The sequence below is a fragment of the Magallana gigas genome, chromosome 1 (genome assembly GCF_963853765.1).
Source record: "Magallana gigas chromosome 1, xbMagGiga1.1, whole genome shotgun sequence".
Taxonomy (NCBI): Eukaryota; Metazoa; Mollusca; class Bivalvia; order Ostreida; family Ostreidae; genus Magallana; species Magallana gigas.
Window position 1 is genome coordinate 64,673,108 of NC_088853.1, and position 72,089 is coordinate 64,745,196.

At 32.5% G+C, this 72,089-nt stretch overlaps 3 protein-coding genes across 4 annotated transcripts; 2 read left to right on the plus strand and 1 right to left on the minus strand.

Annotated features, from left to right (window-relative positions):
* The first annotated feature begins 22,721 nt into the window (after positions 1-22,721).
* LOC117685810 (uncharacterized) lies at positions 22,722-26,323 on the plus strand. Its single transcript, XM_034460359.2, has 4 exons — positions 22,722-22,931; positions 23,418-23,473; positions 23,633-23,770; positions 24,971-26,323. The coding sequence occupies exons 1-4, from the start codon at positions 22,806-22,808 to the stop codon at positions 25,002-25,004; spliced, it is 354 nt and encodes a 117-aa protein (XP_034316250.2). The 5' UTR covers positions 22,722-22,805; the 3' UTR covers positions 25,005-26,323.
* An 8,724-nt stretch (positions 26,324-35,047) lies between these two features.
* On the minus strand, positions 35,048-40,367 carry LOC105322507 (uncharacterized). The gene is made up of 8 exons (XM_066084208.1): positions 40,055-40,367; positions 39,515-39,616; positions 38,941-39,084; positions 37,891-37,972; positions 37,501-37,667; positions 36,938-37,002; positions 36,624-36,715; positions 35,048-36,240 (listed from the first exon to the last, which is right to left on the minus strand). The coding sequence occupies exons 1-8, from the start codon at positions 40,211-40,213 to the stop codon at positions 36,047-36,049; spliced, it is 1,005 nt and encodes a 334-aa protein (XP_065940280.1). The 5' UTR covers positions 40,214-40,367; the 3' UTR covers positions 35,048-36,046.
* Positions 40,368-40,542: 175 nt separating this feature from the next.
* LOC117690623 (uncharacterized) lies at positions 40,543-48,109 on the plus strand. 2 transcript variants are annotated; one of them, XM_066084283.1, is made up of 4 exons: positions 40,543-40,655; positions 42,519-42,710; positions 42,996-43,115; positions 44,167-48,109. In XM_066084283.1, the coding sequence occupies exons 2-4, from the start codon at positions 42,536-42,538 to the stop codon at positions 44,205-44,207; spliced, it is 336 nt and encodes a 111-aa protein (XP_065940355.1). In that variant the 5' UTR covers positions 40,543-40,655; positions 42,519-42,535; the 3' UTR covers positions 44,208-48,109. The 2 variants fall into 2 exon arrangements, with proteins under 2 accessions (XP_065940355.1, XP_065940330.1); XM_066084258.1 differs by lacking the exon at positions 40,543-40,655 and adding an exon at positions 41,475-41,535.
* The last annotated feature ends 23,980 nt before the right edge of the window (positions 48,110-72,089 follow it).

Consider the following 72,089-nt stretch of genomic DNA (forward strand, 5'->3'; position numbering starts at 1 on the left):
ATGCATAAATCGTATCTTCCCAAGTCAAAAACTTGTCTTGAGAAGAGTGCTGCCATGCATGCATTCTAAATGTTTATTTCAAGAATTACCATTAATGTATCAATTGCATGCAGTTAATTTAAAGAATGTTCATAACATTATTCAATATCATGGGATATAAACACTTAAAATTGGCATATCATCATAATGAGTCACGATTATGGTATATGATTGTATGGAAAGTAGTCAAGGTAAAGATTAATTTTACATAATTAACTTAATTGATTTGTAGCACAATATATTAACAGGACTTAATGATCCGTCTCGAGTATGGCCGGTGCCTGGAAATTTACACCTGGCTTATTACCCTATCAAATCATTATTATATATTCATAAAATTAACCTTAGGCAATACAGCCCATCGGTTTAAATTGTAATATTTTGGACATTGAAGAATAAAATGAAACTCGTCTTCGATTTGTTGAGTATCACAAACATCACATAATCGAGCCTGCCTGCTTTTACCTAGCTTGGTATCTTCCCGTTTCAATATTTAAACAATGTGAAGACAGTCTTATGCGAGAAATATGTGTCTTAAGATTATTCTGGATTGGTTCTGTTAGGTATGATTGGATTTTCGAGTAATTGTGTTTTGCAAGATATCTGAATAAAATACACTTTGAAGAATTTCCCATAAAGGCATTGCTTTCTTCCATGTTAATATCAACAATTCTATTCTCATATATATGTAAAAACTGGCCAGGATTAAGTGACTGCTGTCCAATCCAGAATTCTCCTAGACCCACATAAAACAACTCATTTTTGACATCTCTTACCCAATTGACACTAGAAGCTGCACAATTCTCAACACTATTTCGTAAGTAATTATAAGACGATTTTAAAATACAATTTTCTGTTTTTAGTAATTTACACCAGTATTTCATAATTTTCAATTTTCTTTGTAAAATAAGCGGACGTCGACCTAATTCACTATAAATCATATAATTACACACAATATGTCTAACACCAAGAACATTCTTACAAAATGAAAGATGTAAACGCTCAATTTCTGGTAATTTATGAAAACCCCAGATCTCATTTCCATATGATCACAAATGAGCAGCTCAGTAAAAGTATGTAATGTCTGCTTGGGAAGGAATCAACTTAGCTGCCCTTTCAACTCCAGTCTTACTCATGTTTACAATTAAAAAAGTATTAAGTAAAACGTGATGAAAAGGTACGTACATTAACAAAATATCCTTTAAAGATACATTTTAATCAGGTGAAAGAATAACTTAAATAGATGATTAGACTACACCTTGAATGTATTATAAGGATAAGATTTAGCGCGTGAGACGTACCAAATAAAAGCTTCCTCAGGACATCTTTTACTACAGTTCCAGATGTCTGAATATTTTCATTTTTATCCTCAGGATTATCTTTCTCTACAGTCAATCTTTCCTCGCCATTGTTTTCTGCCAAATTTTCTTCACCTCTGTCAAACGCCACACTAGCCTTTTTTTGGTCAACGACAAAGCTCTTCTCGGTCCCAGTGATTGGGATCAGCAATAGGCTAAATGTGACAATGGCACGTTCCAAGACAGTGTTAATGTGACATTTCTTAAAATCAATGCGCCAAACGGAAATTTTATGCGACTAATTAAAAATTTAATGTGTTTATGAAAGATTACAGTACATTGCAATTTTCCAATTTTAAAATAAACCTGACTGAACTTAAGTAATGAAAACCATAATTTAGTTTCAATTCTTTATTTTTATTTTATATCTTTGAAATGTTTTAAAGCGTCATCAAAGCCGATACTGCTTTCTTCTAACTTTACTCGCAAAAGCTTGTCCGAGATGTTAGGTGACAGCCTGTATCTTTGCTTTGTGAGAATCAGATTTTGCTGGATGAAAACACGCTAACAGCCTGCTGTGTGGACAGGAGGAAGAAGGGCAATTCGGGCCAGCTTGATGATCTCTAATAGGGATTCATAATGATGTGTAGCTATCAAGTTCCATAATGTGGGCATGTTATCAACTGGATATTTTGCTGAGTGTACAACAACCTTTTTTTCTTTTCACTGGCTCCTCACAAGATCATTATCTAGAATAGGCTCTGAAGTGTGGCCACTGTGAACCAAACATTTCAACTTTAACCCAACATTTTTATAACATAAATAAAAGAAAAATAATCTTAAAATTTACTGCATTCTAAATTATCTATTCATCTAAATTAATCAAAATCAGATTAATGTAAATCTGGAAAATCCAAAGATGGGGGGGGGGGGGGGGGGTATGCATGTAAAGGTATTAGTAAGTGATTAGCTGCAATAATGTAGCCCTCTCCGATTTTTTATATCTGATGTTTACTGGAGAGGGCTACAATTCCACAGGATCTCCGTAATGGTGCAAAATTAGGTTTTTAATGCGGCTGGCTTCGGTCTGAAAAGATCGATTTTATATTTGTCTTCCTTGAGATAACATGATTTTTTAATTCAGGTTGAACAAATTAATCATATATAAATCAAAACCAGATAAAACACATCAGCATGTTTACCAGTCGTCTTTTTCAGCAGCCATGACAGTTCTCGCGTGATTTTATGGGATGTACGCTTGGAGTTTTGATTGGCTTGATAACGCAAATGTCAGTGTTGATAATTGATCTTACCTCGTTATATCACTAAAACATCATTTAAGGAAATGGTATATAATGGAAAATTCATATTTACCGCGTTAATTAAGTTTATAATAGGGGAATTCCTATATTCAGTTCAAGATCCGCTCCTGAATTCTCATTGGCTGTCCCAAAATAAAACCGGTCAAGGTCAGTAGACATGGCGGACAAATTCAACTTTCGTTGTTGACATACACGAAAAGTAACCGATATATGGACTATACTTGATATTTTTGGATTAATATATGCCATAGACATCTACAACGTTTTAGGTCAGGTAAGAAATGCAAATGTTATTGTCATTTATAAACGATTTGAGACGAAATCGTTGCGGGAGTGAATCACTCCCGCACTTGCACCATTACGGAGATCCTATGGAGTTGTAGCCCTCTCCCCAAAAAAAAAAAAAAAAAAAAAAAATCGGGAGAGGGCTACATTATTGCAGCTAGTAAGTGATGTGATGCCTTTATCGTGATAAAATGATAATATGTAGTATTAAATAAGGTTTCGTATTTAAGGAGGTTGAACAACAATTGACCTCTAAAAGATTAATTAAAGATGCTTTATTTATGGACAGCCCTTTGAATCTGTGTTAAATAGAGGAAAGTGGAAATGGTGGGTTCACTTGAATGGCCAAATTTTTCTTAAACCTTAATGGAATTAGCAACATGTGGTGTACTTTTTCTCAGAATAGCACAATCTTTTTAATATTAGGACAAGATGACTTTTCAGAGAATGTTAATGTTAGTTAAAGGTAACAAGGGACAGTTTCGGATAAAGCACACATCAATATTTTTGTAAAATTGAGTTGCTGTACTTGAAGGCTTTCGAGTGTTGCTAAAATTCATGAAATGATTTTTAATATTTATCATTAAAGGGGTGTCTCTTGTTGAAATTGATATGCAATATGTAGGTCCCGTGTGTTAAATACATGAGAATCAGGTGTAAAATGCAAAACCTGCGGCTATGACTGTTTTGTTGACTTTACAAAGTGAAATTGCAAGTTACAGACGGGAGGTAAAATAACACGAAAAGTAGGTGGATGGGACATTGTAAATTATACACCGGTAAGAAATTATACACCGGTAAGTTTTTGACATGTGATGGTACAACATGCACATGGTACGGAAGGTCAACCCTTTGCAGGGAATTAGCTGGGGGAGGTCTAAAAAGCTGAAAAATCTTTAAAAATTAACAAAATATTAAAGGCTCAAAATCTCATATAAACCAGATTGTAGATAATTTGACAGGTTTTGACATATGATTTACTTCAGAAATTGGTGATTGGCCTTATAACGAGTGAATTGAAGGTATTTTTTGCTGAATGGGACCTGAGGAAATTCTAGTTACAGAGTTCCGAAGACACACATCCCTTGGCTACAATGAATTGTATAAAAAAACTGCCCCGTGCAACCTAGATTCTAAACTGTTAAAGACTCTCGTTCGCGGTATCATCTGATTTGTGACCTGTTTAACTGACGTCCACATGGTATAAACGGACTTAACCAAACTTTTGTTACCTTGATCTTAAATCCACGTAAATGTTTTAACCAACAATTGAATACAAAATAGAGACAATGCAGGACAATAAGCAGAAATCAAAGTACTGAAAAGCGCTTACCTTGAATGTAAAAGAAAATGCTAAATGTGTAAATTGTCGCGGCCTCGACTAGGCGTCTCGGTCTGTACCCGGTTCACCCGAGTTCTATAGGGAATGTAAACGAAGAGTAAAATGACACTTGCAAAGTGTCTCTATGATGTACAGAAAAGCTTTAATTCAAAATATACAGATATATATAAGCCACTGCCTTGTGGCTATTTCTATGTTTGCCAACCACCCTCGCCACCTAGCAAGGCAACTTGTCACTCAGCCACTGGCAATGCCAGTTGGCCTATCAATTTGTTACTTGATAAAGAACCCAACCTAATCAACTTTAATAATCCAAAGTTTCAACTTACAGAAATTCACCGACGTGATATTCTCCTATACGGTAATTCGCATCTAGGGATTACTTCTCGTATCACCACAACTAGCGACACTATCTGGCTCTTAAATCAATTGCATTATATCTATCATAAATGTTTAAGGACATCCAAACATACTTTCTCGATTTATAAGTCATACGACTAATAAAAAACTACAATAACTGTTTTTGTTGTTTTGTTTTTATATAATAAAAATACTTGAATAACTCTTTTAATCACTTGACATTTTGATTACACTATACACAATAATTACTAATAACAAAAATACAAACAAGGGAAGATAACTCTTTCAACCGTTTCAAATGTACACTTGTGATTTGCAATTGTGATGCTGATAGCAATAGCATTGAAGGGAAATGGATGGACTGCAACATTTTATTTGTTTATAAAAGGCATCTTCACGTGGAAGTTTGAAGGATTCGATACCCAGATAGAATGACTACGTTGGGCCAACTTAAGCCCAACAATGTTGTTTACGTCAGGCCAATGTGGGCAAACTTTGTTGGCCCAATGTTATATTGCTCATCGGCTCTACGTCGGGCCAACGTGTAGAGCCTACATTGGTCCAACGCATTGATTTAAACTTTGGCCCACCACGTTGGTCCAACAATGGCCCAATGTGTTGTAATAACATTGGCACAACATACGAAATCTTAATGGTCCACAATAGCAAACAATATTTGACATACGTTGGCCCAACACAAAAGCATGTGTTGGGCCACTGTAATATTTTGATAAACTTAACTGAGCCATTATGGTGAGCCTATGTTGATCCTGTGGCCCTATTTGACCTATTATTACCTGGCCACCAATACGATGCTACTCAACACTTTGTTTTTCTAGTTAAAAGCAATTCACCATTTAAAATATATTTATCAATGTTATTATAACCATAACAACAATCAAATTAACTTGGTATGAGAGTAAATTATGCATATTTAAGTGGAACATTCGTTTTTAATTCATTTTGTTCAATTGTATGATTTTCGAAAACAAAATGTAAACTAAACCCTTATATATCTTACAAAAATAAAACAAATTTTAATTCGACAAATATGATCGATTCATTTTCTATTATTGAATTTTTCAAAGTTGCCATGACATTAAAAAGTTCATGTTATGAAGAATTTAATCATGAGTGTAATCCTCTGGCTCACTCCCCTCCTGTTCGGTTTCGTTTTGTGCTGCTGAAAGCCTTTTTTTTTCTGCCCTCCTCTTTCTCCCTCCCTCCCGATCACTGGCAAATCTGAACCAGTTTTTGGCAACAGAATATATTTCTGCATCGGTAGCATGGGGGCAAAGACGATTTTTTCCTCACTATTTCTAAAAAAAAAAAGAGGAATAATGAAAATATATATATTTTTCTCCAAGCTTGATTTATCAAGTTTATCTCTCTTTTTTTCCTCTTCTCTCTCTTTACATACCTTTCAATACTTCCTTAAATTGCAAGGAAGAGAAAGCAATTTCCCCCCTTTTCCAACCCAGTTGATTCTGGTCGCTAGTGGATTTTTTTATCATGTGTAATAAGAGTCTCCTTACTGTTGCCTTTGTATTTTCCCCACCAATTGTTGATAATGATCTCGCCTGCATAATGCTAAAAATAAAAAGATGGTGATATAAGTGCACTGTATCTTTACATCTCACCTGACTCATTGGCACTTTATCTGCATTTGAGTCAGAAGAGTCACTCAACGCATATCATAAATCACAATGCATATCAAACAAATCATCAGTTCCATGTTCAACTCTGAGTAATGGGGTTTTTCTCTGTAAACATTAATGTCTCAATGTAGACACGTTTTTCAAATTATCAGAGTCACAAAATTAATAGGGCCTATTTAAATACATAAATATTGAAAACAAGAAATCATATTGACGCAAGCGTCAAATGGGCCGCAAAAAATATGATTGTTGTATGAATCACCATTGGTTGTTTACATCAAAAACACCACAAAGAAGAAAATAATGAGTTGGTTGTACTCATTTTTATGGTAAATTTTAATATATTCTTAGCAACACATTTTGAACATTTTACTCCTATTATTAAGAATCGAGTTCGTTACTGTAAGCATTTCTAACAGTAATTGTATGATTATTGCCATAGTATGAAGTAAACGTAATATCATTTTTATAATATTTCATGTCATTCAGGTCTTTGGTATTTCAGGTCTTTAGTTTGTCCCCTATACCGATCTCGATACATTGTTTTGAAAGGAATAAAAAAACTCCGAAATTTCCAGAATAGATTATAGTCTCGATAAAAACGCACCTAACATGACATTTACGAACAAAACAAAAAATATTAAATACTTTTTAAAAGCATAAAACATATTTCTACATGCAAATAATTTACGTTTAATTCATAAAAATAAGCATAGTATCAATTCTGTAAACAAAAAGCTATCCCGCAGAAACGCAGTTACAATATTTAAATGTATATCAAATAACGGACCGCCTTCTGGCGGCCCGTAATAAAAAAAATGTGAAATCGTTTTACTTATCAGTCCGCTTACAATCTTAAAAGAACATCTAAAAGTTTAGAAATCTTGATCGTTACTTTGTATCATACAAGCAACTTACAGTCGTACCTGATCACTTTTACCCGTTCGCTGCTGCTGGAAAGTTACTGACTGCTGTTGGGCTTTCATCAAGCTGGAATCTGATGATAATGTTCATATGTGACACCTTGCAACTCCGTCACAAGCACATTCAAAAACAAACAAACACTGTGACTTGTGCATCGTGGTCCAGTTGATTGTAGTTATCTATAAAATAAATGTAACTACAATGGCTTTGTAACAGATACCTGCGGTAAATGTATTACTGATTAAACCCTGAAAAGGGGGAATGGTCTACAATCTGGATTTTCAACCATACTGCAATCTACATTGTATCCATAATCTGGAGAATAATAGGCATCAGTAAAATCTGTGAGCTGAAGAAAAAAGAAAAAATACCAATGCAAATAAAAATATAGACATTATTAACCCTTAATTGTTTTAAATGAACATGATCGATCAATAAATTATAGTAATTAGAAACATTTATAAACGATTGTATTTTATTAGTGGTGCCACATGATGAACCACTGCCATTCAGTCAACTGAATGTTAACTGAAATGTCTGGAAAGGTGCCATTCATAGGTACAGCTATGCCATTCAGTTACAGTTCAGTCACATTTCAGCTACCTGAATGGCAGAGGTTAATCCTGAGTGGGTCCAAGAATTAAAAAAAAAATCATGGGGATCTGGGAATGCATCCCCCCCCCCCTTAACAAAGTCACTTCATGCGGGGGAGGGGGTGCTCATTGCTCTAGTGCTGCAGGATTCACCTTTGTTGATATGAAATGTATTATCAAAATTTTATTACAAAAATTGAGTTATATTTAAGAGAAATCAACAATACACTAGCAACTTCATGTTTTGAATGACAGTCTCCCATCCTGTAGTTATTATGGTGAGGAAGTTGTAGATTCTTCACTCGAGAAAACTGGTCATTCACAAAATACTTCATTTAAAAAGCAAGTAAGTGATAACAGTGAACCAGTTGACTGAATATGTCAATGAGGAGCAAGACACATATATATTAAATTTGTACCCACAAGAAGCCCAAATAGATATAGGAATCAATTTGTACCAACTCAACGACATTTAGACAGTGTGCAATGAGGAGGCTAAAGTTAGGATTGATGATTTACCAGCAAATGAAGAGGACAATTTTACTCTGGAAGATTAGGATTCTATTCCATCTACCGAGTTAGATGACATTATTGATGCTGTGAGACATTTAGGACAAATCATCGAAGATGAGATATTGGAAGCTCGTCCAAAAGTAGATGAAGAAGCTGAAAACTGTGATCAAAGCCAGAATCTTTTGTTTAACGACTTGCCTACAATACTGTAGAATATTAAACACAATAGGACATAGCAAGTACTTTGAATATGTAGAGACTTTGAAAGGGCATTGTTAGGTGGTTTGTCCTTGTTAACAGTTGTCAAAGCTGATCTTCCAACAGGAATGGCAATCAACTGTCTTGGGGTCCATCCACTGACATATTCTTACAAAGGAGATGGGGAGAAGGATTCATCAACATTGGATGGTGTAATGGTCCCAGTTTTTTTCACCGGTGTTAAAACTTGACGTCACTTACGTTTTTTAGGAGGAGAAAACACACATTCACCTTTAAAATAGTAAAATAAAGCACACCAGTACATAAAAATAAGATTTAGTGCGTTCCTTTTTTTTACTATAAGTAAAGTAAATATACTGTGATCTATAATAATTACATACAAGTGAGCACAAATTAACATAATCAGCTCATTACACATCCTAACCCATTTAACCCCTGGTTAAGACAGCACTGTAGATCGCGCATTGTCTTGCCAAATGGTATTCTTCTCTTTCCATCCATTCTGTATAAAATATGTCACTTGACGCTGAAGTGGGTCCAACTGGGGCACGAACAGAATTGTCAACACCCGCATCTGTTACAGTTTTTTCTATGTCATTCTTAACTTCTTTTCCAAAATAAGTTTTGCTAATGAAGAAAAAATTGTGGAAAAGCACCGGTGCTTAATATTGCAATAAATTACCATTCTTCACCATGAGCAGAAATAAATCCTTTATAGTTGTATTCTGGGTCAGGGCATCTGTCCCTAATTATTTTAACACAACGCGATGGTACAACAGTCTCTATGAAGTCTGCCACAAATCCAGAAAATAAATTGTCTGTAGGCGTCATGCCTGGAAGATTTAATTGCATCTCTTTGTGTCCTGGCATCTCTGTCAAAAATATCATTTCTGAACCTCAGCTGAGGATGGAGAGAAAAGGGGTCCAGGATAACACGATTCATCTCCTGTTATAAGAAATTAGGATTATCAGTTTTTTATGAAATGAATTATCAAGTGCAGTCTCAGTTTAACACCATATAAATAGTGCCTGTTTGGGAGGGTAATTGTTGAAATTGACACCCCTCGAAAACCATTGTCAACCGACGCGAAGGTTGACATGGCTTTTTCGGGGTCTTAATTTCAACAATTACCCTCCCAAACAGGCAATTATTTTTTTTTATACTGAATGCCTTAATTTTAAAGAAAATTTTACTGCTTTTATTTAGAAATGAAGTGAATTCTACGGCGAACCGTACGCGCATAATTTACGCGCATGTAATAATTCCTGGTGTTACCCGTTGCCAAGTGTGTTGCTAACGCTGAGAGTATTAGAACGGATTACCAACTGCGTTTATACCAATCAGATTTCAGTATTTAATATGAAAGGATAATAAAATTTTATGTTTGTTTTTAACATCTAATGTTCAAATGCCATTTTCACTTGTTCTACATTTATGCTTGCACATGTATTGTATGTATGATCTTTCAATATCATTTATACAAAATCTCTTATGTACATGTGTATATGTATATGCTTATGTGTAATATGTATCGGTATTAACTTACTGGTCTTTGGCTTAAACAAAGCTCGGATCGCATTTCACATCACATCCTTTCAGCAGCACTATTTATTTGTGTGCAATGGGTGCTCACACACACGTGTCATACACATATATAGATTATTACATAGCATTTTTAATATCGCATCATATATTACCCAAGGGTCACTGTACATTCATAGGAGACAAACTTCCAGGTTTATATTGCACGAGGCAGAAAAGGTTATATTTTCTGTAAGATATTTCATTCCTATTTTCTTGCTATAAGGACAATAGCAAGTTTATTTTCCCTGCCACAGCAACTAATTCTAGAGGCAAAGCCGGGAGGAATAGTTGCTGTCGGAGGGGAACAATAAAAAACTTTATGGGACTTCAGATTATTTGATCACATGACCAAAAAGATCATTTTTTATTGTTTCATGAACTCAATTACCTCATATAGATTTTAAACTTTATTACAATGTATAATGTATATGAAATTTCTTTAATTATGTTGAAAATTTATGGCCAATTAATTTTGATTTGTCTGTAAACTGAAAAGTACATGTAATTGAAGCCCTAATTGATCTGTTCTATGGTGGAATTCCAGTATATTGATTATGCTAATTTTATGTTTTTACTGGCATGTACAATTAAATGTATTTGAGTCAAATTAAAATTGAGCCAGTTTTAAATTAGATTCCAACAACCTTATTCTTTCCTTCTTAAACTTTGAAAAATCTTATAACTCACCAACTCTGTGTGTAAGTAAATTCGCACAGGGGTTTACTTCATCTTTTTGAAGTAATTTCCAACTGTAAAAGACTCCCAATTCTCGTCCGAGTCTTGAATTGAGGAGCCAGAAAAGGATCCCTGTTGCACATCTAAGGCATCCAGTTTTAAACCTTGGGCCTCCGACATGCCATTTGGAAAAAAATATCGGTGATTTCCCTTATCAACTGATTCAAAGTCAAGGTTTTATTGAAATCCACGATCTGTTGACCCCCCGGTTGCTTGCTGAGATCAGTTTGTATACTCCTGCCCTTATGGAATGTTTCCAGCCAAACATAAAGTCGTCGTGTTAACTTTGTTTTCGTGTCCTTTTTCGAGCTTATGGTCCTGCCAGTCTTCCTCTGCTTTTGGAGTTAAAGGAAGGTCTTGATGCAACTCATTGGCGCATCACTCACTAAAACATGAAAATGGTATTAATTCAAGTTTGCATAAATTGAAAATATGACTTAAAGTGATTCTCACCATATTTTTACTTCAGAAAAAATGGGTTTATTGACCATTGTATTGTACACGAGTGGTTATAATTTAGGCTAAAAAATACTGACAGCAAATTTTAAGTTACTGTGGAATCAGATTTCGTGGTGGCTCAATTTTCGTGGGTTTTTTATGGGGAGCCCTCCCCCGCGAATTCACATCTTCCACGAAAGCAAGTTTTGAAAGAGTAAACTTTCTTATTAATACTGAAAACCAACACATCCATGAAATTACATTAATTCCCAATATAAGCAAAAAACCAACAATCCACGAAAATTGGCCCCCACGATTTTAATTGATTCCACAGTATGAAAAGGTAATTGATTTTAGTGTCTTTTGCAGGAACCGAAGCATTTTTATATCTCTCTGGCCCCAACAGAAAAGATTTAATAGGGGGTGGGGAAGAGAATAACAAAAAATGTATTTATAATACTATTGGTTAGATGTTAAAATAAAATTGTTCACCCTACCCTAGAATGTTTTCCTGGGTAAAAGCTAAGACTTGATTTTCATTAGATATTTACAATTCATTCTTGAGTAAATAAATGTATTTGTAACCTTTCTTGTGATTTCGACAGGCTTGCTTAATTTTCAATCTTATTCCGAGAGAAACATTCCAAGTTTAATGAAGTCTTCGTCTGTCATCTCTTCCACTTCATTGATGCCATTAAAAATTGTACAATATCATGTATGTTTGATTATGCATTTCACAATGGACATAATTTTTAAGAATTGAAAAATTAATGCAGCAAAAGTAAACAATAATTCATTTTTTTTAAATAGTATAGCATCAAATCTGATCACATTAGCATATTCTGATTAAACTGTGTGTCAGTTGATGTTAAGGTCATGATCTAGTAAATAAAAAGGTGCCTACAAGTTTATAAAACTTAAGAGATAAATTCTCTCAACGTTGCTTCATGCTTTGTTTGATAGGGTGTTCCGGGGCTAAATGTTTTGGCAAAAACAATGAAAAATCATGTTTTAAACCGTCATTTACAATGAAATATGAAGGAAATGAAGAACAAATTTCGGGAGTTTTGTCCATTTTTGACAAATAAAAATATATCTAGAATGCCTACAGTCTCCCCAAAAACGGAATTTAACAAGCTCTTGAACTCCTCTTTAAAATGATGTCAAATTGAATATAGGTATCGGGATTACTTTTTCCATGATTTAACATAGAATGTCATGAAATTGTTATTTTTTTTATCATAATTCCTTTGAAGCCGTAAAGTAAGGGAAAAAAGATTCTTCAAATCAATTATGACGTCATAATGGTTCTAGCTCTAAAAAGACTAGATCTTGACCTTAAGTGATGTCATTTAATATACGGTAGTAGGCCAGTACTGCATTGATTAATGACACATCCAATCATATTGAAGTTTAATTTAACAGAGAATATTAATATGTTCTTTTCCTTCTAATGACTTTGAATTTGCATAAATGACCTCAAGTCAAAATCATGTAGGAAATAATAATTTTACTCCATAGAAAAATGGATCGAACACAATTGCAGACAGACGGACGAACAAGGTGACTCTCATGTTATATAATATACCACCAATCTTTGTTTGCAAGGGGAGGGAGTTACTGATTGGTCCACTTACATGTTTAAAAATTCAGATTAGCTAATCCTCTAGAAGATCTTACACAACTTACCATATTTTCTCAAAAATCTGTGTTTAATGGCTCAATACGATTTCTTTAGGATGGTGCACAACTCATCAGTTTCAGCAATTAATTTATTTAAGTTTGTAAAGTAATTAATTTCAGCATATTTTACTTGCTTTTATATACATATGCAGATAAATACATAGTCTTTTTAATGTTAAACAATAGTCTATAGCTAAATGTATGCTTGCTGTGGTTTCAGATGTTGATCACAGTTTTTGACTACACCCTTATTTATAGGTGTGTGTGTGTGTGTGTATATATATATATATATATATATATATATATATATATATATATATATATATATATATATATATATATTATGGTGTCGTTTACCTTTTACCAATTCCAAGGTGTGCATATTTTGTGACGTTTTACATTGGTGTTGCTTTTTGTGTGTGTATATATACATGTATATTCTGTCAAATTTTAAAACCAATTATTTCCCCAACACATCTAATGTTTAGAGATTTTTCACTTACATACCTCAGACTAATTTTTAAACACCCTCATCAGCCAAGTAAGATGAAATGGTGTGGACTAAAGGTGACTTGATCCCAATGTGAATTTAAAATACTTCACTTTCAAAGGTTGGTTAGAATATTTATAGGAAAATATTTGAGGCAATTTCCATGGAAATGCAGTTATGCAGCTAATAATATATGCATATTTATATGTACACTATGGAGGAATATTTAAACTGTCGTTTCATCACACGTGTACTCACATTGTAGTTCTAGCTATTTCATAATTCACAATAATTTATCAAAATCTATCTCTTTTACAGTGTGTGTGTCATTTTTCGTTCAAAGTTTTATGTGTCGATAAAATGACGTAGCAATGCACAAGAACTGGTAGCACGCCACTACCGACTCTCGATTTTGCTTAACAGTTACAACTATCGTTTATTGCCTGACGGCATTACGTCAGGCATATCTGAGTCATTCTCAAAATCCGCCAAAATTTTGGTCACGGGTCAATAAAAAATTACATCATGGAAAAATAATATAAATTTGTACATTTATTCACGGCCGGTGCTATCGTTCCAAACCACAGATTTTGTACATGTGTCCATTTGTTGTTTTTTGGAAATACATGTAATGTAGCCGATGGCTTGCAACGATAATGTTTCCTGATGTACATCCTTCAATTTAAGAGGAAACGAAAAAAAGAACTACAGTTTTTATATTCTGCAAATTTCACCAAAATCGTCTGAAGCGTTTTTCTGAAAACGTGACAGAAAAAAATATAATACCAGAGAGAGAGAAAGAGAGAGAGAGAGAGAGAGAGAGAGAGAGAGATTTTGATGTTTTATAATGTTCAGGAAATTAATATATAAATTATACGACATATGCCAATAAACTCATGTATACATGCATGTATTTATTTATATTTCATTTGTGAATAAATAAAGTAATTAAACAGTCCTCATTTAGAATAATTGAAACATGGCCTTATTTTTTACCAGAACGGTTGTTTCCCGTTTAATGTTCTTTGATGCCGACAAAGCGACCTAGCGAGCTCCAAGTCGGCGAGGGGTACTTCGGCGGCATGTCTTTGATGCCGGCAAAGCGACGAACGTCTAAATTTAGCGAGCTACTCAGAAGAAATTCCCGCCACAGTCACTTTCCCACGAACACAGGTGCAAACAAGATGACAGACGAAGCTGGACCGTCCAAAAAAATGAAATCTTCATCAACATTTGTAAGTTAATCTTGTTGTCAAAATTATATAGGATTGCGTAGGATTTCAAGGCGAACACGCAACTTTAAAAAGGTTTGACACATGCAGGCCGATTTAGTTATTTTAAATGGAAAATCTACAATAGCAAAACTCTTTGTTTAACCGTATGTAATTTACACCAACTCTAATTTATTCGCAAAGTTTCATCAGGTTGTTTTTAGCAGAGACATACATGTACATGTAAATAACAGAGATTGGGAACTTCGCTATTAGCGTGTTCGTTTTTGAAAAATGTTATGGGACCGACCTTACTTTGAGAATTACTCAAATTTTAGTAAACTGAGATAATCATCTTAAACCAATAATATATTGTTTAAATGAAAAAATGGGTGAAGGTTTTAGACACTTTTGAAACAAAAAATTGAAAAGAAAGATTAATATATATAAAAAATATATTGACCAGCTATAAAGGATCGGCGAAATATCGGACGACGGGTAGCCTACTGCCTCCTAAAACTTATCTTTTAATATTGTTTATAAGACATAAATTTATGAAAATATCATATTTTGAATGTTTTGGTAATAGGTTTTATCTGTTTATATTTCAATATAATTGTTAATTTCAAAAATATACTTATTTAATCTGGGAAAACTTTACAATAGGGACTTCGAGATTTCGATCAGTTGCTAATCTCTGCTATTTATGTCTCTGAGGAATATATAGGAAGTATTGTCATTTTCCGCAGTTAGAAGCAGAAAAAATACTACAAAAGCTTTTTAGCTCACCCCTGAGCTGAAACCTCAAGTGAGCTTTTCTGATCACATTTTGTCTGGCGTGCATCTGTCCGTCCACATGTCTGTCTGTAAACTTTTTACACTTTCGACATCTTCTCCAGAACCTCTGGGCCAATTTCAAGCAAACTTGGCAGAAAGCATCATTGGTTAAAGGACGGATTCAAATTTGTTGAAATAAAGGGTCATCGCCCCTTTGAATGGGGGATAATTAAAATTTATTGAAAATTTGTTGATATTTTTCAAAAATCTTCTTCTCAAAATCCATTCAAATTTGGCCAGAAAAGATGAAAGTTGTGTGTAAGCATCCTCATGCAGATAGTGTAGATTCAAGTTTGTTCAAATTATGGTAATGGGGAGTATGGTAGGATCACAATGGGGGGGGGGGGGGGGTCAAATTTTACATAGGAATATATACATGTAGAGTATATGTTTAAAAATCATATTCTCAAAAACCATTTGGCCAGAAGAGCTGAAACTTGTGTGGTTTAATTCGAAGCATCCTCAGATAGTTTAAAGTCAAGTTTGTTCTAATCATGGTCAGGTTGTGATGTTTTAAATAGTTTCAGGAGGTTTGGGTAAAAAATGCCTTCATTTATAGTCTGTCCCAAGTTATTGAATCCATCACTTTTTGATGATTTTTAATTAAATTATGCATATCTGTTAAAGAAATACAGTTGAAATTGCAGATGAACAGGAAAATATCCACGATATCTTTATTGACACATTATGGTTTAATTTGCACTTATTAAAGTTCACAGGAATGAACACAAATTTCTTGCGGAGATTTATAGTGGGATATGTTAATTTTCATCTTTTAGGCATTTCAAACTCACTCAGAATACCTCGCATAATTTGTGAATGATATCATCCAGGATTTTTTATGGCTGATGAGTAATCTGTATAGTCATGTATTGTTTACAGAACAGTTGAAAGTAAAAAACTATTATACTTTTTTCCGAGTTTTTGCTTCCACCACTTTTTGCTTGATATTTTGATAATAGTAAATACCTTTGTGCTCAAACTACGTTCATCTACTAATATGAAAAATGTCCATCTCTACCCCCTCTACCACTTCAGGTTTCATTATACACATCCAAAAATTGAAAGTCGATGGAGATTTTGCATTGCATTAGCCATTAATAAGCCCGGATGATAATGTTAAAAAATTGCGCGATGTATTCAGAGTGTATTCCGAATGGAGAAAAAATGTAAATATTTCCCATTACAAATATCCGTAAGAAAATTGTTCTCGTTGCTGTGAAAATTTTTGAGTGAAAAGGGATAATTGTTCATTGAAGATATCTTGGATATATTCCCTTTCATCGATTTCAATTGTATTTCTTTCACATGTATGTGTATATATTTTCATTAAAAATCATCAAAAATTGCTTGAAGCAATAACTTGGGACAGACTATAGAGGTCCTTTCAAAATACCATCGATTTTCCCACTTGTTGACAGTCTTGTTTTTGTCAGGAGCTGGCTAAATCCAGATACCCGTTGCTTTGCCGGCATCAAAGACATGCCGCCAAAACTCCCACGCAGTATGACAGCATTAGAGCTGGCTGGGTTGCTTTGTTGGCATCAAAGAAATATTGCTATCTTAATAATAAGGACTGTTTATTTTTCATTCACATAGATTTATATAATGCATGCATGCATATATACATGTGTTTACTGACAAATGTTGCTTGTATATTGATTTCTTGAACACTGTAGGTCACAGATTTTTTTTACAAGTTTAAATTGTATCGATCAATTAATGCATTCAGTTTCTTTCTGTCTTCTGTCATTCAAGTTATGAGCGGTAAATTCTTAACTCTGCCTTAACTGTAACGATCCGATTGGAGAAGGGTTCAGTAAACATCTTTTAATAAGGGAAGAAGGTACAGCAAACCTTACAAGCTTTAATTACTAACTGTATGGGGTTCAGGGGTCGATGCTGAATAGCTAGTGCATTCTAATGGGCTCAATTGGCTGCAACTATAAATAAAGGCATAAATTTTTCAGTCTGCTATGAAAAGAACAAAAAATAAGGAGAATTTTTCTTTTGAAAATCTGGCTCTACCATCACCAAAATCTTAAAAACCATGCAGTCAACTTATTCCCCAACTCAAATCTTTAAAAATAAAATCATAAATATGAGATCAATACTCAGACTTGAAACTGAGTATTATATTCATTTGGTTTCAGAAAAGTTGGTGATGGTGGGGTCTGATGAGGGCCAGTATCTCTCTCTCTCTCTCTCTCTCTCTCTCTCTCTCTCTCTCTCTCTCTCTCTCTGTCTCTCTCTCTCTCTCCATATATTTGAATAAAGTCATTCCAAACAAAAGAATAATTTCAAATATCAGTATATATAAAAGAATCAGTTGTTTTTCGATCTGCGGTACACTACATGTATTTTACATGCAGTTGCACGTTTGAATCATGCTCTCTCTCTCTCTCTCTCTCTCTCTCTCTCTCTCTCTCTCTCTCTCTCTCTGAGTGTCTGTGTATGTTTAACCTTCATTTTTATAAAGTCATTTCAAAGATGCATATTAATAATGCTTAATATGACAATAAATAAGCATGAAAACAATTGTTTTTTCGACCAGCAGTGTACTATCTGTAGTGCTATTGCACTCTATTTACCGCATGCGTTGTTGTGACGGCAGTATGGTTTTGATGCCAGCAAAGTTGCCGGCTGACTGAGTCTAGCGAGTGGCTGACGTAAACATTGGCTGTCGCCAAATGGGAAAATCGGCTGTATTTTGAAACGAGCTCTCTGCACGAAAGTGTTATTTAATTTGTTTACATTTTGAAGCAAATACATGTTTATGAAAATTGTATGACACAATAACTAAATGAAGCTATTCTGAATAGCTTTATTAAGCTGTATACGGTAACTTTTTCAATCTATAATGGTAAATGGGGAGATTGTTGTGGACCTGCATGAGAATGATAATTAACTCTTACAACGACAATAATGATTTCTAACTTGAACAAAGTAACTATTGAAAAGAAAAATCAAAATAGACTAATGAAAAGAAAAATCAATATAATTAGAAATTTTTTATTAACGATACATATGGATGTAACAATTAAAAAGAATTTTGATTGCATGTGTTTACAATATCAGAGGGTTCAAGTTCAAGCATATTGATTTCATGATTTTCAAACTATGCAATGAATATCCATCTTCCAATTATATATTCCAGTTATTTACTGTATAATAAAGACATTAATGGGTATACATATATAATTATACCTGCACTTTCTAAAGAAAGTTAGGGTATATTAATTGTTGTTATTCTGTTCTGTCTGTCTGTCACATCTATTGGTCACGACTTTTAACTATGTTAAACTGCTGTTACATCTTATAAAGCAGCAAACTGAAATCTGGGAGTTTTATTTGGGGTGTCAAAAATTCTCTGGTTGTATTGGGGGTCTGATAAATGCTAATAAATGTTTTTTTTTTGTACAAAAACCCTTGTTCCTCAAAGTTCTTTTACATTTTTAACCATTTGGAAAAAATAGTGAAATTTGGATGAAATTGGGAAAAATGTCGATCATACCTTACATATGTCCTGGTGTGTCATTTTGTGTGAATATGTTTAAGAGTTTACTCATGTTAAATGACAAGTTATTAGCTAGGGTCAGTCTGGTCTGCTAATTATCCCCAATCAGTCTATATAATTGTTCTGAGTTGTTCTAAGCTTTTTGAGTAATTATCACAAGTAATGTACATCACTTTTATTAATTATCTTTTAGATTATAAATACAGTTAGAAATTTATTCAATTCAGTCAGACACTTTTGGCCACTACCTCATGTTGCTTATGTCTTCATACTGACTATGTTATAAGTTGACTGTCCATTAGTCTGTCAACTAAGACTAAGCAACATTGAGTTAAATTTCATTCTGACCCATTTGGCCTTTTAAAAAATAATTTTTATCCTGTTCCATTTTGACTTTATTTTATTTGATTATTGTTAATATTTTATAAGTAATTAAAATCACTTGATCAATAAATTGTGAAACCTGCCTTCGAGTTATTCGACTTAGAGGTCAATTTAAGCCTATTGACTAGGCTGACCCCCTGTCTCTTGGGTTGGGCCTATACAAGTTAATTCCCCTTATTTTATAGTGCCCTTTCCCCTCGGTGACACATTTCTCGAAATATTTCAAATAAGACATAACCATATTGTTAGAAAAGTATGTGTAAATAGGTTCAACCAGTTTTGCATCATCGATCCAGTTTAATTTTTTTCTGTAATATTTTGAATTGTGCGACATGGTTGGCAGTCACAATATGGCCGCCCTCATTTGGAGCATGCGGTTTAGATATATTTAAAACCAAGATACCGATTTACTTTTCACGAACTTCGGGACACGTTTTTTTTTTTCTTAAACAATATTTGTTTTTAACTTTTCGGAATTTTCTGTGATGAAATTGGGAAAAAACACATACTTTTTACCGTTGGGAAAGGGGCCGGATACAGGCCCCTACGACGCCTAAAAAAAACCTGGGGGTCGAAGTTTTACATAGGAATATATAGAGTAAATCTTTAAAAGTCTTCTTCTCAGAAACAAATCAGCCACATGATTCTTTATAATTGTTAAGACTTTGGCTCCAGGACAATTTCTTAGCCTCACAAGAAGTTCAGAGTTTGATGTAGCTTTATATCCCATATATAAACAATTATTAAAGATCTTTTTGAGAACAGTGCAATACTCATAATGTGATATCACTCTAAAATCAGCCTGTTAGAAAAAGGGATTAATGATTATAAAAATAAGAATATCCAGGGGGGAAAATGGATTTTATTTGAACAGGATCTACATGTATTATAATTGCGAATTGTCCAGATAGTTTGTATTATATGACTCCATTAAGCTGATTTTATCATACCTATTGTTCCTCAGGTGAGCGATGTGGCCAATGGGCCTCTTGTTGAAATATCACATTTAAGGTAGCTCCATACTCGTAAAATTCTCTGAAGAAAGTTAAAAAACCAAACTGAATTCGACTTGACAGATTAACAGAATTGACACCAATTAACAGATCTTGGTGGAAAGAAAAATTGGCTGACAGTGAATAATGAAGTTAAACTGTTTTGATCCTAGCTAGCTTATGTTGAAGGAGTGTCAATTATAATTGATATCTAAATGTGAGAAAAGTTCAATATAACCAAAGTTGTAGGGAAAGCTAATTGCTGTTCACTGTTGTTTCTAAGTAGTAAATATGGTAGATCAGTGGCATAGCTTAAAGCTGACATGAATTCATAAAAGCATTTGGTCGCCATATTAGTTTCAATCGCTCCTTTAGGTTATAGGTGACTGCTTTATACTAGTTTGACTGTATTGATATTCAGGTATCCATTTAAGAGCTTCAAAGTGCAAAATTGAAGACAGTTCATAACAGCTAGTTTATACTTTTAATGGACATATATTGTGTGGGGTTTTTTTCACAATGGTAGTTGCATGGATTAAGGTATAGCTCTATACACCACTTTTTGATGACGCAGTACGCAAAAAAGTAAATCTGGAAACATGCATTTCCGGTACTGGCTGATTTAAACTGAGGTGAATTGTATGGGAACCGCTATTTTGAAAAATTTGTTAAATGGATAGATTTAATTTGATAATTGGAAAATTCAATACTTACAAATAATGTGGTATGTGACACCTTCTCGTTGTGTGGTATTATTTATCGAAATAAACAATAAAATCAAGCATAAATTTTTAAAGAGTTTTTTTAGCATCATCGATATGTTACACCGTAGCGCAGTGGGTTAGTGGGTTCACTACAAACCAGTAGGTCATGAGTTCGATTCCCGTTGAGAACAATAAATTGTTTAACTTTCCAAAAATTTCTAAAACGGATTTTTTGGTTGAATACCGTGAAAGAAAATTCTAAACAGGTGAAAATATTTCAATTATTATATACTTTAATGCACATTAATATCGACACCTAACGGGGGTGAGAGGGTTGCTTTGAATTTCTCTCAGGTTGGGATACATAAATCCTATTAGCCTATAGTCAATGTTCCCCTTTATTTAGTTGACTTTAGTTTTGCACTAAAGCGAATATATTCACTTATACAGGGCAAAGTCTATAATGAAATATGCATGTATTTATCATTCCAACATTATATTTAGGAAATTTTCGTCAACTCAGAAATGAAAAGTCCCCAAGGTGTTTGGGCCCTGGGACTTAGGAACGATAACCCTTACATGAGGAACTTTCATACCAAATAAAATTTAAAATATTTTTTGTGTTTATTTGCAATTGTTTTCATTCAATTTTTTATTTCACATTTATTAAAATTCATTTTCTTATAACATCAAGCAACTCTTTCAGATGATTTGTCAACAGAGTAAGAAAATATGAAAAAATATGTTTTGGGGAAATGGTAAAAAAAATTGCAATAATAACATTTTTGAATGTTAAGAAGTGTTATATATTTTTTTATGTGTCCGAAGGAAATATCCATCATATGACAAGATAATTTCTCTCAATTTGTTGATAGCTGTCTTTTTAAAAAATATTTTACAAAAACACGAAAAAACATTAGCAAATTCTTTAAAAATACCTATAGTATCCCTATCGTCATTTTAATATTTGATAAGTATATGTTTTGTGGTCTTCTATTGAAAATTGGAATAAACTGTGGGTGTATAGAGCCACCTTAAGTTTAAATTATGTGGATTAAATCTGACAGTCCAATATGTCTAATCCATTCACAGGGGAGATGGAGTTTGGAATTTATTTAAATGTTGAGCAATGCCCTGTTTCAATGGAAGAAAATTTAGAATTAGTGAAAATATTGTGAATATCTTTAAAAAACATATAGTAATAGGAAAATTGTTTAATCCAATTAATTCTGTCATGAAACAGGATATGTTGAACAATAACATTTTCACGTATAGTTTTAGATTTAGTTTTTCTTTTTGTCTTTACATGACTGTAAATTGTGACATATTTCAGAGTTAATTAAGAAAATATTTCGTAGAGATTTTTGATGGTGCATGACAGCGAGTTGAAGAATCAAACATTGAATGGTCAGGTTTTGAAATATTAGTTATAAAATTGCTACTGACTCCTTTGTCAAGTCTTTGTTATCCATGACCAATATCACTACCATTTGGGATTTTGCAAGGTGTTACTTGGCAGTTAAATTATGATATGTGTGTATATTTAATTATTATATTGAAGATGAGATTTGTTGAAATCTGTTTAAATTCAACAGATATCAGAAGTCCTCGAAACTCCAAACTCGAAACGGAGAATCTTGACCATAGGTGACAAGTCTGGTGAGATAGACATTAAAATGTGGGGTGAGAGGAAAGCCAACCTTGTCACAAGGCCCAATGTCAACATTTTGTTGACCTGCTTAAAGGTTGATGTCTATAATGGGAGGGTGTCATTGAATTCATGCGTGTCCACCACAGTGGAGGTAAATTTTAAATTAATAGTTTAAATAATAGAGAGACAATTAAGTAGCTCATTTATGAGAGGAATTCATTTCATAATTCAAGCATTTTGCAGCATATCCTGAGGATGTAGAATCGTCAATGCTATAAATATTGGTTAGTTTTATTTTGTTTGATTTAATTTGAGTGGAAAATAAAAAAGGTATCTTAATATCCCATAAAAATTGCTTTTTGCGATTTTACGGAGATATTTATTCTTAACATTTACTTAAGATTGTTCCGTACTGTGTTGGATGATATTGTCAAAAGTAAAGCTCAAACTAAGTACTAACTACTTGCTGACTCTTGGCAGTTGGTACATGTTCTGAACAGATGCATGCACTTTTAGTACTTTAGTTCCTAGTGAAATTGAATTTTAGTGTAAATGTTAAATTTCATTTGATTTCTTCATAAAAAAATTCTTTCACAGTAAATTAAGACTTGCATGGACATATTTTTATTTGCTGTAGATCATAGAAGACTTGGAACCTGTTGAAGGAGTCATAGAGGCTGCTTGTTTTGATGAGTATGTATAGTACATGTATTCAATTTGTTTACAATATACTGATATTAATATGAGAGGTCTACATAATATGGATGTAAATGGTTATACAAGATATTTTGTAAGTGATCATCATGTTTTTTAATGTGTATTAAAATTTTTGTATTTGATATGTCTTGAAAGGGATGAAATGTCCATTATGGTTGGAGAAAGTCTGTTTGACGTTACCCCAGAACAGATGCAAAGAATTTTTCCACTATTGCAGTTTATTGACCAAAAAGTTATTAAGGCGAAGCACCAGGGGAGCAGTATCACTGAAATGTAAGTTTAGTACGGATTTTTTCTGAATAATACATTCACAATATATTATTTTGTTTAAATCTTTGCCATCAAATACATCACACATTTACATAAGATAATTAAATTATATTCTTGTAGTCAACTTATAATTCTGGTTCTTATTTTTTATAATATGATAATCCATCTATGCAGGGACAAGATTTCTAACTTTCATTATTTTATTTTTTATGATTTACATGCATGTAGCTGCATGTTAAAGAATTTTTCAAATATTGCCTATAATTGCACCAATTCAGTGTAATGATATGAGTAGGAAAGCAATATTGATTTTCTACTGATGATTGCTGATTCACACCTGTGCTTGATATTTTAATCCTGAAATTTCATGAATGAAACAGTCCTTGCATTTTGATAACATTGCTCTCAGAACAAAGGGGGCTTATCTTTTATATCAACAAATGACACTTATTAGCTGACTTGACCTGAATGTTTAATTTAGCTATTCTCATAACATTTTGTCTGTCGGTTGTCTCTGTCTGTCTATCCGTCTGTCTGTCTGTATATAGGTCTGTCTGTAAACTTTTTACATTTTTGACTTCTTCTTCAGAACCATTTAATTCTTTTATGTCACAAGATGGTCAAAGTTTGATGTAGGTTTATAATCCATATATAAATAGCTATTTAAGTCTTATTTTGTGAGGAACTGCAATGCTCAATATGTAATACTACTGTAACAAAAAAGGTGAATAATAAACATAAGAATGAATATGCGGGGGAATTTTTTTTATCTATTATCTATTATACAATATTGTTCAGATCCATAAAGCTGATTGTATTATGTGTATTGTTGGTAAGGTGATCGTGATGTGGCCATGGGCCCCTTGGGTTTTTTTTGTTTTTTTTACCAATATGGCTGTATAGTGAACATGTAAATTTTGAGGTCACTTGAGCCATTCTGGTAACCTCTAACAGTTTTACATTTAACTTCATCTTGAAAACCTTTAATTTTATGACAAGTTTAATGGCTTTGATACTCAGGTGACTGTGAAGGCCTGTAGGCATCTTGTATTCTGGAACTATTTAATATAGACGACATTCTGCTTTTCTGACTTTAAGTGGTCAGGTCGCCAATGTGGTCTATGGGCCACTTCTATGTTTTATGTAAATTTAGAATTGTTCAATTTTGAATTTTACTTCATTTTTTTTTTGTCTATTTGATAGTGTTTCAGTGAGTGATGAAAATGATGTAGACTAAAGACCATATCCTGAGAGGAAGAGAACAACCTAATGAAGAGGAAGTAGTGGGTTTTTTTCTGGTTGAAAATTAGCCTTCATGGATCTTATGTTGTTGAGTTTTTTGCTGCATTTATATAGATACTTTTTGTTAAAACATACTGGAATTAGCAAGTTAGAAAGCTTGTAGTTATGATTTTGTTGGGGGTTAGTTTTACTGTGTTTTTGTTAAAGAGCATTTGCAACTTTTGTGTATATGACATTGCTGTACCATGCCAATAAGAAAGAAATAACTCAACAGTCATTTATTGGGCAATATTAGATTTTTATCAAAATCAAGGCAAATGAAAGATGTTTTAGACTAATTGCAATAGATTTTTTGTTACAAAAAAAACTTCAGATTTTGTAAAATAAATGTGGTTTTGGTACTATAACAAAATCAGATTGTTTTGGGCTGCATTACTGCTGTAGAAAGGGGCATAACTGTTAATTACCATTATAATACATTATGGTGCATGTTAGTGATGAAGGGGGAAAACTTATTTGAGATGAGTTGAACATTTGGAATGGAGCAAATCAAATTTCAAAGATTATTACACTCATTTTAGAGTGTATTACAGTATGTCATTTTTTCTTGCTCCAATATTTTTATTTTTTGTTTAATTGGCTGTGGCGGGGAAATAATTCATGTGTCAAGTTTTGTATCAAAATGTTCAGGAATTTTTTTTTTTTAATAATAGAACTGGATGATTCATGGAATGATTTAGGCATAGTAAATGTAATTTAATGTAAATTTATGTATTTTAAAATTTTATGTAAACTCTTTATTTACTAATTAGCTAAACATTCTAACATTTCTGTTGCAACAATTTTAAGAAAAGTAAGATAATTAAAATTTATAACATCCTTTTGAAATTTGTATTATCTTGTGAAGTAATGATTATCATCTGTTAAAATGTATCTAAATGTTTAAATTAGATCTTGCTGGCATGGGTAAATGGTATTTCATTTTTTATTTATTTATTTTTAAATTGATAATTTCAGCGAATTATTTGATGGGTTTACAGATTCATTTCTTTTTCTATAGTAATTCATATAGTTCATTAATGCATGTTACAATTATGCATTACCTTTAAAAGATTCTCTGTTTCATTCATGTTAAATTGTACATGTTAGGTTATATTTTTCAAAAGAAATTATTTTGTTGCAATTAGTTTAAAATTTGGTGTGTTTTTTGTTCAAATTATTTGAAGTAAGATATTTTCGCGATTTTTCTTCTCAAATAATCATGTGTTGTTTTCCTCTTGTTTTTCTGTAGTAGACTTTTACTTGTTTCTTGATGTAGTGATTTGTTATAATAAAAGAAAGATTAGTCAGCAGACTTTTTGCTATTTTTAAAGTTGTCAAATGAAACTGATATACATGTCTATGATAATGCATGACATGAACATCTGTAAGAATTAAGTCTTGCATTTAAAGATCCAGTTGTCAACTTCACTATTAAAAGTTGTCCAGCTGTTTGACATCACAATTATAAATTGTGTGGGGTTTATATTTTGTTGAAACAGCATGGTTGAACTTTTTTTTAGACATATGAATGGAAAAGTTATGGTACCAAATGACCGTGTGTCTAAAATCTTCGAAAACTTACATAGTTATTGCCCTTGGAATAGGAAATGCTTGTTATCGCTACTTCTCTTAAAGCATGAGAGATAGAGACTTGGAACTTTAACCAATGTCTTCTGTACACTTTGAGGGTTTTTTAATCAATTCATACCGAAAGAGTCCGACGCCCCCTTCTAGCAGATATTGCTCTTCAAAGTATTTAAATTTCCATAAAATCACTTCAAACTTTTTTACTATCAATCACAGAGATTTTGGACCACTTATATATAGATTGTCAACCGTGGCCGAACAAAATGACATAAAGGTCAAAGATGACGGTCTTTTTAAAATCTGTTAATTAATGAATTATCATATCTTGAGAAATTCAGAAGTATTGTAAAGTAAACTTTTTACAGTCAACCCATTCATATTGTACAATGACGGCTAGCCTCTAAAATACTCACTTTTATCGTTTGGGTTTCTATTGATAGGCTTATGTAAAGAATATTAACATGGTGACGACATCACTTTTGTTCAGAGTAAGTGTCCAAAAAAAATTTCAGAATAGTACGTAATTCAGTCTATGATATTATAAGTACCGGTAACACGGAATTTTCAAAGCAATGGCTTGAATTAAGAAAAAATCTCTGAAAGAAGTTTATGGTTTCGTGGTGTCCTGAATTTCTAACATATTTCTAACACAACGGGAGATATGATATTTTTGTAAATTATTTGTTTTGAGAAATTTTGTGCAATGAATGTTTACATTAGATTATGACCATGTTATAAAAGGATAATTGAAACAAACAAAATTTGACTAAAATAAGTCCAAGAAATTTGAACAATTAATGTCAAGGTTATTTTTGCTCCATATGTTTATTTCACCATGGATCGGACACAAATTAAGCATGCATCGGACAGTTTTCGGTGCATGATTTCTTCTAATAATAAGTAAATTATGTGCCCATTCCTAGTGATGTACTTTAAATGTAAAGTAAAATTGATATATAGAAAAATAATTCATACAAATATTTTCTTCAGACCACTTCAAAATCGAATTTTACGGACACAGCTTTTTAGTCCAAAGTTCATGTAGGAGCTGGCACAATAAAGAACCCCTCATGATAAATTAAATATTCCTATAACCAGAAGCACTAGATCTAGTCTAAATTTCTATATGTAGATTTGAGGATTTACATTAAAACCAGAAACTGTTATTTTTAATCTTACTTATTACTGTATAGCTGTCCGAAGCTTGGTAAATATTCTCCGATTCATGGTGAAATAGTTCAACACTTGATTAATAAATTTAATTTATAGATTTTGAAACATTTCACGATTACTTCTTCAATAATTAAACAAGGGGAAAACCTATAACTTTTAAAACAAATTTTATTTATATTTGGACGATATTTGATGCACGAACAAAGGGAAAAACGCAAAGGTGTCCGATGCATGGTGAAATCGCCCTATTGTGCATGCATAAACGCTCTTGCGGACTGAATTGTTTTTTTATTAATAACCTTAATAAAACATGCATTACATGTGGAATGTTATATCTAAAACCTCTCTAAAAATGAATGACCACCGTAAATGATCAAATGGGTCCGCATGTCAGAAATATCAATATTTTAGCGCACCCGTGAAAAAGTGTCGGCTGATTTTACGCAGTTAATGGTGCATAAAATGAAAAAGGTGTCACAGTAGTTTTGTTATGCTTCTTAAATTTAACCGTTGTAATTTGTTGACAATATATAAATTAAACGCATCTATAGTCTGTCCCAAGATATTTATGCTGCACATTTGGACGATTTTTAATAAAAATACACTTACCTGTGAAAGAAGTGCAATTGAAATAGTTGAAAGGGATATTTTCCAAGATAATTTCATTGACACATTATCATCTTTCACTCGGAAAAATTCACAGGAACGAAAACAGATTCCTTACGGAGATTTATAATGGGGAATGTTTACATCTTTTCTCCATTCGGAATACACTCGGAATACATCGCGCAATATTTCAACGTTATCATCCGGGCTTGCTGCAATGCAAAATCTCCGTAGACATCACATTTTTTAGCATTGTATTGAAACCTGATAAGCTAACAGGGGCGTTTTGACTGATAAATCTTGGAAATTTTTAATACTTTTGAATGAACATCGTTTGAATCCTGAGGTATTTATAAATATCAAACAATTAAGCCAAACGTGAATCCAAAATAACTTGGGACAGAGTATAGTAAACGTACTCCACACTTACGTCATGCGTACACCAATTGCTCGTGGTACGTGCGAATATAAGAGATAAGAGAATTAACGGTTTAACCATTTATCAAAATCAAATTAAAGATTCTAGTATTAAACCCTCTTCTTAAAACCAAAATCAAACAAACAAATACGTTCTTTTGGACAAAAAGATGGAAGGCAAAGAAGAAAAACGGGACATGACATGAAAGAACTGAATATTGAAGTAGATATTTAAGTCGTAAAAGTAGAAAAAAGGCATAGGATTTCCTAATCACTTTGATCTGCAAGCGTGCTAAGATAGAATCATATGTGAGTCATTCTCAAAATCCGCAAAAATTTTGGTCACGGGTCAATAAAAAATTATATCAATGAAAAATAATATAAATTTGTACATTGATATATACCACACAATATTCTGCAGTTAGCAAAACACTTAAATTCTTTTTGCATGACAAGTTTAAAGAAAATTTGCCTTTTTTAATGTCCAAATTAGCATGTTTTGCTATGTCACACACTCTTTTTGTTGCACTTTCATGTGGTTTATAAATATATCCAGTACATTTTGCTCTCATTTTTTTAAATGTATGCTCTACACAATTCTTAAGAAGTACATTTCAAACAATAAAAGTTTTGTAAATGTACTTGTTTTAAGAAATATCAAGACTTAAATGTGTGTCACAAGAGTTTTCGTCTATCCTGTTATGTGAATGTAAAAACAGAAAATAGAAATATTTAGAATGACCCTTTTTGGATTCAATACTTTCAACCAGCCTCAGTTTCATTTTCATGAAGCCAAGTTGTTGGCACTATTTTTTTGAAGTTCATTAGTTTGAGGAAAATGTCCCAAATGTAAGTATGATTTACTCCGTAGAAGAAAACCTAGTCCTTACTGTTACATTAAAAATTGACTTAGACATGAAGGTAAAATGTGTTAACTTTTCTTACAAAGTAACCTAACAATTTTGTTTAAAAATACGGCATCATCAACATTGTATGGTAGACAGGAAGGGAAAAAAACAACCATATATAGAGTAATTGTCTATCCTGTTATTGTCCATCCTGTTACATGTAAATTTGTAACAGGAAAGACAACTTTAAGAACAGGAAAGACTATTATTATATAAAATGAGGATTTTAAGACATTTTCAATATTTATATAGCAATAACTTTTCATAAAATATTCAATAAAGTAGTATGTACAATAAATTAACCTTAAGTGGGGATTTTTGTTTTAATAGTTTATGTTATCACATAAGAAGTGATTTTGCAACAGGAAAGATATATCATTGTTACAGTGCGTACTAATTTTTATAATAACAGAAGAACTATGAATATTTGTTCACTTGTCAAAACATTTTTCATATCATTTTTTGTGAACAATCATTTCATATTCTGTTTTTTATTACTTACAGATACATTTTGTTAGTAAATGATGTCAAAATATATTTTTGTAACAGGAAAGACATGGACTGTTACAGGATAGACAATTAATGATTGTATTTTTCTTTAAAGCATAATCATGCTGATTATTATATATAATCCATGATAAAAATTAGCCTATATGTTTTTGAATTATATCTCAGTTGTTTAAAAATCAATTCAATATCTAGTGATTATGTATAAATATATTAAGGCATTTTAATTCAGTGTAACAGGAAGGACAATAAATTGTTTCTCAAGCAACATAATTTTCCCACCTTTTAATCAAAATATTTGATCTGCAGTTAAGTAAACTATTTTTATGATATGAGGACATATATGTCTCTTGTATGCACCAGATTGGTATAAAAAAAAACCAATTGCTTCTTCTGGCCCAAAAAAAGTGTTGATGGATGCTGGTATACTCTGGATAACATATTGGCCATCATTCCAGAACCAGAACAGTTAGATGGGAGTACCCACCACTGGCGTCGGAAAGAAAATTAAAAGTGGGGGGGGGGGGGGGCAGGGCTAGACTAATTCTCAGAAATATTGAGGAAAAAAAAACTAATTCCCAAAATCATGAAAATCCTATTTTGCTAAATTAGACCTTTTTTTTTGGGGGGGGGGGGGGGGGGGGAGTATACCTATACTGCCAAACAAAAAATCTTACCTACCGAAATTTTTTTCCCCAAATCATGGAATTCCTGATCCCTTGGGGGGGGGGGGGGGGAGCGCTAGTATACCCAACTTCTCAATCTGAACCCTCAATGATGCTATGTGCCTAATAGTTAGGTCTAACTCAGCCAAAAAAGTGGGGGGGGGGGGGCTAATCCCCCCCCCCGGTTCCGACACCTATGCTGATTTTTCCGGAAGTTTGCCATCAATCTTTTAAGGTTAATTTAGGAACAATTATCTTTGGTGCGAGAAAAAGTGGGGGCGCTGAACCCTCTATGATGCTATGTGCCTAATAGTTAGGTCTAACTCAGCAAAAAAAGTGGGGGGGGGGGTGGGGGGGCTAAGCCCGCCTAGCCGACAACATCTAAAAAAAAGTTACAGAAAAGTGAGACAGCCTACAGTCCTTAGTCATACATAAAGCTAACAAATGCTTTAAGTACTCTGTTAAATGTAACCTTTTTATTTTACTTTGTCCTTCCTGTTACTTCATTTTCTTTAAAAGTTGATATTTTCTTAGGCAATATTCTTATAGGAAAAGTTTGTTTCTTTTGTATTTTACATAGTAATCAGAAATAAATCTATTATTTAATTTAAATATCAACATCAATTTCCACTACTGACCAGATTGTGTTATTAGGAGTCTCTCCTGTTACAGTTGTAAACATTTTTCAATTGTTATTCTATATTTTTCAATATATTTTACTTCTTCACAAAATCATTATATATTAGGAACACCTTAGTAAATTTTCAGGATTTTTTATATTCAGTGTTTTACCAAATGAAGATTTTGATCTGAATGTACACAAGAAATCCCTCCTGTTGCTTATTTTGTTCTTTCCTGTTACACGTTTTACTGTAAAGATTATAAAGCTTTTAACATAGTATTTAATGGCATTGTGTAAGGTTAATCTATATTTTAACAGCATATTAATTGACTCCAAACTGTGAGATTGATGCTAAGTTTACTATCAATCAACTTTAAATCAGAATTACAACTTTGTAACAGGAGAGACTTGTTTAATACAACGTACTGTCTTTCCTGTTGCGAGGCTGTCTTTCCTGTTACAGCACCATAAATATAAAAATATGTTGCTTGTGTATATTTCTTTTAGGTTTGGGTCTACACATATGCTTAAAGTTTCATTTCTAATCAAATATAAGCACTTTGAGCTTGATACTTATCTTTTTATTCTGTAAAATTGTGAAAATAACAAACAAAATGTTTACCTGTTTGAAAATTTTCTATTATATTATTGTAATTTGTATTTTGCTTCTGTTTCATTGAAAAAATGTTACTGGTCCTTTATTTGTCATGCTTTCACAATATTGTCTGAAGAAATTTTGGAATATTGTTTTGCTTCAATTTATTAAAATTTGTATTTTTTAAAGTGTAACAGGAAGGAAAACATTTAAGTATGACCAGTTCTTTGATTGTGTTTTACTCAGAAATCAAATAATTTCTAGGTGGGAGTTAAGTGTGTTTGTATTCTTCAGATATGTGTTTATTGTTAGAATTGAAAAAAATTATTTTTCAACACAAGAAAATTCTTGATTTTTCTTAAATTTTATTTCTGCGTTTTTTGATAATGACTCTTGTACATTTTCGGAGTAAGGAGAGGAAAAATGATCTTTACACGCAGACGATATTTCTAACTAAGTAAAAACCAACTACAAAAAAACCCCAAAACTCCAACACACTCTACTGGAAGAAGTTCTTGTTTTCATGAGTATGTAATTTTTGTTTGTAAACAAATTACTATCTCCATTTTGAAAATATTGATTATCATCTCATTTGATCATTCAAACTTTATAAAATGTTTTCATAATTGTATCATAATCAGATTATCAGAAAAGAATAGGTAGACTTTGATTTTTTAAAATGTATGAAGTGTAAATGGTGTTTTAATAAAAAAAAACATATGTAAAAACAATGTAATTCAATGTGGCTTTCTTTACTTAAATTGAAAGATTTGTCAAGGCATTTTTCGAAGATATTGTAAAGTTCAACAAAGAGTAAACAAAATTGTAACTCATTTAAGATGGAATAACATACCTGGAAAAAGTCACTCAAATTAACAGTAAATTATTTGATTATGAAAGATATAATGATAAATAAACTGTACATATGTCAAATAAGCGAAAAATTTGCAGTTTGGGGATAAAAAATGATAATCTAAAAATTTCAATTCAGTAAGTAACAACAAAAGCCCTTGTGGGATTCGAACTCGGAATGTACGGATCACAAGCACGACACGTTATCCACTCGGCTATGGAGTGATTTACATGATAAGAGGTCAGCCATTTTGTGATGATGTGTTATTCCACCTTAAAGACGTTACAGTGTCCAAAAATATTATCAGTTTATAATTAATTCGTTGATGTGAGATTTTGCAAAGACTTCCTTCTAGATTTCAGAAAAGTTTTCAATATTTTATGGTATTAGATATAAAAGATCAATTATGATTTCAAAACATTCTTAATTTGTGTCGACCAGTTTAGCTAGTCTAATCACCAAAACAGCAATTAAAGAATAATAGTCTTCTTTTCTTCGAGTTCTTTTTGACGTTTCAATATTTACTTGCTTACAGTAGTTATATTTCAGTACATGTTTAGAGAAAAACTGTTCTTTATTTAACTGAAAACTAATAATGGTCCGTGCAGCTGTCGTGGGGCACATTAAGACTTGCAGGTAACCTACGACGCGGATGTTATTGCTGCCGTTCGCAAGGCAAACGTACGTATGGTGCAAGACAATCGGTTCCTACGGGCATCGCACGTTGCGAGTGGCAACCCGTCTTTAAACAAAAATTGTACGTAACACATCCGACTGGCACGTCAAACGTCCGTTTGTCTTACGTTACACTCGCAATCACTTCAATACGATTTTTAACGCTTCCAGCCACGGGACCCACGACTGGCAAGCACGATCACCAAACACGTACGGCCAGTTGTGACTGAGGCTTGACTTAAGGTGGCTCACTACACCTTTAAGTATTTTCTCAAATCAGCAGAAAATTACTTGATTATGATAGATAATATAATGGATAAGAAGTATTTAAGTCAAATAGGCAAAAAAAAAGTGCAATTTTGGATGAAAAATAACATTTTCGAAAAATTAATTCAGTAAACATGAACAAAAGCTCCAGGCGGATTTGAGCTCATGATCTGCGGTTTAGAAGCCCAGTTCTTTAACCACTGAGCTACGAAGATATATACAACCGAATCGAACGATATAAACAGTTTAACAAAACATTTAAATCGCCATCTTGTGATGTAGTGTCTTAAAAAGTATAAGTCTGGGTGTATTGAAGTACCTTAAATCTTCGTCTATTTTTCTCTCTTTTATATTCCTGTTTTATTCTTTTCTCCATCATTCAAACAGCATATATCATAATGATGAAAAGTTTAAACAATTGAGGTACATTAGATGTATATTGAAATGAAGAGAGAGAGAGAGAGAGAGAGAGAGAGAGAGACAGACAGACAGACAGAAAAGAGAAAGATGTGTATCATTATATCAAACACAAGTCATTACATTGTTAATACACACAGCAAGATATTTATCATAATTACACATACATTAGCCACTACATTGTTGATACACAAAGAAATATCACTACATTATAATTATCACTGCTTGAAAAAACAGCTTTACAAAATAAGTAAAGCAATTGTAAATTTAATATTTACATTGTCTTTAATCAAATTTACTTATTTACGGCAAAGTTGGTAAATATGATATTTACACTAACTTTACTTTAACTTAAAGTCTATGTAATGTCCCACATTACATCATCTTTACTGCAATGTAAATATCAAATTTATAAAACTTTAATTTCTTTAAAAGTAGATATTTACAAAAATTAAATTAGATATTTTCAACACCTTTAAGCTTCATTAAAAGCGACATTTTCGTACTAAAACTAGCTCATTAATGCTCTTTAAAGTTCATCTTTCTGTTATGGTAAAGTTTAACTTTACTCGAATTAAATGCCATTAAATATCAATTAAACAAAAGGAATAAATAAATAAATATATAAATATATATATATATAAAACCTTTCTGGTTTCACTCCTCTTTCAGCATGTTGAATAAACTAAATCATGGCCAATAACTGTAAGTCATATATTTTATTTTTATTTCATAATTTTAGAATGTACATGTACAAAAAAATACTGTCACAGAAAAAGTATTTATAATCGTAGCGGGAACAGTCATTAATTCAAAATGTTTTTTAATTAAACATCCACGAAAATTCCTCCTTTAGCTTTGGTTTCTCTTGCTCTCGAATTGAGCCAATTTGTCTCTTCTGGAGAAGGCGCCTGCTCCTCGAAGAGCATGTTTCCTGGTATTTCTTGTCAAGGCTCTGCTTAATGTTCCTCCAAGCATCACTCTCCCAAGAGTATGGATGCGAGATGAAACCTTCATCTGCCTCCTCGTCACTGGACATCAGTTTGTGCGAGTCTTTGGACTTCAGTACCCCTAAAACCATGTTCTTCTTTTCCGTTGTCCAGTTCTTTTTCTCAGCAGCCTGAATTCTGCATCGTACCTTCTGCACAATGAAATGATATGATAATGATGAATGTCCCAATAATTAAAACTAAAAGATATTCTTTACATTGAATTTTATCATTGAATTAGAAATACAAGATTGAAGAATAGGCTCGATGCTGGTTGTAATGCACTATTAAACTGATCGAAGAATTTGTGAACTAATATATGTAGATATTATGTATAGAGTGTTGCCTGCATCACAGTAAGAAACTTGTCAAAATCTATCAATCGACTTCATGATTCATTTGTATTTTGTACAATCATACCATTTTTCAAGGTTAAACATCAAACACTTTTACGATAAACAGTAGAAAATTTTATTACACCAATGATTTATTATGTTACTCTATGAAAGTAAATATAAACTGGGTTGAAACCGGTTTTGGGTTGTTTTCTCTGCAGAAAACAAAGTCATGCTTTTTCATTTGAAAGTAAAAATCATTGCAACCAAGTTCAAGCTCAAATAATAAGGTAGCCTTTGATTTTTTTAGACCAATTATTATTAAACTATAGAATATAACTGGTAGGTTTTTCATAAAAATAGAAATTAACACTCAATTTTATAAACAATGACCAATGTAGGGAGTAATAATCTGCCTTATAGCAATGATGGGGTGCTTGAAAAGTATTTTAAGACAACTTGCCTCTTTCTTCCTCTCGTATGTGGCCTGCCTCTGCTTATGTAGTGTTTCTTTATTTCTTGATTTCCTGTTAGCAGCTTCTTTTTTTGATGTAAAGTATCGTTTTACAGCAGCTATGGAAAAACAAGAAAAAAGACATACAAATATTGAAATAACCAGCCATCATTAATATATAAAGTCAGATAATTTAAAAGCAATGAATATTTATTCTACAGCACAATAACAAGAAGCATTAATATCTAACTATAGGGGATAACTATTGTACATATGCCATATGCTGTTGTGCATTATGAACAGCTTGACAATCAGTTTTGACCCAAGAATAGAAAACTAAAACAAAACATAAATAGTTAACATACTTTTTAAATTATCATGTATTACATGTATTTTGTCCACAATGTTCACTTCATAATCTGAATGAAACACCCCAAAATGCATTTACTTTGTACATTTACATCTAGCAATGAATTATTTTATAATAATAAAGAAAACTTACTATCCAAAACTTCATTTGTGACATCAGGAGCAACCCCCTTCACACTTCTTTTTATATAATCTGTGAATTCAGAGTTGACTTCATCATAGAATCTGAAATAAAATATAAATTTTATAAAATCATTTAAGCATTATATATATGTACTTTCCTTGACTTCTTATGTTTTCCTAAAAGTTTTTAAATACCAACTTTTATTATTATCCATCAATTTGAGATAACAATCAAATAAAGAGTATACTAAATAATGTAACGTACATACAATTATCCCCAAAATATATCTATTTAAATGGGAAAAAGTTGACGAGTTGACAAACCTTTTTTTATAATCCCATTTCAGCTCTATCTCCTCTCCATTTGCAAAATATTCTTTCACAGCATTCTTGAAATAAAAATAAAGAATAAAAACTTAAACATCATGAATGATCATGAATGGGTACTAGCATTTTTGATGTTAGACCATTAAAAATGTTATTTAATGTAGTTCTTACTAAAAGAATGGTAATTCAACTGCTCTAACAATTTTGATGCTGACCAGTCTGCAGACCCAACAACAGAAATATTGGCCATTGACTTCTATGATATTGCTTATTAATCAATATTTGTCTAGTTGTTAATCAAAATGGAGAAACAGCTGAGCGACATGAATGACTTGCTTGATAGTTGACTGTGGTTCAGGTAACATATGATTTTTGGACCTTAAGACACTATTATTGGCCTCGGGCAATAAATATTGTCTCAAGGTGCAACAAATCATGTTGCCATTATACCCAGTCATATTCAATAACTGTGTATTATGCTGTCTGCAATTAATATTTTAAAAAATTGTTTAAAATTATAGATGCTTAAAGCTCTAGCAAAATAAAAGGCAGATACCAACCCTTATTCGATTTGGAACAGATACTGGTTCCTTAACTTCATCTCTTTTGTTATCAATGTCTGTTCGAAGTCCCTTTAACTCCTTCGTCAAAACTCCTAAATGACTAAGAATTTCTCTTTGGTTTTGCAGTATTTCTTTAATATGCCCATGTAGACCTTGGTTTTTTCCTTTAAAGAAAATGGAATAATGTGAATATAACTATAATCAAATTGTTTTAAATGTAATAGAGTAAATAAATATTGTACCATGACAGCCATGAAATCAGTCTGGCAATTATCATTAAGCATTACTCATTTGGTCAAAATTATCTACCTTTTATCATAAAAAAACTGTTAGGTTAAACTATGACCTAAATTGATTTCATCTCAATCTTACTTCTGTCACACATACCACTAGATTTTGAGCTATTCAAAGATGAAAGTCTTTCAGATTGTCCAGACTGGGTCTTTGATTTCTTTGATTTTGCAGTTTTCTGAAAGAAAGAATGAATTACATTAAATAATATCATAAACAGTTAACAATAAAAAAGAAGTTGTATAAATGAGTATTTTATTGTTAATCGGGCCCCACCGTCACCAAAATTTTCAAATCACTCAACTCAGTCCTCAACTCAAATCCTTAATAGAAAAGTGCATAAATTTGAGGTTAATATTCATACTTGAGGCTGAGTATTGACTTGAGGAAAGTTGGTGAGGCTGGGGCCAGGACAAACTACCAAAGTTGTCTATGCTTTGTGACTGTACGTAAACTATATGTAATATAATATAATACAAGCTTATCTTTTAAAAAAGATTGGTGAGCTAGCGCTGTAGCAATCATAAAACACAGAAGCAGATTTCTAAAACATTAGTTTAAATTTCTGAATCGATTAATTAACAATAGGAAGGCACAGTGGTGTACTGGAATTGTGCTGGAGTGGGGTCTCAATTTAAAATTGTGAATTTAGAGTGGGCTTCACATCGGCAATGGCATAGCTCATTGGCCGTGCCTTAATCATTATGTATCTACTGTAATTTCAATTTCGAGGTGAAATTTTTCAGGAACCATTGGTACTGTTTTGTAGCAATCGTATCTTCTAGGGCCTTTCCGGCAACTCGGAAAACATATCCGAAGTTGTCTTCCGAGCTTGAAGGAATTAAAGATAAAGCTAGCTACATGTTATTTATTATAATATTGAAAATAACTTTGTATTTATTTCTAAGACCGAAGCTACTGTTCCTTTTTGACATTAACGATAAAACACAGAACTTCACTTGAAGATGATAAAACGAAATTCAAATGGTACAGTTTATCTACAGTAGCACAGTATTCCCAGAATCCCCTACTATGGAGTCGAGCATGCGTATTCCAGTGAAAAGGACTAACGTAGTTGCTAGCGCTCGAGAGCGCTAGCAATAATATAATTTCATCATCAAAATCAGTAAATGAATAAAATCTCACCTCTTTTTGCATATTAGTTGCAGCAGATAAGTATGTTTCATCTTCTGATTCTGTGTCTTCTTGAGCACATGCAATTGCAAGTCTTCTTGTTTCTTGCCTTCGTTTCCTAGGTGACCGCCTCAAAGGAGTGCTTGTTGTAATTTCCTAAACAGACATCAAGTACTATGTATTAATATTTTTTATATCAAAAATGGAAAGGCTCCCTAATTCACTTGTCTTTCACGGACCTTTTTTATGGCTTATAGTTGAAATAATTGGACTTTCATATAAATTTAAAACTTAAAAAGTTTTTAAGAGTCCAAGACACCCTGCAACATTTACTTTTTAACCAATTGTGAAACTGTCTATATTGCAAAACTTGGATGTCTATCTCCGTAGTGAAACAGATAAAGCTCAAGTCTACTGAACCACAGGTCCCTAGTTAAAATACAGCAAGGACTTTTGTTTACATGAATAACAATATCTTTTTTATGCTATAATTCTATATAACTATAAAGAAATACAGACGTTTTCGCCCAGTACACATGCAGATACTTTTTCCTTGAAGATTAATGAAATTAAATTTAGTATTTACCTTTGTGGTATCATCAGTTTCTGAATTTGGCATGAGAACACTTCTCTGCGTTGCTTTTTGTGATTTCTTTCTGGGTGACCGCCTTAAGCTTGCAGAGGGTTTCTGAAATTCAGAAGAATATTTTGTTAATCTCATATAATATTTCTTCTGTCACTGAAAGGGGGTGAAATAAAATAAACTTTAATAGTTACAAAATAAATATGGGCCTTCAAGGGATAATAGGTCCCAGGATTCGGTTGTACAATCATGTAAATAAACAATATGCACAATAAACACACATACAATTGGGAAGAGTTGTATAACTGAATTTAGCTAAAGGAGACAGACATGCAATGAAAAATATTTTTTAACGAAAAAAAGGGAGCACAGTCCTGTCCACGGGCATTGGAGAGAAACTGAATATTTATATATGAAAATTGAAAACCTTTGAACGGTTTCAAAGACCAGTGATTGAAATGCCGAAGTGAATTCAGTACATGCAGCGGCATTTGCAGCCTATGTATAGAATTTCTTTGTACATCGAAATTTAAAGAACCCTACCTTTGTCAAGATAGACTCGGAGTCTGAATCGGAAGTTATCGAACGAAAGGCGTCCCTTTTTCCTGTTTCCAGGCTTTCGTCCGTCTCTGTTTCCATTGTCTCGTCGATTTGTAGATGAAGACTTTCATCGTCCGTCGCACTAAAATCTAACTCCGACATAATTTCATCTGTCGAAGTCTTGGGGAAATTTTCAAACTTTATGAGAAATGGCTTGAGCGCTCTTTGCTCTGATTGGTTCGCAGCATCAATGTCATCATCTTGCCATATTTGGATGTACCAAGGTAAGCGAACATCGAATAATTCGTATTTTATTTACCACTATGATATTGATATTTAGCTACAAGTTCGAATATAAGTTAATTTGTTGGTTATTTAAATAAAATAGATTTTAAAAATGTTAAATACGCCGATAAAACCAAATCAAAGTAAATTCATTTAAAAGATTATTATGACCGCACATCCAATTCCCTGTATCAACTATCCAACCACACTATTCTGCACGCAAATATTGGCGCCTTTCAAGAGTTTGCGAGAGACAAAGGAATTTCAAAGACAGATAGAAGTTATTGCCCAACGCTTGGATCCCTTTTATTTGTTAATTGTAAGTAGCGATTTTATAAGGATTTACTATATTTTGTTTAATTCATTTTTTAACGAGGTGCAATAATGAGAATTTATGATAGAAAAATGTCGTCGGAGCAAGTTGGCCGGTTGGCAGAATGATAGTTTATTTTACCATATTTCTAATCGAATTGTTTTCTTTTATCATATAAACAAAAAAAAGATTCATAATGCACAAGAAAATTCAGTAGTTATTCGTAGTTCGTTAAAACTTCACCACCACCCCCCCCCCCCCCCCAACTCGAGAAGATCCATCGACACCCCCCCCCCCCTAGCTTGGAAAATCCGAAAAATGAAACTTCTCACACGATAAATTGCCCTAAAATAAAATATCAGTATCAGATGAAAATCGGAACCAGCCAGAAATAATAGGTTTAGAACCCCCCCCCCCAAAAAAAAAGTAAGTACCCCCCCCCCACCCCCTGCCTCCTTTGGTAAACAAAACTCTTGGGGGAAAATATCTCTGTTTCCGCGCAATTCAACTCTTATTACAGATATAGCAAATTTTGGCTGTCAAGAAAAGAAATATTTTCACATGAATTAATATTGATTTGATATAAGAACTTAAGTATAATAGTTTAAGAATGGGGGGGGGGTGCACTTGTTGCATTCCCTCTGCGCCCAATCTATCAGTATGTGTAAATAAACTAAATTTCTGCTGTACAACAAATTTATTATATTAGATTGTAAAATTAAACTAGAAACAATTGAATCGGGATCGAAAATCAACTGAACGGAATACGATTGCATGCACGATTTAAGAGTTAGTGTCATCATGCATGCATATATATATATATATATATATATATATATGATAATGCAAATAAAGAGATGTATTCCTTGTCACCCTGTAGGTACATGTAAGTATCTTTACATTTCTTTGTCTACATGTAAAACAAAAACCGAAATTACTCAACAGAAAAAAAGGAATGGCTTAAACAATAAATGTTGACTTTTTAAAGTGTACGTTAATTAGCTACACGAGTTCATGTTAATATATCTGTACATTTTAAACTAAACAGGTTGAATTTTGGTTTGAGAATTTTGAAATATAAACATTTTTCTCATCAAATACTGTTTTAAAGTAATATAAGAGACTAGGATCCTGTATTAAAAATGCAAACAAACCCCTGACACAAAGGATTCCTTTCACCAATCAATTTTATGATAAGGATTAACATTTTATCAATTAGCAATTCTCTATCTCCTTGTCAGTTCACATGTGTATATAGACACATGCTGATTTCTTAAAAGAAGTAAACACTGTAAGTCAATGTGGTCACAGTATGGAGTCCTGTTTGTAACCAGATTTAACAGATACCATGTTTTGACATTACTGATAACCTATATGTTTAATGCAAATACATGGAGCTGGTCAGTGGTTGTAAATAAGATGAAAGGAAAGCTTTTATGATAACCATGGACCCATGTTGTTTTTATGAAAGCTTCAGATAGTACAGTACATTTAACATGCATGAATTTTGTGAGCTTGAATTTCTAATATACAGTCAAATATTAAATTTTTGTTAATTAAGTATTTAAGTCAGGGAAGATGTATTTTCAATTTAATGTAATGATTGATACATGTCATAATTTTCAACACTTTGATTAAATACCCTGGTGCAAATAAAAGTTTATTTGGAGTATCTTAATATAATATATAGATGAATTTTAAAGATATTTTTGTTACATTAACTTGAACTTAAATGAAAATTAATACACAAATCATATGTAAGATTACAGAGCAGGAAGTAACCGGTAATAAATACTATATGCAGAGATTATTCAGCCTTTATACAGAAACTGAAAATTGTGAAATAATTTGTTTTGATTTTTTTTCTAGACCAATTAGCTACGTACATGGGAAAACGACGCCAGAGGTCCAGAGAAGCAGTAAAAGTGAAAAGTAAAAGAAGAAAAATAAGGAAACGAGAAACCCTTCTATTAAATCGGAGCATACCATCAACAGAGGAATCTCCTTCCACCAGCAATATCGATCAAGAAACTTTAGCAGCAGTCAGCGAAGATGTAGCAGGCAATATTTACATTATTTTAGTTTTGATAAGAAAAAGTATGTCTCTTCATTCTGGACAAATTGCATAATATTTCACATGTCATTATGTTGTTCTGGTTTTCTTGTGTACATATTTACTTAGGACAGCAGGACTGAAACACTTTTTCAACTCAAAGTTTATGTCTGAAATCTCGGTGAATAAACCCAACTTACAAATAAATGACAGCATTTACTAGTTTATATTCCTTGATTTTAAAGAATATTGTGCAATGTTTTAGCAGTAATTATCGTTGATTTGTGTTACAGATTATGAAGATGACTTGAAGAATGATCAGCTTTATAAAGACTTCAGGAAGTATTTGAAAGCCAAAGCTGATGTGGAGAAATACAGCAGTCGACATGTAATCAACACTGTTGATGGAATAGGTAATTATTTCTTTTATGTTTAATTTAATATGTACTATTAAAATTTTCAATGCTGTATACATGATACACTATCAGATGCTTTATATGTTAATGTGAATGTCTGCCAGAAGAAATAGTACTAGAACTATACTTCATTGATTATAAGTTATATTTTATTATGGAATAAGGAATCATTCTTTGAGTATTATGAGGTGATAATTTTGGTCGGGGCTTTATGATAGATTTGATCATGCCCTGACCGAAATTATCACCTCATAATATTCAAAGAATGATTCATTGTTACTTATTTTTACGTAATTTTAAGCAATCGTACGATTAAATATTGAAATATAAATAAGCAAACCCCGCTGGCGCCTCAACTTTGCGTCATTTGAAGTTATGGGTTATATAGTACAAAATCGATACGTAGTGTTATCACAGGCTAGACACTGGAAAATGTAAATATTATATATTATATATAAGATTAGGTTTATATGATAAGATATTCATTTTTTAAACCTTGACGGTGACTAAAAGAGAACCCAAATAACAGATTGATATTGGTTCAGCTCATTTTTAAACCCCTGCTTTGAAGAAGAGTGCGGTTTACTGTTTTACCCCTGTGTGTCTGTTTGTCCATCCATCCAAGTCTGTAACAAAATTTTGTCGAAGAATTCTCCGTAATGATCAGTTGCAATTGCTTGAAATTTTAAAACACTCTTTGTTAAGGTATATCGGTACTGTTTGAATCACCATCTGTCTATCCATTAATCAATCTGTCTTTTTGAAGGCATTAATTTTTATAGATGGGTTTTAAGAAAAAGGTTTTTGGTGCATATTTTTTTCTGAAAATTTGTGAATTTACAATTAATTTAATCATGATATATAGATGTTAAAACTAGACATGTTTATTATGATCGATCATTTTGCAGGTATTTTGATTTCTATTACTGATTTACGTAGTAAAAATAAATATATGTAATATATATATTGATACACGTACAAAAATCTATTGTATGCACACACTTAATGAAAAGGGTCATAATTATAAATGTGTTATTCTTTTATGCAGTTAAAAGACATATTTTCCTGACAGAGCCATACAAGTATTAAGAATGGATGGACGCAAAAAGAGAAGAATGCACTTGTGTTTTGGCTGTGGGGAGGAATATTCTGGAAGACACATGAAAAGACACAAATGTGTGGAAAAGCAAAGAAAAGAAGTTTTTGAAAGTAGTGCAAATATTGAATGTTCTGGATCTCAAATGCGTACATCTCCAGTCTGCAACAATGATTCAAATAGCCCAACATTTTGGAATGAAGAGACGGAAGAAGTTCAAGATGATGTCTGTTTATCAGAGTCCTCTGAGAGTGAAGAGGAATTGTGTGATGAGGAATTCATTTTTTTTTCTGAGGAGGAAGATGCTGTTGAGGACCATCCAAGGGATAGAACTGATATGTTAATTGTATCTCTTTTGAAAATGTTATTATGTTGGCAGTCCATTTTTTACGTGTCTGATTTTGCATTTTCATATTTACTTTTACTTATCAAATCTTTGCTTTACTTGGTAGCAGCATCATCTGAATTAACTCAAGAACTGTACAAAAGATTTCCATCAAATATATATCAGCTGCATAAAAGTATTTTATTTGTAAAAGATAGGTTTCAAAGGCATGTTGTTTGTCCAAAATGTTTCACCCTGTATGATTTTTCTGATTGTAAAAACATAGTGGAAGGTGTAGAAACTTCCAAGAAGTGTAGCAACGTTGTATTTCCAAACCATGCTTTAGCACACTTTCGTAGACCTTGTGGTGAAGTACTTTTAAAACCTGTATCTATGCAAGGAAAAACAAATCTAGTACCTAGAAAATCTTACTGTTATAAAAGCATTGAAGAGAGTTTAGAAATTTTGGTTAAAAGAGAAGGTTTTGAAGATCTCTGTGAATCATGGCGGTACAGAAATGTACCAAATGATATTTTGATGGATGTGTATGATGGTGATGTATGGAAATGTTTTAATGGAGAAAAATATGATTTTTATACTGTTGAACGTAACTTTGGTGTCATGTTAAATGTCGACTGGTTTCAGCCATTTAAACACACCAACTATTCTGTTGGTGCTATTTATTTAACAATTTTGAACTTGCCAAGGACAGAACGGTTTAAAAAAAAGAACATTATATTAATTGGACTTATACCAGATATGAAAACTGAACCTCCTACGAACACTTTTATTGAGCCCTTGGTTGATGAGCTAAAAGAAGCTTGGCAGGGATTTAGTATGAAAAGTTTTAAATCTCCATCACAACCTGTCACATTTAAACTTGCTTTAATTTGTGTTGGTTGTGACATCCCTGCTAGTAGAAAATTATGTGGATTTTTAGGACATGCAGCAACGAAAGGCTGCAATAAATGTATGAAATCTTTTGATGGTGGAGTAGGGGGAAAAATTATGGTGGCTTTGATACATGTTGTGAATTAAGGGATTTAGAGAAACATAAAGAAATAGTTGGTAAAATTGTTAGAAGCAAAACTAAAACAAGCAGAGAACAATTGGAAAAGGAATATGGAGTGAGATATTCTGTTTTGTTAGAGCTAGATTATTTCGACCCAGTTAAAATGACTATAATAGACCCAATGCATAACCTATTTTTAGGGACTGCCAAGCGCATGCTTTCAATCTGGAAAGATCACAAACTTTTACAATCTGAACATTTTGAAATCATACAAAACCGTATTGAGGGTATATTTTGTCCCTCTGATGTTGGAAAATTGCCTCAAAAGATGGCCAGTAGTTTAGGATCATTTAATGCAGATCAGTATAAAAATTGGACAATCCTTTTTTCTATTTATGCATTAAAAGGTGTATTACCTGATGATCATTTGGAGTATTGGAGAAAATTTGTTTTGGCATGCAAAATTTTATGTACGCGTACTCTGTCAAGAAGTAATGTTAGAGTTGCCAACCTGTTGTTAATATCATTTTGTAAAAAAATTGAACAAGCTTTTGGAAGTGAATGTGTAACCCCAAACATGCACCTGCATATTCATTTAGATAAATGTTTGTATGATTTTGGGCCAGTTTATTCCTTTTGGCTCTTTAGTTTTGAGAGGGAAAATGGTATTTTGGGATCTGTACCTACAAACAAGAGAGACATTGAAAAACAGCTTATGAGAAAGTTTTTGAAAAATAGCTATTCTGTTGATCTTTTCTCTGATGAAGTTGTAGAGGAGCAGTTTGGACCTGATTTCCAAAAACTTAAAGTTTTGTATGAAGACAATCAAAGAGGAACTCTAAGTTTAATTCATAAGAATTCAAATTATGACCTCGTTCAAATGTCATCCAAAAATGTTAGAATTGAGTCACTGAGTTGGATTTTTGATTCTTTTGATGGTGTAAAAATATCGACATTGAAAAACTGTACACTGAACGAAAGAAATGTTGTTTTTTTGAAAAGCATGTACAAAAACCTCTATTTCAATGTAGAAGAAAGTAGAATTTCTGTGTGCAATGCCTGTAGATCAACTAAATATATAGATATCTATGGTTCAGTATTGGGTATCAAAATGGGCAGAAGCAGTAGGTCATCAATGATTATGGCCCACTGGCATGGGGATGGTGGGCAGATTTTAAAATATGAAGACATGGAACTATGCCCAAGACCAGGACAGATTGAAAACATTATACTGCACAATGTACTCATTGATGATAAATCTTGTGTTCATATACTAGCTCAAGTTAGATGGTTTGCAAAGCCGAATGAAAATGTACTGAAGTACTATGGCAAGCCAGTAGAGGCATGGTTAAGAGATGTGTATGATGTAGAAGGGCCTTCTACTTATATTCCTGTACAAAGGATTAAGTCCAAATTTATATATGCATATGATAGAGTTGGAGGCAATAATGTAATAGTAGTAATGCCTAGGGAGAGATTTTTATGTTAATTTAGGCAATTTTAATTAACAGAGACAACCTTTCATGGATCAGTAAATGATTTCAAGTGTGTTTCCAATTCTGCATTATCAATTGATGAGTTATAATGTATGTATACATGAAATCCAACACTTGTTACACACGTTGTACATTTGAGTTTGCGATTCACCTACACCTATTACATGTATGCCTTTTTGTGAAGTCAGCACACACATAATTATACATGTGTGAAGCGTGACACATAAAACATGGGGTGTACACATGTACACAGACATTCACTGACACACATTACATATATGCCTTTTTGTGAAGTCAGCACACACATAGTTATACATGTGTGAAGCGTGACACATAAAACATGCGTTGTACACATGCTCACAGACATTCACTTACACACATTACATGTATGCCTTTTTGTGAAGTCAGCACACACATAGTTATACATGTGTGAAGCGTGACACATAAAACATGCGGTGTACACATGTACGCAGACATTCACTTACTCACATTACATGTATGCCTTTTTGTGAAGTCAGCACACACATAGTTATACATGTGTGAAGCGTGACACATAAAACATGCGGTGTACACATGTATGCAGACTTTCACTTACACACATTACATGTATGCCTTTTTGTGAAGTCAGCACACACATAGTTATACATGTGTGAAGCGTGACACATAAAACATGCGGTGTACACATTTACTCATTCACTTACATACATTTCACACATATATATATTTTAAATTAGGCAGTACACACTTATGTGAAGTTACACACATCAGTGATATGTATATGTGCAAGTACACACATTTTAAGGATTAAATGTACACATTTATTTAGGTTATTCTGTGTGGGTTTTTTTTTTTATAATCATAAATTGGTGTTAAATGAATTAGATATTATTTTGACATTGTATTCTGTCGTGAATTTCATGAGCTGTGTTAAACTTTTTTAACTTTGTTATGCATAATACATATCTTTTTTTTAAAAAGAATGGAAAAAGGTATTTCATGTTGTTAAAAATCAGTTGAAATCTGAATTTACTTTGATGCACAGTTTAATAAAATTGAACATGCACTTCATTTGCTTTTTCTTTTTGAATGTTTTATGTATGCCTAATTTATACCTGGAACTAATAGCTAATAGATAGAGCAATGGGGTAAAGGTGAACTACCATAATTTTTGTTCCCAAAACGTGCTATTATTTCATACAAGGAGACATTTAGAGATTCTAGGCCTTAGTTGTAAAGTTAATAAGCATAATGAATTTACTAGGGCATTTGTTAACAATATTGAGACAAAGAATTCTGATTTTTTTTTAACCTTTAATATTGAATTACACAAAGTGCTCACACATGTCTTTTCTGTATCTATGACTGTTGCAAACGAATTATAAAAATCATTCGATAAGTTGTATAGTAGTATACCCATGTTTATCACAATTCATTTTCGAAGTTAAAAAAAATCCATTTAATTATATTTACTTTTATGTAAATGTAAAAGATCATATTTATGAAAATTTCCTTTACCTTAAAGGTGAAAGATCATATTTAAATACATTTAACTATATTTAATTTAGAGTAAAGCTACATATCATTTTTATTACATTTTATTTCCCAACGTAGAAAATGGTTTTAATTACATTTACTTTTATGTAAATGTAAAAGATCATAATTAAGAATATTTTCTTTTACCTTAAAGGTGAAAGATTATATTTAATTAGATTTCCTTCATATTAAAGGTCAACTTTACATCTTTACTTTCCGTAAAGTTAATTGAAAGGTAACCTTGATTATTGGTACACCTTTAATGAAATTTACATGATAACTAAATTTTTGTAAAGCTGTTTTTTCAAGCAGTGTATACACTGATGTCATCCATTTAGCAAAACATTCAAATGTTCACAAAGTCAATAACAAGTACATGTATCTACATATTTTGTTACAACCAAGAAGATGCATTGCTCAATGGTGCATTAGTCTCACAACAAAAGTCACTACATTGTTGATTATTACACACAGCAAAGTCACTACATTGTTGATACACACAGTAATGTCACTACATTGTTGATACACACAGCAAAGTCACTACATTGTTGATACACACAGCAATGTCACTACATTTTTCATACACACAGCAAAGTCACTACATTGTTGATACACTCAGCAAAGTCACTACATTGTTGATACACACAGCAAAGTCACTTATGATAAGCATTGAATGCTTATTGTTGGATGTCGTTGGTCCTATGACACACCAATGTGGTGCAGACAAATTGAATAGCGCATTAGCGCGGTATGATAATTTGTCTGCACCGCATTTGTGTGTCATAGGACCGACGACATCCAAAAATAAGCATTCAATGCTTATATTTATATTTATAGTGATGTCTATTTCTAATATGAAATATATGTGTCTCGTCGCTTTAAATCCATTATATACGCTCTCATTAAGGGATAAGAAACATACATGGAACAGCCATATTAACATGTTATTTAGTACGCTTCCACGGCTAAAAATATAGTGCCATAAACTTTGTTCAGAAAAATCTTTTTAATTAAGGAGTAGATATAATGCAATGATTATTTTTCAAAAGTACATATCAAATTGGTAATGTAAGGTTGAATGTTTCGGTTAATCTTACAAAAATAAATATACTCAAAACACGTGTGACGTTTATATTTGTGCTCATGGCCCATGAATTGGCAAAGTGTATTCGAACGTCCAATGCAAACATAAGGGGAAATATACACTGAATGTAAATATTACATTGTTAATACACACAGCAAAGTCACTACATATTTTATGTACACACATCAAAGTCACTACATTGTAAATACACACAGCAAAGTCACTACATTATTGATACACACAACAATGTCACTACATTGTTGATACACACAGCAAAGTCACTACATTGTTGATACACACAGCAAAGTCACTACATTGTAAATACACACAGCAAAGTCACTACATTGTTTATGTACACACATCATAGTCACTACATTGTTGATACACACCAAAAAGTCACTACGTTGTTGATTAATATACATACAAGTAATGTCACTACATAATGTTTATACACACAGGAAAGTCACTTCATTGTAAATACACACAGCAAAGTCACTACATTGTAAATACACACAGCAAAGTCACTACATTGTAAATACACACAGCAAAGTCACTACATTGTCGAGATACACAGCCGAGTCACTACATTGTTGATTAATAAACATACAAGTAATATCACTACATAATGTTTATACACACAGGAAAGTCACTAAAATACATATAGCGAAAATATATTTACTGTATTTATAGACCACCTGAGTGTTTTGCATGTAAATTGCTACATTTAGCTCAGTTGAAAATTCTGTAGTCTCCTGCAAGCAGGAGTTAATTCCCTCCCACCCAATATAATTTATAGTTTGTGCCTCACAGAATATAATTATAATTGTGCAGTTCTGACTATGCGGGGCCACTAGGCTATCTGCCCACTTTGCACCAGCTTCAGTTATGCCTAGGGAGGGAATCGAACCCTCATACATAGTCAAAGTACAGAACCACACCATAAAAATGTCATTTATCAATTAAAGAATGTTTTATATGTAAAAGTGGTCAAAAAGACAGGAAGGTTTATCTGCATTGTTTAAATGAATATATTTGTAATGATAAATTATGTCATAAGATTTAAAACATTTTGAATTAATTAATGACTACCTGTTGTTTCTCTTTTTATGTGCGTTTGGTAACAAGGAAGCTTTATGAGGACAACAGATTTACTTGCTGTTCTTCTGATGTATAGCAAACAACAAAATAAACTTAATTATCACTGCAGGAGGCAAGTTTTTTTGCAATGAATTACAGATATGCTCATCATCACATGCATTTGATACACACATATCTCATCAAATGCAGCACAATGTTTACCTACAATTTCATGCTTATAGCATGTAATACATATTGTGAAACTTAAATACATTTAATATCTATTAAGCATAACTTCTCAATTTAATAATGTTTACTATTTATGTAAAAGGTTCCTTTCTTTTATTCGTACCATAAATCTGACTTTTATACAGACAATTTAATTTAGTATTATACTGCTAGTATAACAAATAATCATAGAACTACATGATTGGCGTAGTGGATCCGCGGAGCTCTCCCATGTAGATACATCTTGTTATAGAGTTCGAGCCATCGATGCATCGGCATTTTTTTTTAAAAACTCAACTTGTTTATATATTCCGTTATATATCCATCGTAGGTAAATTTGCAATAACTTTGTAAAATGCATGGATACCCTCTAAAACTTTCATTTTATATCAATTCATTTATAAAGGTTGAAAGAAAAATATCATTCTTATGATGAAAAAAACTTGAGGCTGACAGATCGGAGAACCTTAATAAACTGAAAACTGAAAATAGATTCATAGGCAAAGAAACAATACCATGATTCTTTAAATTTCTTTTTCATCTTCACTTTCTTCCTTTTAAAAAGAAATCTATATCTTCTGGAGTAAGAATATCAATTTAGTCCTTTTAATAATAGAAAAATGTTTTTTCACTTTAAACCAAGCTATCAATTTGATTGAAATATGACCAAGTTTAAGTCAGGATCTTGGCAAATGTGGATTATTGGATAGGTGGTGTAAAATGAACCAAATTTGAACTTTTGAAAATGTGAAGAATAGAAGGACCCCCTCCCTTTATGAACCAAGTAACTTTTCTTGACAACTAACAAGAGAATAATATATAATAGTTTAAAGGTATGTAAGAATCATCAAAATCAAAATGTTTAGCATAATCTACATAAAATTACATGATCATGATTACAAATTACATTTTTAATTATGACTTTTGATTAATGCACAAAAGTACATCATGGTTTATTTTACTAAATTGTTTTTATTCAACTTTATTTCATTAGTATATATATATGATATGTATATCACCTCTCTTTCTCTCATTCTCTCTCTCTCGCATGATAATCATTTAAAATCAATTAATGAATTCTAGCAACACTCAAAAGCCTTCAAATACATAAAATTATACTCTCAATTTTACAAAAACATTATAGGGTACTTTATCCTAAACTCAGTATGAAGTTACTAGGTCTTGCTACCTTTTCTTTAACACACATACATTCCAAAAAGCTCTCAGATTTTTTTCAAAGTTTACTTGACCTATATATGTAATTAAAAAAAATTACTTTAAAATCAAACTAGGCACTTAACAAATTGATCTTATTTTCTCTGCATTGTATGACCCTTAGTATGCTATACTGCTTTTACATTATGTAATTATAAAAGAGAATTATTACAATGACTCAGATTGCCAGATAGCTTTTTTCAAATTGATAGAGACTAAACACTGGATTTACAATCAGTTATTTATACTTCATTTTTTTTTTTTTACATAATTTTGTTCAACATGATGGTTTTGCCTAGATAGAATGTGAAAATTGTAAAAAAAAAAAAAAAAAAAAAAAAAAAAAAGGAATAAGCTTTGCAGGTTTGAGAAAGTAAGTGAAAACTAAACTTTTGTTAAAATGCAATTTTCTTGAGCTATACCATAAAAACACTTTATTTCAAAATAAAATGTGTGTAATTGATATCAAGATTTGGATCAACATAATCTTGTTAGCATTGCCATGTTCCATACAGCAGAAAACATGCATTATCAAATGACAAATGTGAGCTTCATCACCCTGTTTATGATGACAAAAACATGTGTCGATCTCAATGCAAATTTCACCCAAAAAAATTCAAACAAAGAATGACAATAAACTTTACATCAGAAAAATAAAAGAGCAAAAATGATAGGAACTGAGAGAGAGAGAGAGAGAGAGAGAGAGAGAGAGAGAGAGAGAGAGAGAATATACCATATATACAATATATATTGATAGGCCAGCTAAATAGTCAGGTGACATCCATGAGAAAGTATTTATTGAAATGTCTTGCGTATATGACTTTCAGCTTACACCTCTGTCAACTCTCATGGATGGTTGGCCACTTTCACGAAACACTCAGCCCTTATTAGCAAACACCTGTTAGGCCACACAAAATTGATTTTTAGATTCTCATTCACGCCCGCCCCTCTGAAAATGGCCCGCCCCGATGTATTTTATTTCATTTTGAAAAAAAAAATGCGTGGAAAAAATTTTGGGGAAAAAAAGTCTGGCTCGTATACTAAAAATTCAAAACATGCCTAAATACCCCGGTATGTTGATTACCGTTTTGATTCTAGTCATGTTTGTTATCATAAGGATACAAATTTCTTCATGCATTAAAATAAAATGGAATTAAAAGATTATAACTGGGTTTGTGTACTCATTTAAGCATTTACAACTTAAAAGAATAGAGCAATTGTTATTTCTAGAACATGACCGGTGAATTTTTTTTTTAAATAAAAAATAATAAATAAAATCCCCCCACCCACCCCATATGTTTTGCAAATCAGGATGAGAATCTAAATATTAATTTTATATGGTCTTATGGTAGATGTTATCCACCAAACAATGACACTGTCTTTTAAGCAAGATAAATCTTGTTATTTTTTAAAAGTGAAAGCAGACAATGGCTTCCCGCAATAAATTTCATTAGAATGACTATGCCAATGTTTGTTGTATGTACATGTAGCATGTATTGTAATGAAAATAAATATCAATTTGAAGAATTCAGGCATTGTTCAACTTATGGTTAAAGATTATAAGTATTTATTATTTTTTACAATATCAAACAGGCACATACATGTAAACATACTACAATAAAGGTAAAAAAAAATTGGTAAAAATTAACAAAAATTCTGACCTACCAACCCTACTTTTTTCAAGCATGAAAGCGGAAACAAACCATTATTCTTTTTAAACCTTACTTTAATGATTTCAAGAACCTCAGATAATGTTTATTCAAGTTTGTCAAAATCATGTTCTTTCAAATTGGGGGTTGGTTGGGACCACAGTATTTAGAGGGTACAATTTTGCATAGGAAAAAAATTAAATTATTTTCAAAAACTCAAATGATAAGATATACATATACAGTATTACTTATATGCAAAGTATTGACATTGTTGACTCTTAATTGTTTAGAGTTTGGCCCCTGTACAATATTTGTGGCCCACAAGGATTCCAAAGGTTGATGTAGGTTTATATGTTTAAGATCTTCTCGTGAACTGCAAAGCTCAAAATGTGATATGATGATATCATCCTGTTACAACAGGGGCTTACCGTAAAGTATCGTGTATAATACGCACCCCTCAAAGTTGTCCAAAAAATGGTGAAAAAACAGCAGGTCCTATGTATAATACGCACTCAGAAAATGTCGAAATCAACAGCCGCCTTTTCCCCCAAAACTATCAATGTTTCATGATAATTTTATAATCCATAAGCAATTTCTGTAATTTTGTAATCAGAACATAGCTAGACAGACGATGAAAATCGAAGGCTGCCATTTTTCCAAATAACTATCGATGTTTAATGATAATTTTATAACCCAAGTGCAATTTACTGTAATTTAGTGGTCGGATTATGGCCCAAGCGATATTAGAGTCAAAGTTCTTACAATTTTACTTTAAAAAATGTTATGATTTACCTAAGTGGTATCAAATAGGGCCTATCATTCGACACTTCGTACAGATACAGTTTCTTAAACAACAGCGGAGAAGTTGAAAATCATCATAAGTAGAGAAGAACGGCAACTGAGCCTAGTGCTTAAGTAATAATGTTTGCAGATATAAACCAAAACAACATCAAGAGAAATGATTTAATTGATTAATTATAATCAAACTGTTTGATTGTTGTTAAATAAACATTGTGAAGAAACTTATGTATGTCATATACTGTCATTATCAAGTCGTACAAATGATCGATGTATTTTTAGCAGAGTCTATGTAAAGCAATAACGTTTAAGTTGCATAACTGGACATAAACTAATAAAGTTAAATAAAATCATAATTATTGCTAATCTACATGCACTTGAAAACACCCTGTGAAGTCCGACATGAAAACGGTGCATGCCTCTGACACCGGAAATTGTTAAACAAACATTGACCATGCGCCGAGTCAACAGGTGGCTGCTTACATAATAGGGAATTCACTGGCGATATTTAAATTTGTTTGATGCAAGGAATAGTGTTGAGAGAGGACAGAGACGTAAATAATTTTGTTATTTAAGTACCTGGAGAGGATAAATATTTCAATACATGTACATGGAAATAAAACTAAGAATAAGGTATTTCTGACGCAGTAAATTTAGTATACACTCATACAACTTGCATAACACCCTATATCAGCTGTCAGTACCTCCATGGTATCAGGAATCACGGCTTGAGAAAAAATGAGGTAAAATGTTGGTCCTATGTAAAATACGCTCCCCACTTTTGATCAAATTTTGACTGAAAAAAGTGTGTGTTATACACGGGACTTTATGGTAATATTTAATATGAGAATATCCAGAGAAAAATTTACAAATCTATTATATTAGGATCTATTCTACTACAGTAAAACACGCTTATAACGAAGTCCCAGGGACGGGCAATTTTACTTTGTTATAAGCGTAATTCGTTATATCCATCAAGTTTACAACTTGTAATAAAGTTACGGGGAATGAAATTCACTTCGCTTCAAGCGTCAATTCATTTTAAACGACTGTGTTCACTATAACCATGTTTTACTATTTTTTATATTTAAATCCACAATTCCTTAAAACTCTTCATACAACAAGTATGCAATAATGCCTTTACATGCTGACAGCTTGTGTATAGCATCAGACTCGATATTCATTATCATTATATACAAAATTGCTAACAACATAGTTTTGATTAAGTGGATAGAATATTTTTTAAAACAACATCTTTTCAGACAGATAGAACCAAACAGTGATGATGTTTTATAATTAAAAAAGTTTAACTAGCCAATTCATAATAAATTTATTTACTTACTGCCAACAATCTTCATACTTTGCAACATGTAATAAAACATATATAAAGGCATCCCTGCTGTATTATATGAATTTTCTGCCAATGCTCAATTTTGTTATCCAGTCTGTTTTCTAATATGATGTCCCAAATGACAATGGAGACGAAAATTAAATTAAACAGTAAGCGAACGCTAAATGATTGCTGAGCGCATGCATACTCTAAAACTCAATATGAGCGAATACTGAATGCTTCGTGAAAGGTGAATTGTAAACGATAAACGCACAACAAATGCAAATGCTCGATGAACGCACAGTGAGCAAATGCACAAATACATCATTATTTCACACACAATAAGTCAGTACATTGTTGATGCAGAGCAAGTCACTACACCTTTGTCATATATGTGGACAAATATTTGAAGTTTTCTCAAAAATAATATGTTCACATGTAAAACATGAGCAATATCTGCATATTATACTGTGTTACATCTAAGAAACAGCATTGCTCTAAGGTGCAAGTCATTATGTCATTATCACAGCACACAACCAGAAGATGTCAATACAAGTCACTACATCGTTGATACACACAGCATTAGGTCCATGTTAGTATAAAACTTATCATCCTCCAATTTCTGAGAGAGAGAAAGACAGAGATAGAGACAGAGGAAGACCGATAGAAAGAAAGAGCAAGAGAACGGAGTACATACCCTATCCCGCGTTAATATGCTCATGTTATACTGTATACTATAAAGATCACATACTTTGATTGCAAAGCTCTTTTCAAGTGAGAACAATATGGCTGTACTTACCTACCGATACTATAGATATTGTTGTGTTGATTGAACTACTACAATGTTATATGCATGGGGATCGATTCTTTTGAAAACTCGCTTGTTGTGGAGGACCAGTTTGGCAATGTCCGGTCCAAAAAGGTTTGAGACTTTTGCACTAAAAATAGAAGCAGAAAAACCTTTAGAAAATGATGATTACTTTATTGATGCAGGTCTCCGATCAAAATGAACAAAATTTTAGTCACCAGTAAAAATATGGTATACATACATGTAACTATCTGCATTACGCATTACAAATGTGGGTGCCCTAGCCTACCTAAAGCTGGTGTCTATTAGAGTGATTAAACAGAATAAAAACACTCCCTCTGTATAAAAAATCTAAACAATAACATTTTTCTGTCGAGGAAATTCGAACTAATTGAAGTAAATAAAGTCAACAGTTATCTGGTTAACAAGGCTTTACACAAACGACACAGTACTTCAAACAATGCATAAATTTACCTGAGTATTCTTTTAGATATGGATCAATTAAGTATTAAATACAAACTTCCTATATTTAAATGTTAACTGTATTACTGTTGCATTAACACAAGTCTTAAAATCAAGAACCAAAACCGGAATAACTATTTCCGACTTTGTAAAAAGAAATGAAGCGCTAGTGCCGCAAATGTCAGATATGAATCAATAAACAAAAATATCTATAACTAACTGATTAAAATAATGAATTCATAAACCAAAACAGAATTGCAACTAAAGTTAACAATTTAGAATAGAAAAGCAAGGTTTAAACCAAAGAGAACTTGATTAAGAAAATTAATCTTTAACAGAGTCGGAAGCTTAAAAACAAATTAACTGCAACGATGAAAAGAACTGTTATACATTCAAAATAAAGAAATGAAAATGCTATTAAATTAACCTTAAAATTGAAGAGAAAAAAAAACCATAAATTAGATTTTACCTGAAAAAAGAAGCAAGGAAGCCTTCGGTAGTCATGTTGTATATTTTATTTGATAAAATGAAATATATCGGAAAGGGCAATATCGATACACTCTATAAACTGGTAAGAGAAAGAAAGAAAAGGATTGAGAAACTATACGTACGTCTATACATACTACAGTACACACTCAACACAAATGAGTCTGTACTTGTATCACTGATCTTAATTATCTTTACAGTAATATTATTTAATGTGCAATTTTATAGGCTTTGCTGGGTCCAGATAATGTTTTGAAACGCCCCATCTACCGCTTCAGGTTGCGATACACAACCAAGAATAGTAAGAGTAAGGGGATTTTGCACTGCAGAAGACATGAAAAGTTCCCGGATTATAACGCTCAAAAATTGTGCATGGTGTCCCGAATACTTCCGAAAAAAATGTAAACATTGCCCATTATAAATCTCCGTAAGATATGTTAATTTCTCTGGGTAAAAAGTGTCAAATTGAATTGATAAATCTTTGATTTTTTCCTTTATATCGATTTCAATTGACGCCAAATTGAGGCGCCATATATATATATATATATATATATATATATATATATATATAAACTCTGTCAACATATTCGTTTTTCATTTCATTAAAAATTGAAGAACTAGTAGTTTCAGTTGATAACATTCAATTTTGATACGAGAAATTCTTAGTACGGATTAAGCGCCGATGGGGATACGTAGGTGGTAGAGGGTTCCATGATGGTAAATGTATGGTACCAAGGACAATGCTTTTCATTGATCGAGAAGACAGAACTCGTAAACGGGGGGATGTGTAGAATTTTTTTTTATTATTTTATGGTTATTCTCAAAAACAAAAACAATTTTGGAGCGGGCCAGTTAAGTGGGTAAACGTATCGGTAATATAAACAGAACTGGGAATCTACATGGAGGATATGGCTTACGATCTCGGAGTATTGTTTTCGTGTGTGAAAAATGCTAATTAGATGCAATTTTACTGATACATGTACATACTGTAAAGTGCACTGGGAACAAACGACAACCTTGTGATGTATGTGCAACGATCATTCAAATGGAACCCCCTGCCTTATAAATAGTGTTCGTTTGCAATAAGACATCGATACATTTAATTTGCAGAATCAACTGCTTTGTTAAAGGAATAAGGAATCCTTCTTTGAGTACTATGAGGTGATAACTTTGGTCGGGGCGTGGTCAAATCCAATAAGGTACGAAGGGCTTTATGATAGATTTGACCACGCTCCGACCGAAATTATCATCTCTTAATATTCCAAGAATGATTCCTTATTATTTATATTTATATTATTTCCAACTTAATTATAAAATTAATTTTATAACTCTATCGGCACAATGCAAAGAAATTAATAGTAACTACCAGCCAACTAGTAACTACAAGGATCACATGGTATGTAATATACTCGAAAGTAGGAGCTGTCCTATGAATCCGTACATGTAAGTACATGTATTTAGGATGCAGACCAGTCTACTAAAAAATTACATGCTTAATATTACAATTCAATATGTCGCCATGATGTCCGTTCTGATCATCATACAAAATCATGCAGAATTTTTGAATACACTGATTAGAACCTTGATGAGGAGTAAGGACAATGTAACGATATTTGGTGTGATAAAGGACTGTTGTATTTGTGTTCATATGCATTGTAAGTTGTTGGAAAAAAAATGAGGACATCATTAATTCAATACATGTATGTCATGGTGAGAACAGACAATTACATTTAGGAAAAAAAAAAACTAAAATGACACTGGTTTGAATGTGTTGTGCGAGTGAAGGGAACTGCAAGAACATTTTAACATAAATGTAGTTAGTTGCACGTGTGTTAAGAGGGCTCAATGGCCGTGGCCATTTTTAGACCCTATTGATCCCGTATAAGTACTGGGTTTAATTCTTGTTGCGAAATAAAAGTTTGATGTATTCAGTTGCTTGTGTGTTAAATGGTGACGTAAGTTGCTGGTGTGTATACGAATAGAAGTAAAAACAGAATATATTTATTTTTTTCAACTTGTGACAATTTTTTCCGATTCTCTGTAGAAACACTTTAAGAAATAAGCTCAAAAGACACTAATTTGAATCCACCTTGCGATTTCATGATACTGTTGGGAATGTTTAATTTAAATGTGTAGTGAGTTGAATGTGTAAAAGTGTGTAGTAAGTTGCCGGTGTGTGTTCATGTACATGTGTATAAACTGCCGACCAATTTCATTTAATTTGTCATGCTGACCTTCATTGTATTCTGATTCTCATAACAAACAGCTACGTTAAGAAATATCCCAATAGATACTGGTTTGAATCCATTTTGCAATTAAAGGAACTGAAAGATTTTGTTTAACACAGACGTAGTTGGTTGCAAGTGCGTTAAATAGTGTTGCAAGTTGGCTCTGTGTGTTAACATAAAATGTTGCCATAATTCATTCTTTTGTCATGGTGACCTTCATTTGATTCTGGTCCTCATCATAACAGACAAAATATTTTAGCAGAAACTTGTGTGAATGCGTTTTGCGAAAGAAGTAAAACACTGTCATACCGGGGCTGCATCCCGCCGCGTCCTTAAATAATGTAAAACGCCAAGGTACTTGCAGAATAGTATCCTACAGTGCCGTAACAACGCAACGGCATCTTCTTTTTTCACGATGGGATCGCCAAAAAAATTGTAGAACGCCATGCGACGGCGTGCACTTTGAACACGCACAAGGAACGCGCCGTGGCTCTGCGTTCTGATAAACACGCAGTAGTAACGGAGTGAGGTCGCCGTGACAGCGCCGTAAGGTATCCAAGAGCGTCACGAGAGCTCCGTTGGCGCGCTAAAGGAACGCACCTAATCGAATATAGACGCAGTAATTGGTCGATAGTGCGTGCACAGAGACCTCTCGGAGTCTTGCGCTCTCTTGACGTTTAATTTCTTCTGCGTTCAATTAAGGAATAAGGAATCATTCTTTGAGTATTATGAGGTGATAATTTCGGTCGGGGCGTTAACAAATCCAATAAAGGCTGGAGGGCTTTAAGATAGATTTGATCACGCCCCAACTAAAATTATCACCTCATAATATTAAAACACTGATTCCTTATTACTTATATTTACATTATTTTAGGCCATCGTACGATTAAATATTTAAATATAAATTAGCAAACCCCGCTGGCGCCTCAATTTGGCGTCATTTGAAGTTATTGGTTATATTGTACAAAATCGGTACGTAGGGTTATCACAGGCAACACACTGGAAAATGTAAATATTAGCGTATATTTACATTCAGTGTGTATTTCCCCTCATGTTCGACGTTCAATTTCCTGTGAATACACTTAGCTATTCATGCACCAAGAGCACAAATATAAACGTCATCACGCGTTTTGAGTATGTTTCTTTAATGTAAGATTAATTGAAACGTTTAAACTTACATAACCAGTTTGATATGTACTAATTGAAAATATTCGTTAAATCATATCATTTCCTCGAAAAAAAAATTTTTGGACAAAGTTTCTGGCGGAGGCGATCTAAATAGCATGTTAATATGGCTGTTCCATGTATGTTTCATATTCCTGAGTACGAGTGCATATAATGGCTTTATAGCGACGATACACACTATTTTATACAAATAGACATCAGTATGAAAATATAAATATAAGCATTGAATGCTAAATAACACACCAAGCGATGCAGACAAAATCTATTATCATATCACGCTAACGCGCCGTATTCAATTTGTCTGCAACTCTTGGTGTGTTAGGTACCGACGACATCCAGGAATAAGCATTCAATGCTTTTAAATTATACCGCGCTTGCACGGCGTTTCTAGTGCATTGTCAGTCAGGCCACAGAAAGAACAATTGCTAATGTACAATACTAAGCGATACTGTGGTTTCATTTATATTCGTGGGTATCAATTTTCGTGGAGAAAGTGTAAATCAAAATCTCAAGGATACGTAAATTCGTGGCTAATGACCCCATCATTACAAAATGTTTATAGAAATTGCACTTCAATGAACATTTAATTTTGTGGATCAACTTAACAACGAAATCCACGAAAATTGGATTATTCAACGAATATTGATGAAACAACAGTACATGTATAGTATTCTCAAACTTGATGTGGATGACTAAGTAAAATGTAGCATTTGCAAATATTACAGGGCATATTAAAGCGCGTGGATGGATTTCGTGCCATTTTGTTCTGGCTTTTCACTTGTTTCTATGCTTTATAACAACTAACGGTTCTTTGACTAAGTTTTTGTCTTTCACAAAGTATTTAAAAATTTGTTACGTTTCAATTACAAGGTACCTTATGTCATTAAAACAAAAACAATGTTTTTATCGTATATTTACTAGATGTAAAGTTGTTGCCCACACAATTGTACACATACTGATTCACCTACCAATAAGTAAAGCACGCTGTGGATGCGAGGTAAATTTTTTTAGCATGTCATGAGCGCTCGGCGGATACTCAGCGAGAGCGCAGTCTATCGCTAAGTAGAACTCTGTGGAAACGCAGTTACACGCCGCGGGAGCTACGTAGAAATTGGATGGCCATACATGGCCATACCGTTAGTTACCTGTGACTAGCGTGTGCAATCAAGCGCGCAGCGAGTACCCCGTTATATCCGATAGCGGGCACTAACGGGCACAAATTTATACCTCGTAATATACGGAGTCTCGTTATAAACGATCTCGTTGTATCCGGAATTTTTTAAAAGGAAATAATAAAGAAATAATTTGGGACCAAAAAATCATCTCGTTGTAAGCGGTACCTCGTAATATCCGAGCTCGTTATATCCGGAGGCCACTTTATGGTGAAAATGTATTTTCTTGTGTCTGTTTGTGTTATATGTTAAATCTTACATCTAGCTGATATAAACGTAATGTATTTCAAGCTTGACCTCGATCGTTTCAACTGGCAATGGTGTACATATTTTATTTATATTTGTGTATAGTGTTATGTAAGCACGGCTAAATTCTTCCCCCTATAAAATGTGTGCCTGTACACAGAGTTGTGCGGTTCTGACTATGCGGGGCCACTAGGCTTTCTGCCCACTTTGCACCAGCTTTAGTTATGCCTAGGGAGGGAATCGAACCCTCGTACATAGTCAGAGTTCAGAACTACATTATAAAATAGTGCTAATTGAAAAATGTTTGATATCAAGAAGTTGTCAGAAAAAAAAGAAATATGTATCTATTTATCTACAATTCATAAATACAGGTAATAATATTTAGATGATAAATTATTTCATTTAATACTCCATGTTCTGTTGATGCTTTGCATTCTACAATATAAGGTCAGTTATTACTGCAGGTGAGAAGTATTTTAAACATTCTAAAATTTTGCGATGAGTTACAGAATTGCTCATCCTCACATAGCTCATGAAATGCAGCACTGTGTACTGTATATTCCAAATTAAACGCGAGGAATTAACTTCCGCGTAAAATCGCGAGAAGCATTCCTCGTGGATTTAAAAATCTTGCTATCATTTTTCAGACGGTTTGAACTAGAGGAAATAATAACAACCAAATTGTGATCGCGATATCTCATTCTCGCGATTTGATACAAAACAGCGGAATTAAGCACTCGTGTAGAATAAGGAAATTACGATATACCTAATATTTAATGCTTACGCCATTTAATACATTTATATTGTGGAATTTAAATACATTCAATATCTAAAACATACCTCCTCAACTTGTATAATGTTTACTCCTTATCTTATAGGTTCCTTGATAAGCTGAGAACTTAAATTAGATTCATGGGTAAAGAAACAATACCATGTTTCTCTTTTTCATTAACTAAATTTCATTTTCGTCTTCACGTTCCTCCTCTTCAACAAACTATTTCGTCTCTTCTGGAGTAGGAAAAATGAAGTCCTTTTAATCAAGAACTGGTTTTTTTTTCATTTCAAACTTAGCTATCGATTTAACTGAAATATGACAGGGGCATTGCAAATGTGCATCATTGGATTAATGGTGTAAAATGAACTGAATTTTAACTTTTTAAAAATGTTAAAAATAAATCCAGAATGAATGTATATTTTAGGAGTAATAAATCTTCTTTTTCTTTACTTAAAACAAAATCCCGAAAACAACATAACATTATTGATTGTTTCAGAGAAATACAAAGAAATAAATCATAAAATCAAATTAACGTCGCCCATAACTGGTCTAAAATACTCTGAAATGAAATCAGTAAATTTAATGATTGTGTAACTTTTATTACTAAAAAAATAAGCTCGTATTGTTTGATCATACCGATAAAAAGTGCTAAGATATTATTAGTTTTTGCAATGCAGATATGAAAAATAGTTACATTCAAAAAGTCACGCCACGTTGTTTACACACACATCAAATCATTACATGTACCTGAATGTTTTAGTTTTAAAATAATGACTAAACAATTATAAAGAATAAAATTAACTCATATCAGATACGATTTCCTTTAGATATTTAACAGTTTCGATAAAGTATTTAAATTTAAAAAAAATGACATTCTGTAAGCACTCACAATAAGTTACAACACCATACGAAAAACAAAAACAAAACAAACAATCTTAAAAATTGAATGGCTGCTTTTTTATGTACGTCATTCAGTTAAAAACTTAATTAAGCTTAAGTAAAGTGAAATATTTAACCTTGTTTAAGTCATTAAAAATGATGAAAGATGTGTTTAATTAGAATATACATTCTGAATAACATTGACTTTAACAAAATATCACGTGTTTACATTGTTTACACACCCATCATATCACTACATCGTGCTATACAAACTTCCTGGATAATCTTATGTTTGTTTTTGTTTTAAATTAATGATTAAAAAATTATAAAGAATAAAGTTAACTTTTATTAGATACCATACTTTTCAAATATTTATAAAACATGATATTATTTAAAGTTACAAATATGACACTTTGTTTACACTCACAACAAGTCACTACACCATACAAAAAAAACCAAGATGGTTCCTATTATTAAAATAATTTAATTCAAGATTGTTTTCTGTACGTTAACAAGTTTAAAACTAAATTAGGTTTAATTGTAACGAAAATTTTTACATTGTTTAAGTCATGAAATTTAATGAAAGATGTGTTTATTTAGGATTCACTATCGGAATTATAATCATTGACTATAACTGAAAAGCACGTGTTCACGTTTAATTTCATTTAATATTTCTATTCCATCAGATTAAATTGATGGAGTTGCAACCAAAGCTTACCTTGATGTTGCGAATGTATCACAGAAATAATCCAGAGTGAATTTGTTATCTGCATCACTTCATAGACGCCATTTTTACATCGATTGCGCATGCGCAGATTCTGTAAACATGGCAAAGTGTGTAACGAATAAAAATGACCATGGAATTGGAGTGTGAAAAAACGTGTGTAAACCGTCAAAAGACACCAAGCGTAATTTTGATTTTTTGGGGTATAATAAGGCAAAATATAGCTATTCCAAAAGAACTGCAACTCACTACAGTGATTTGTGTAGTGAGTTTCCGAAATGAATTGAGTTGGTTGATGTGTAAACAAGGTACTGTAGTGGGTTGAAGGTGTTTACAAACACACACACACACACACACACACTACAAATGTAGTTTATAGCGACCTGGTGCATTCTTCTCTATGTACTTAATGTTAATACTATAAACATCATTATAAAAATCAATATCAAGTACCTAGGATGAGTAAGAATCCCCTGTTGACCGGTTGCACCCGATGTGTATTTAAAAGTGCCAAAGATGGAACTTTCAAATTTTCAGCGATTTACGATTTTATCTTTAAAACGATCGATTTTCTGTTTTAATTTTATGAAAATTATTAATCACAATGATAGCGCTTTTTGTCCAGTATAAATATACATGTACTGTGGTTTCATTAATATTCAAGGGTATCAATTTTTGTGGTTAAAGTGAAAATCACAGTTTCAAGGATACGTAAATTCGTGGCCAATGACACTATCAATACAAACTGTTAGTAGAAATTGCACTTCAGTGAACATTTATTTTCATGGATAAACTTAACGAAATCCATGAAAATTGGTATTCAACGAATATTGATGAAACCACAGTATGTCTATTTAAATTTTTTGATCGTCACTTCCGGTCCCGAGATATATGTATCAAAGATTTCATGTTTTTGTTTGATCACGATTTTTTTCAAAAAATATCAATTAGAAAGTTAAAAATTTCACTGATGATTATTACTCTTTATCCGCAGTGCCCTTCACACTCCGAAAGTCCATCGTAACTTCCGGTCGTCATTGAAAGAAACAAAATTAATTTTTTTTTCACCTTTTCTTGTTTTAAAATATTTTTTCAGTCATGTTACCATACAGACCCTATAATGAATGGAGAATATGTATTTTTGTTCTAAAATCTATCCACGTTAGAGTGTAACACTTTCGCCGGACGACCCAGGTTCAATCTCCGAGTGCCGACTCTTTTTTTTCCCTTAATTTTGTTTCGATTGAAAATATTATCTCTAAAATTGTGGATTTTACTAATTTCCGTTTGAATTTTATCATAAATCACAGTAATAGCGCCCTGTTGTAGAATTAAGATATGTCTGTTGAAATCTTTAGAGAGGCTTACTAGAATTTTAGAAGGTGTTGAGAAACAAAAGAAACTATCTCGACAGCCTTTTTAAGGTCCATTCAAACGGAAGACCTCTCGTTGCTCGCAACGAGATTGCATCTAGTTATACTTATTTTTTTTGTGTTTAATTTTATTACAGTCCAAGATGCCTTTGGCCTGGCAGTCTCTGCTGTGGTTATGGTGTTCCTCCTCCTCTTGGGATGGATCCTACGATCCATCTTAGGACATTTTGGCATTGAATGCCGCGTCCCAGTGAGGAGGGGGAGAGGGAGACGGAGTGATGTTGAAAACCCCCAGCCACGGGACGAGGAAACCCGCCCTTAAGAGCGTGTATGTACAGAAGTTAACCTTATTGATCGTAACAATAAAAAAGACCTCTTAAAAGCCTTTTCATATATAGATATATATAGAATAAAATTTAAAATATATTTTGTTTAACATCTGGAAATAATGGAATCGACTGCCGCGGGAAAAACGGATCAAGACAGACCGCTGCCAAAGGGTGGCCGACCCCGCATGATGCCCCCCAAAAAGTATCTGCTGTTAACTCCGCCGTCTTACTACCTCGGATCGTAAGTCAAATGTTTTATTTCAAATGTCTCTCTCTCTCTCTCTCTCTCTCTCTCTCTCTCTCTCTCTCTCTCTCTCTCAGTTACAAAAAATCCAGTTAAACGAAGTTGTATACTAGTTATAGTCTATGTTCTCTTTATTTTGTTTGACCCGTCATTGAATATTCTATACATTTAAAGGATTTTTCTTTGATTTTTAGCTCCAAGAAGTAAAGGAAAGGAAGACAAAAAGGACAGTGCGCTATAGTCATATAGAGTGTGCATCCTATTTATATGTTGAAAACAATTTTGATTAAATTTCATTGGATAACTATCATTGTTTGTTTAAATGATTTAACTGAAATGACAACAGTTTTGATTCAATATGGGTCAACCCCGTTCCTCTGTCATGTCATCTAGTGATTGGTGTTTGAAAAGTGAGAAAAGCCACGTAGTGAAATTCGATCGTAAAAAACATAATCACCTGAGTTGCGTAAAAATTGGTTGGAGTCTCTCTACACGGTCAACACACATGCAGTCAAATCTAATGTACCAAGGGTAGATATACTGAAAACAAGAATATCTTTTACTGTATTTAGTTTTATGGATAATAATTTTCCTTAATAGTTCAAGTGAGATTTCCGTGTACTTGTCTGTGATCAGATAACACATCTGACCATGAAAACGACTAGTCTCATTATATGAAGTTTTCTGTCCGAATCACAAAATGAAATTCGAGTGCAGGAGATGAACCTGTTCACTGATAATGTTCAACCACACTTCGTTAATCGGAGCCTTTCTATCTGATAAACACCATTTTAGTGATAACCATCTTTTATTTCAGACATCAGTATCAGTGCGTTGCACCATCGCACAGTGAACTTTCACCCATAATTAACAACGCAATAGATCAAAGACGTATATCGTCATTGCTCAATGGTTTCAGGTGAACTTTCATTCATAGTTAACAACGCAATCGATCAAAGGTGTATCGTATTCATTCGAGAACCATTACCCCCTCTTTTGTTTAACCTCTCTGTAAAGTAACACCCCCTCCCTACCCTCTCGTTGGGTGTCGACGTTCCCGTTGGGGTCACCGATGTGGATCACTGATCTGTTGTTTTACATCTACCGGTGGTCAGACAATAGCCCATTGTTTTCCCCCTCTCTACAGCCGCACGCGCCCAGGACAATACCTCCATTCAATTGAGAACAATAGCGCCCATTGTTTTTCCCCTCTGTACAGCCACTTATACTACTACTATTGTGGTAGAGCGAAATTTCATGAATTAAATATGTTTATTATATTATATGTATTATTGCATAATTTTGGTGATTGTGTTCAAATCTTTTTCTAACATGAAAATATTTGAATATTGGTACAGTGTATTATTTTCATATTATTATTATTTAATCAATACAACATTTAACAAAAATATTTAATACAGTTATCTAACCTAATGTAAGAGTCCTATCATTTGTTATTTTTAACTTTGGCAATGCAAAATCTATATTTAGAAGGATTACCCTTTTTCCTGTATTCCTATTGGATAAAATTGGTCAGCTGTTACTTTATTGGTCATGTGACAATTTTAAGTGGGAAATTTTTTTGTTAAACCAGTTCCTATTTGGAAGTCTACTTGTGTCTACTTGAAATTTACATTCTTTATCAGATTATCAACTACAGTATTATTTTTACATCCAGAATATTTTTCCTAATCAACCTTCACACCTCATGTGAAATAAGCATTGTTTAAACATGGTTTAAGCTTAGTTCATGTATAGTTATATATAAATATATATCATAGTATTAGTAGTGTTATGAAACTGATCAATATTTTTACAATTTAATTATAAACTCATGTGAAATAAGTTTGACATGATAACGTACAGTTCTATTCATACAGATGTGATTATTATTGTTTATTTATTTAATAGGCAGATAATTTAAATATAGACACAAATATCTTTGAGTCTAGTTTGTAAAGAGGAATATTTTCATATTTTGTCAAAACTACTTGCTTGTAAGAGTTATCTTTCCTAACTCGCATTTATTTCATTGCAGGGTTTATTTATACCTATTTTGTAATTTATTACTTCAAATAAAGAAGTAAACTGAATACATCTCAACTTTATATCCACAACGGACTAATGACCGACCCAAATATCCCGGGTTACAATGGTGACCAACGTGTTTTGTGGATCCTCAACAGACTGTGAGTGAATAGTCCGGAACCAACCAGCCGTCGAAGGGTTTGGACTTTAGATTTACAGGCACTTTGTTTATTTCCGGTAGTGACAGCACCTGCTCAACGAACATTATTATTCTAAAACCGTACGCTCTTAATTTTCGCGCTTGTAACAATTTGTATTGTTATACTTTCACGTTAAATACTGAAATCTGATTGGTTAAGACGCAGTTAATAATATTTACTATTACCCTCAGCGTTAGCAACGCACTTGGCAACGGGTAACATTAAAAAATGTTACATGCGCGAAAATTATGCGCGTACAGTTCGCTGTAGAATTCACGTTATTCCTATATAAAAGCAGTAAAATTTTCTTAAAATTTTTAAAAAAGACATTCAGTATAACAAAATAAATAGTGCCTGTTTGGGAGGATAACAGTGACACCCCTCGAAAACCATTGTCAACCTCCGCTTCGCGTCGGTTGACAATGGTTTTAGTCCCTGTTAGATTGTAAACTTTGATTACTTTTTCTATGCCAAGTTGTATGATGATCAAAAAGAAAGAAAAATATTCTATTTTAATTTCCTTTCATCTTGATTTAATGAACAATTAATCAATTTTACGTTTGACAAGTCGAAAACTAGAATAGACTCCTTCCTTAATCACAGAACAGTTACAAAGCGGAAAAGATCTCCTATTGACTTATTCAGATATATTTAGCAAGGGAGATAATGATGTCGGCCATACAGACATGGCAAAACACAGGATAGACCTTACAGACATAGAATACTGGATACAGGATATAGGATACTGGATACAGGATAGGATAGGGCTTAAGCTGAAAACTTTATGGATAGCGGCACTGTATAAGCAGCTAAAAGTTTAGTGTCAATTGTTGAGTTATAAGCAAGTTACAGAGCTTACAATTCTTTGCTATGTAAACAAAGCTTTTCTTTACATTTTGAATGTTGAGAAGAAAATTTCAGTTTTAGATCTAAAATGAATGTTTTAAAAGTTAGGAACTGTTTAATTATGTTAAAATGAATAAGAAGATATATAAATCAGGTTGAAAAAGATTTTTTGTGGTATATTGAACATATGTAAACAAAAACAGGGCACGAGCCTTATTTACATGACAAAGACTTGTGGGCATTGTATCTTGCTTATAACTTTTCAACTGACTCTTAAAATTTTGGGTAATCATTTCAAACGCATTCCCAAAGCATTGCAAATAATAAAAACAGAAAATAAATTTTGACCAAAATCGTGACCATGCCCCTTTAATATGATACAATATAATATCATATATTATATTGTAAAAAGTTAAATGATACGATATGATATTGTATCAATTTTTTTGATATTTTATGATATGATATTATATCATGATATTGTTCTGTATAATATTGTATATAATGACAATATTGTATAATATTATATTGTATCTATAATATTGTATCATATGATATAATATAATATGATATTGGTTTCTGTTATATACAATTATATCACATGAAATTGTATAATAATATATTTTAATATTATATATTATCGTATCATACGATATTGTATAATATGATATTGCGTTATATGATATATTATTGTATCATATGATACAATATGTATAATATAGTTTTGTATTATATAATATTTTACTTTATCACATGATATTGTATCATTTGATATGATACAATTTTGAATCAAATTATATTGTATCATATGATATAATATCATATTATGTATCAAATATTATACAATATCATACAATACAATATCATACTATATTATACATTGTTATACTTTCATGTTAAATACTGAAATCTTGTTGGTTTAGACGCAGTTCATAATCCGCTATATAACCCTCAACGTTATATTACATAATACATCATAATATTGTAACATATTATATTATATAAATAGTGCCTGTTTGGGAGGGTAACAGTTGAAATTGACACCCCGAGAAAACCATTGTCAACCGACTGTTATCCTCCAAAACAGGCACTATTTATTTTGTTATACTGAATGTCTTAATTTTACTGCTTTTATATAGGAATAACGTGAATTGTACAGCGAACCGTACGCTCTTAATTTTCGCGCTTGTAACAATTTGTATTGTTATACTTTCACGTTAAATACTGAAATCTGATTGGTTAAGACGCAGTTAATAATATTTACTATTACCCTCAGCGTTAGCAACGCACTGGCAACGGGTAACATTAAAAAATGTTACATGCGCGAAAATTATGCGCGTACGGTTCGCTGTAGAATTCACATTATTCCTATATAAAAGCAGTGAAAAAGTTTTAAAAAAGACATAAAAAAGACAAAATAAATAGTGCCTGTTTGGGAGGATAACAGTTGAAATTGACACCCCTCGAAATAGTGCCTGAAAAAGAATTCACATTATTCCTATATAAAAGCAGTGAAAAAGTTTTAAAAAAGACATAAAAAAGACAAAATAAATAGTGCCTGTTTGGGAGGATAACAGTTGAAATTGACACCCCTCGAAAACCATTGTCAACCTCCGCTTCGCGTCGGTTGACAATGGTTTTCTCGGGGTGTCAATTTCAACTGTTACCCTCCCAAACAGGCACTATTTATATAATGTTACCCGTTACTAAGTGCGTTGCGAACGCTGAGGGTAATATAACGGATTATGAACTGCGTCTAAACCAACCAGATTTCAGTATTTAACATGAAAGTATAACAATGTATAATATAGTATGATATTGTATTATATATAATGATGTTGTATTATGTGATCAAATACAATAAGGTTTTACAAAATACAATGTCATTTCATATTTACAATATCATCTTTGTTTATTACAGTATTTTATTGTATTATATGATGTATATTGTAAGTATGATAGGATGCAATATTTAATTTTATATTATTATATTGACTAACATATGAACATATGATTATCATATAATTTTTTAACAGATGATATATGATTTTGCGTCAAAACAGAATCCATGAATATCCAAGATCATAAAGTATGATTTTCATATAATATGATAAAGGTGGTCTCATAAAGGTGATGTCTCATA

What these genes read in the sequence shown, in the direction of transcription:
- LOC117685810 (XM_034460359.2), top strand. Translation starts at nt 22,806, where the DNA reads ATGTGGGGTGAGAGGAAAGCCAACCTTGTCACAAGGCCCAATGTCAAC. An exon ending in GCGTGTCCACCACAGTGGAG is followed by an intron (nt 22,932 to 23,417) that starts GTAAATTTTAAA and finishes TATTTGCTGTAG; the next exon opens with ATCATAGAAGACTTGGAACC. An exon ending in GGGAGCAGTATCACTGAAAT is followed by an intron (nt 23,771 to 24,970) that starts GTAAGTTTAGTA and finishes TCTATTTGATAG; the next exon opens with TGTTTCAGTGAGTGATGAAA.
- LOC105322507 (XM_066084208.1), bottom strand. Translation starts at nt 40,213, where the DNA reads ATGTCGGAGTTAGATTTTAGTGCGACGGACGATGAAAGTCTTCATCTA. An exon ending in CAACTAATATGCAAAAAGAG is followed by an intron (nt 37,973 to 38,940) that starts GTGAGATTTTAT and finishes TCTTTCTTTCAG; the next exon opens with AAAACTGCAAAATCAAAGAA. An exon ending in CACAAATGAAGTTTTGGATA is followed by an intron (nt 36,241 to 36,623) that starts GTAAGTTTTCTT and finishes GTTTTTCCATAG; the next exon opens with CTGCTGTAAAACGATACTTT.
- LOC117690623 (XM_066084258.1), top strand. Translation starts at nt 41,487, where the DNA reads ATGATAATGCAAATAAAGAGATGTATTCCTTGTCACCCTGTAGGTACA. An exon ending in AGTCAGCGAAGATGTAGCAG is followed by an intron (nt 42,711 to 42,995) that starts GCAATATTTACA and finishes TTTGTGTTACAG; the next exon opens with ATTATGAAGATGACTTGAAG. An exon ending in CAACACTGTTGATGGAATAG is followed by an intron (nt 43,116 to 44,166) that starts GTAATTATTTCT and finishes TCTTTTATGCAG; the next exon opens with TTAAAAGACATATTTTCCTG.